Genomic DNA, 57299 nt, shown 5'->3' on the forward strand with positions numbered 1-57299 from the left:
ACCAAACGGCATAATTAATCTCTCTCTCTCTCTACTAGTTATGTTATGTACTAACTACTAATATCATGTATGCTACTAATTAAATCGTTGTTCCTATCTAGAGACTTTGGGTTTGATGCACCCTATATTATAGTCTATATTCTATAAACATGGCACCGTCCGAATCGTGTGTTCATTTCACACATCTTCGGTGATTATTTTCCCTATATATATATATATTGCTTAAAGTTGGCAAAGTACATGTAGTAGCAGAATGGCACGACACGAAGAGTAGGAACATTATCATTAACATTAAAGATTAAAAGATTATATAAAGCGTATCACCAAAACAAATAGAGCAACAAGACAAAACAAACAGCAGAAAAACAAAACCTACTTATTATAGGGGCATGGGCATGTATACATTATGCTACATCATCCTACAGTAGTACTATAGTGTATCAAATCACGTAGGTACATGTGTAACAAATGAATAATGTATATAAGTTGACCCAGTCTCCAAGTTTCAACTAAATTAACAACAACAACAACAATAATAATAATAATAATAATCTCCTTCATAGGTTCTCATTTATTTATTAATGACTTTGTCTCTTAATCCCTTTCATCTTGCTAGCTACTTCTAGAAGAAGTTCTAAAGATAATAATATACATGAGATGAAGGTAGCTTAATTAGTTAGCTGAATTAGAGTTCCATGGTAATCCTTTTTGAGCATCATCACAATATCGTCTAAGTTCCTATAGTCACGTTTTTCATATGATGAGCAAGATATAATAATAATTAAGAAACAAATTAAATTTAATCAAGGTTTAGGAGGGTGTGAAAAATAATATGGCATAGCAGGAGGCCTAACAAAAGAAGTAGAAGAAGATGATAGAAAAGGCTGATCATGAGGAAGAGGAGGAGCATCAATAATGGTTGGAACATTATTACTACTATTACTCATCATCATAAGGTTGAGATTATTAGTATTACTGTGTAGGTGATCAGCATGATGATGATGATGATGATGAGGGTCTATGGAGTTTGATGGTGGTGGTTGATGAGGGCCTTGATCATAAAGAAGACCACTGAAAACATGTCCTCCAATGTTGACAGATGTTTGGTACGCAATTTCATTAACACTTTCATCCATGGAACGCACCCTAACGCATCTGAATATTGCCACCGAACTCATACTTGCTGGAAACTCCTCTACACATCATATACCAACAGTCCAACAATAATATTCATGTTACAATCATATTCATCATATAAATATTGTTCTTAATTAAACTTTGATGAATTAGTATGACAATAGTAGGAAATCAAAAATGTTATATGCACGTAAAAAAATCATTTACTAAATCAGTTATTATATATTTATATATAAAAATATGTATAATTTAATTTATTTTTAATATATATTTTACAGCATAATTAATTTTAATAATTGATTTTAATATTTATATAGAAAGAGAAATGACCTCGTGATATAATATCATAATTTTGAGGACAAAAAATTTAAAATTTGATATTTATTAATTATAAAGGAAAAGTTTAAGTATAAACTAAATAAAATAAAAAAATTTTATACAAATTTCATGCAAATCCAAAAAAATTCCGGGTGAGTTTAATTTTGTGAAAAAAATAATTTTATTACAACAATAACAAATAAAAGTTGGCATATAATATAACATTGCTAATAAAATGAGTTGTATGTATGTATGTATGTTACCTGATGATGATGAATATGGGGTGTGCTTGTGCCTTTTAGGGATATGTTGATGATGAAGGAAGTGTAGATTTGTAGTGAGAGAAGAGTGATGATGATCCATGAGTAGTAGTGATGATGATGAGGATGATTTATGGCGTCTTCTATCGACAGGGATCCAAGTGCTTCTAACATGGGTTGGGCAGTGGAATCCTTTGTTCTTGCAGCAAGTTCTGCACCTTGTGTATGAGCAATCTTTCTTTGCTTGGTTCCCACAGTCTGAACACTTTGAAGAAAAACTACTATTACCCTTCAATGCTTCTTGCCCTTCCATATTCGATGCCTTTAATTTCCTCTATAATCATCCCCTTCAACAATTATATTCTACTATATAGACTCTACTACTCTACTACTTTATATATAATATCAAAAAACATACCATACACGGCTTAAAAAATGAATTCACCTAATAAATATTGGTTACAACGAAGACTTTATAATTGTCTTCGTGTGAAATATTTCTTTTTGACTCTTAGATGATGGATTGATGGTTAGATTTTAATATTTATAAAAGTGTTGTCTTTGTTTAAAGTGTGGCTAAATAAATAAGTCACATTTTTAAACAAAATATCTTTATGAAAAGATGTTTTGTCATTTTTATTTAAGTAGTTATCATAAATATTACTATTAACTATATTATTTATGAACTTAATTTTAATGCATTATTGTGTAAAATATTTTATATAATCGTTTAATTATATTTATTTCTTTTAATAGTTATTTATACAATTAATATAAAAAATAATTATTTTTAATAACCTGATGTTAAGTAATCTAATATACCTGTGATTCAAATGTAGTTTTGTGTAAATTAAATAAAAATATTAAAATAAGAGATTAATAACCAACAAACTTATGAAAAAATACTTTTATTAATAATAAATAAGTAATACATACAAGAACTAAAAATATAAGATGATAATAGAGAATAAGTGTTGAGACATTTATTAATATATACCACAAAAAAAATAAATTAACTCTTTTAAAATGAAATGAACTTAAGTAGACCTTGTTGTTAGATGTTCCAATAAAACACTCGAAGGATAACTTTTAAAAATTTTTTGTATCTAACTGATAAGAAATGAAAAATAATGAAAGAACCAAAAGATAACAAGTGAAAAAATATAATTTCATAAAATTTTCAGATAAATAAAGCTTTCTAAAAGAAAAAAAGTTGAGGAAAATCTTTTTATATTCTCAAGTCATTTTAAAAAGAAAGTATCTTGATCAATAATTATAATATCATATGGGTAATGTTAAGTAGACAAAAAAAGTCAGAATTTGTCTTATTTAACGTTAATTAATTGTCACAATAATTAATGAATGCTAAATAAAACAAGTTATAGCTATTTTTTGCTGATTTTCTTTGGTTACCAAATATTTCCGATATCATATTCAGTCGATTTTTCTTCTTCCAAGATCATTCATTAAATGGGTAATTGACAAAGGATACTTTTGATTATTCTCCTATTATTTTAAGTTTCTTTAGTTAAAAATGAGTATAGAAAAAAATGAAAGTCTAGGGGTCAACAACTTTGTTAAATTCTGCCCAACATGTAACAAAAAAAAAAAGTGAGTTATTAGATGAAATTTCACACCAATCTCACACCATTAAAATTATCATTGATAACTATTTGATGTTTACAAATCACAAAAATTGATGGCCCTTAGCATTCCTCTAAAAAAAAATCCACATCCACAAGTTAAAGGTAGGCATTATTCGAAATGTTTATGTCAAAATAGTGCATACCTCTAGATAAAAGAGTTTTATGACATGTGACATTAATAAAAGAATATTTAATTTAATTTATTTTTAATTAAATGATATTATCTATACTTTAAATTCAACTAATCAACTTTACTAATTGAGTTCTTATTTAAAGAGAAACTCAACACATGTGAGTGTTTTTTTGAATTTCATCCTTTTAATTCAATACCTATTAAAAAACTTTACTCTCTTTTTTTTTGTCATATTTTGAATAATCTCATAATTATTCATACACAATCAATTTATATCTTTGCTGTATAATCAACGTGTAAATTTATTTTAAACTAATAGTATATTAAAATTAAATTTATAATCTATATATTAAAAAACAAATAATAAATAAATTATTTATATAAAATATATATTAAAATATAAAATATATAAAATAACTGATGTATTTATATATAAATATACAATAACTCATTTGACAATTTATTTTTAGTGTATACATAAATATTTTATTAATATTCTTAATAGTAAGAATAAATAGATGTGGCTCACTTATAAATAAATAAATAAATAGAAGTTAAGGTGCCAATCAATAATGGTGGAGATAGAATAAATTCTACTCTACATATTGGAGTAAATTCCACAAAGGCATGGAACTTATTATTGTAGCAAGAAAATTTAATGAAAAGAAAATGATAGTAGTAGTAGAAAGGTGAGACAAGTTCGTAAAATACAGGCACATATAATAATGGCTAGAGTTTATGATGGTGATTTGGAACAGATAGTAGTCTCGACTTTAATTTAATTTGCATCTGTCTATCAATATATAATCTAGGTATAGTACTATACGGACATGGACAGTAAATTAAAGTTGACACCTTGGTTTGGTATGTTAAAGATTCGTCCCATCACTTCACAAGTGCCTCACTTAGACTTTGACCTACGTTTACCGCCGCTTAAAGTTTAAGAAACCTACTTTCCAACGAGTGAAAAATAAATCATTCAAATTAAGAGTGGGTTGGTCAGACAAAATTGAAACAAAGGGGAAAAGATGTCACTTTTTATTTTTCATATTGAAAAAATTAATGTATTCGCTATTATTATTTAAATTTTGAGTGTTATTCAGAGATATGAAAGATAACTACTGTTAATAAATCGAAGAATCTTATTTAGTATGATATAAATTGGATGCTAATTTTTTTTAAATTCTTAATTCTAATTCACCAATTTGAGTTTTTAAACTTTTTATTTTTTAACTACAAAATTTATTCTTAGAGATTTGGGGAAGCAATTACTTACTTAGATGAGTGTGAGCTGCCTTACTTCGTCAATCCAGTCTCTTTGAGGAAGTCGGGCAAGTGGTGAAGGCCAAATCTTTTTAGATTGGACCTTTGAACTTGGTTAGACCTGACTTAAACTTTGGGTCAGAGTATGAACAGATGTCATTTTCTAAAATAGTCTATTATATATGTTGTATCGAACTTTGAAAGATTGGAAACACCATAATTTTTATAATTTAAAAAAAATAAATAAAAACACGACAATGTCATTTAACATTGTCAAAATTTTAAAAAATATTTTCTAATAAAAATGTTAATGACTTTTGCTTTTAAATTAATTAAAAATACGTTTTAAATAAAATGTTAGTGTCATTTTGTGTCTTCTAAAATATACGAAAAAGTTATAGTAGAATTAAATTGACGTAAAATCAAATAATATAGTATAACACATATCTTTGATCAATATTAAAAAAATTTAGTCAATTTTCTAGTAAATTGAGTAAGTTGCAAGAGATAAAGATAAGATTCGAAAAATCAAAACACCTAGTCTTGCTTTACAGTATGCAACGAAAAAATTATGATGTCAAATTAGCTTTGAGAAAATCGTGATTTAGAAATCAATTTTACGTTGATGGATGTGAACAAACACAAATACATATCACTCTAGGACAATAAACATACATTTCCGTGATAAAAAAAAGAAGACAACACAAAATTTACGAGTACTCACTCAATTCTTATTCAATTGCTACAGGTAATTATCCAATTTGGTGTTAGGCGAATTTTTATCAACACTAATTTTTAGACAGAACAGAGCAGAATAAGATTTTAGGTGTACTTACCGCTACTTGTTCTGATAATAATAATAATAAACAAAATTAAAAATTATATATTCATCCTTGATATTATAGGATTTTTTATTTTATTAAATAAAATAAATATAATATTTACCAAAATAAATAATTTTTAAAAAATTTACCGAATTAAATTCTCTTGTCATATCTTGTTTACAGTGTAAACGAGATGACAATGTGTATATTTCGTTTACACTGTAAATGAGATATGACACGTAACGTAACACGTGTATATCTTATATACGCACTGTTATCTCGTTTACACTGTAAACGAGATATGACCCATTCGCGCTTATATATAGAAGTCATTTATAGCATACTTTTGGGTTTCAGTTTGACTTTGTCAACATCTTTCTCCCCTCTTTTAACCCTTTCTGACTATACCTTCGACCCAAACGGTGATGGCGCGCCAAGTGGGGAACGACGGGGACATAAACAGGCTGAACGAGACGACACATTATGCCGGGGCGGCCGACTTCGAAGTTAGTTTCGTTATGGTTGTTAAGTTTAATGATGTTGTCATTGTTAGAGTAGTGATGAAGATCTGGAACGTTGGTATGTGTTAGGAGTTAGGTCTGTAGGCTTAAATTAGAACTCTATCCACTTGTGCTAGGTTGGTATGACATAAATATTATTAGTTTGGAACGCTGTTATTGCTATGTTGTTAGTAGTTATAAATTTAATGCCATTAGAATAGCGTGTATGACACTGTAACCCGTTAATAAATTTTGATATTTTTATTTTATTTGACGTTTAAGACTTTATTTTGTTGTATTATATTGTTTAATTTGTAAAAACAGTAATAATAGAAATAATTATTCTTGGGACTTTTCAGAGATAATAAATATTACCGAAAGTAAAATTAATTTTTTAAAATGTTAAACAAATAATTTATAAGTTATAATTGATTTTATATAATTTAAATTTTATTTCTGTTTGTAATTATTCAGAGGCTTCGCCTCCTGTTGCCCCCGCGAGTGAGCTATACTTTACTTCCACCGGACGCCATCGTCTCGTATCTGGCTGAGGCCGGATTTGGCGACACCGTGCTGCTGAGGGATTTTACTTTTGACAATTCCCTCATTTCGGCACTGGTGGAGCGATGGCGTCCACAGACACACACGTTTCATCTCCCGTGGGGTGAGGTCACTATCACCCTGCAGACGTGGCGTACCACCTGGGCCTACACGTACATGGTAACCCCGTCGGGGGGTGTCTCCGTGACTTTGCTAGGTGGTACCATACGGAGACGTGGGCGTTGGTGGAGCAGCTCCTCGGCACAAGGCCTCCCTTGGCAGCACATCAGGCGGCTTAGAGGAAGGAGGCGTTCACCCTGAAGCTTGTTTGGCTACAGGATCGTGTCCGCCAGATGTCCTAGACAGATGATTCCGAGACCCTCCGACAGTACGCCAGGTGTTATATCATGTTACTGATTAGAGGGTATCTAATGACCGACAAGTCCAACAATATGGTGCACTTTCGCTGGCTACCGCTGCTCCGGGACTTTGCGGAGTGTAGAGCGTTTTCGTGGGGCTCGGCTGTGCTGGCCTGGACGTATCAGTCCCTATCTTTGGCAGCTCAGGGGGCGTCACGGATATCGCTGGCTGCATTCCGTTGTTGATGTCCTGGATCTATCAGAGATTCCCCTAGTGGTGGCCACCAGATAGAGGTGTCTACCAGTATTCGTTGGCTGCGAGATGAGAAATATCTTTTTTATGTATTTGAGTTAAATTATTTTTTCAAATATTCTGGTATGTTACTTAACGAACAGTATATGCTCTCCTTCGATGTGTTAGGTTGGTTGGATTGCCACAGCAGAGCATGGATCAGCATGAGACCAGGGTCCTACGTCGGAGGGTTTCCCTTGACCGGCTACGGTTCGACGAGGTTAGTTGTAATATACGCACATTTTTTATTTTGGATAACTAGATAGATATCGTATACATTAGTATGCTTGTTATATGGATAATTCGAGAGATTTCGTCTAATAATTGTGTTTGTGTTATACTGAAAACTTTCTTTCTTTAGTTTGCATGGAGAGTATACGATGACCCCTCCCTGTAGGCTTTGTGTCCGCCCTGGTTTCGTGACGAGGAGGAGTGGGGGACATGGTTGTCAGCCGTCCCGCTGTTGTGCTTCAATATCGTCCGTTTTCACCACGTTGATCGGGTGAAACGGCAGTTCAATGGAGAGCAGCAGATACCAGGAACCCCGGTAAATCTTGATAGGTGAGATTGATGCTGTATTTCTATTTACTTATCTGCTAAAAGAGCTCAATTATTATGACCTAAGGAAGAATTTAACACACCATTTTCATTGACAGGTACCTGACTACTACTAGTCGAGGTGAGGATGTATGGTGGCCGCTCAAGCTGAAGGAGCGGTACGATAGATGACACCAGAGGTTTGAGCCCGGTCGCCGGATCACTGTGTAGCACACATGACGGGAACATCCAAAAGACTTTGTCGAACATGCAGCAGTCGCGCGCTAAGAGGTGTCCTTCGTAGTACGGTTTGACTTGTAGGTCACATATGGTGCCCGGGAAGCAGCTCTGCAGTGCCTGAAGCAGCTTCGGCACCTTGTTGTACGACTCTTTCCAGTTACCGTAGATCCGTGCAATGACCTTCTGTTTCGCAATTCACACCTTTCTGTTCGAGGATTTGAAGTGATAGCTTGCCTGCACCGCACCTTGCAAGACCGGGATACTAACAGACGGGTTGGACTGAATCAAGGGTAATATGACTCTGCTTATGAGACTGCTATCTAACTGACGATGGTCTTGAGACTGGTGGGTGCCAGACAGCTGTGTGGTCCACCAAATCTCCAAACTTCCCTAACCACCACATAAAAAAATTTATTCTTACACGACATCTCTACCGGAAATAACATATAAGACAAAACTACTCAAACTCACAATTAAACTTGAACTTACCAGTATCCGAGATTCTGACGAAGAGCGACACGGAGGCTACATTGACACCCACTGCTGGCTTGACGGCACTGCATATGGTACTTTAAGCGGTCGGACTCGATCACCCGGTACTCACCACTCCTACAAATACTGTAGTTCTTCACATCTTGAAGCACCGCCTCTCGGCTTATGAACCTGTGTCCGACCCGAAACTATACGCCGCCGTCCATGTTGTAATCTACACCATAGCTGTCCTCCACTGGGTTCCTCTCATGCATGGCGTCCAGATGTAGACTGTGATAGTGACTTGGCACAGCCGATAGCGCCGGAATTGGATGAGGTGGAGGCAGCACATGGCGTGGCGCAGCCCCCGCAGGTGTCTCCGGCACAAACTCATCCTCATCGCCACCATCGGAAGACTTAGTGTCTGCACTATCCGCCACGTAATCCTCGTCCGACTCCTCCTCACCCTCCTCTGCCTCATGCTCCGGAATCGCGACACGAATGGGAGGTGGTGCGAGAGGTCCGTCGTCCTGCACGTAGGTTTCCTGTACGGACGACCCACTACCACCGTGACCCACCTCGGCAGCCAGCTCCATTACCTGTTCACACATGATCCTCCATGAATGTCGAACATCAGTCGCACATGCTCGTCTCCGTAACCGGAAAACTCCATTTTCCATGGGTGCCAGCAACCTATACGCCACCCTTCCGATTTTCCTCCCTTCGCTTGTGTCCCACCGAGCTTGCTCAATATCAAACTCTTCAAATCCGACAACGTCTCCACACGCTGAGTGTGAAACAATATCGGATCCTGACACTCAAATGTCACTCTGTTGTCGCCATTCCTCATGCGACAATTGGGATAAAGAAGCACAACTATGAATGGATTGTTACTGGTCATTCAACTATGTTTTTCATATAAATAAGAGACAGAAGAAGTATATGAAATGTGTGTGAAGAATACCAAGGGTTACACATCCTTTTATAGAACCTGAACATTTGTTATATATATATATATTTACAGTGTAAACGATGTAAACGAGATGACGTTTTTACATATGTCGTTTACACTGTAAACGAGATATACACGTGTCCGTCTGACTTACGGTAAAAATCATCTCGTTTACAGTGTAAACGAGATATGGTAAGAAAATTTAATTCGATAAATATTGATAAAAATATTTATTTAGGTAAATATTACATTTATTTTATTTAATAAAATAAAAAATCCTGATATTATGTGACTATTATTTTTTAATTTAATTTATATTTGCATGATATTTAAAGTTTTATAAATTTTAAAATTTAATTTATATCATCTCTCCAAAACAGTTAACCAAATAACCAACCATACACTAAGGCTTGGTTTGTTAAAACTTTTTGGAGAGGTGTTTGTACTTTTAAAAAGTATAAGCACATCATTTTGCGTTTGGTAAATTAAAAAGACCAAGTGCTTGTGCTTGCAATTTTTAAAAGTTAGGGGTGCTTTTGAAAGCACCTAATAAGGAACTTTTTAAAGTTGGCTTGTGCTTTTTAAAATTTAAAAGTCTAATATAATCTCATATGTTAACTAATTTTCAAATTTAATACTTGCATTTATATTTATTATAATATTTTTAAATTTTAAAAGCTATTTTACCAAACGCAATTATTGTTACTTGTGTTTATTGAAAACTATTTTTAATTTGATTTACCAAAAATAAATTCTACAACTTTTATAAAGTCATCTTTTAAAAATTAGCTTTTACAAACTACTTTTAAAAAGTAAAAGCTTTACCAAACTAAAGGTTTGTTTGGGTGAGCTTTTTAAAAAAGATCTTTTTTCGAGTTATCTTTTTTTAAAAGATCTTATAGAGAAGTAAAAGTAATTTTATGTTTGGATATGTCATGTAAAAAGGTCTTTTTATCAATCAATTATGTTTGGGTATAACAATATAAAAGTACTTTTTTGTTTATTTATTACATGAAAAACATCTTTTTTTTATTTTACTAGTGCTTTTACTTTTACTACTAGAAATTTGCCAAACACGTTAAAAAATAAAAAAAGATATTTTTTCATTGAAAAAAGATCTTTTTTTAACAAAATAATGGCACCCAAACATGCACTAAGCCTATATCTATTACTTCTCAATGACGGTGCCGTAATCTCCATCATAACATCATTCCGTGACGGCTTACACTTGGCATATTTGTTACTTGTGCATTACTCCTTCTTCTCATTATTATTATAAAAAAAAAAACTACTAATCATCTTCCCATTCCCCTAAAGGGACTATATTCATAATCCCGTACAACTACTTCTACTGAAGAATGCCTATTGCCAATTGCTGTAATATGAAATGAATGTATAAAATATCAGAAACTTTTCGGTGTAAATAATTAAGAAACTAAGAAACAGTCCCATCCTTTAGTTCTAAGGGCTAGTTTAGATGTCATTAAATTATTAAATTTTTAATATATTTGGTACATGTTTTAGTAATTATAAAACAATAAAAAATAAAATTAACTTTTGTAGAATCCGCAATATTCATCTTTTACAAACTTGCTCATAAAAATATAGTTTTGAAAATATTCCTAAATAAAATAAATATAATAATTACATAATACATAGAATACAGATGAATAAGCTGTTTACATCAATGATCATCCTGTTTCTTGTTCGGAAAGTGGGACTTGTGTGTCTTGGATATTTGAGATCAACTCAAAACCTCTTATTTATAAAGAACTATTTTTAAGAGAGATATGATTAATTTATTTATATAGAAATGCTTTCCATTTTTCTTATATATTCCCGTGGGCTCAATATATCACAGAAAAAGTCTTCATCCTTGATAACATGTTCCCTTCAAACTAAGCACTATGCAGGCAGAGTATTCCATGAGATTAAAGGATTGAGAATGTGATCATTTTGAGATTATTAACCCAAACTAACTTCGCCATTGGTGAAAATATCACCTCATAGTTACAGATTCAATGTTAGATGTGATTACTTACCAACAATGCTTGCAAATATCAAACTAATAGTAATATCTGAATTAGAAAAAGTGCATACACATTCACATTATTAAACTCAGTGTTATTGCCTGCGGATCAGAGATGGATCTCAATTGAATCCCTTTAACAAAACATAAAATAAAAAAGATTAATTAACCCCCTTAACTTTCAGTCAAATTAAAGGCTAGGAATGATTATTCAACTAAGATATACATTTAGAAAATGGTACCCACGTTAAAGAAATTCATTTACATAATACATACCTAATCCTAAACAACACAGCCATAAATATTCAAATAAACACAAACTAAGCAACAGTTCAACTAAAATCTAAATAGTTAAACTAACTAGAGAAACCAGCAACCCAATTCAAAGCCCTAATTATTGAAGAGCCCTCCAATTAGCAAATTGGATCGATAATTAGTAAGTGTGCTTAAGACCTAAACCATGCTTACCACGCACACACCCTGGCCTTGTGTACAAATAAGGGTTCCTCTTTGAATTGTTCATTTTCGAACATGCCCTTTTCCCTAATTTCCTCATCCTCTGCCTCTCAAACCTGTTCCCGACATTCCAAGGAACAAGCTCATCATCCAAGTCATACCCATCGTCATCATCATCATCATCTTCGTCGTCAACACATTCAACCTCTTCATCATCGTCGTTGTTATCACGATGACCGTGATCATGATCAACAACGTCACGACGAGGGATGAAATTGCCAATTCCTTCAATTGGGTCAACATTAGGGTAAGAAATGGGGGAAGAATCAGCGTAATTGAATCCATCATCAACAATATTACCATCATCGCATTGTTCTCCCCATTCTTCTTCAACATCAAAGAGATCAACAAGTTCCCACTGCGAAAGGGTATCTTCGTTCACATCCAAGAACCGAACTTGATCAAGGATAAGGAACTGTGTCTCCATCAAAGACGAAAATGAAGATGATGATTGGTTTTCCATTGTTATCACAATAACCCTCTTTCTTTTCTCTGTTTGATTTGGATTTGGAGTGGAAAACTTAAACTAAGGAGAGTAGTTTTTTGGGATTGGGTTGTGATTGTGTGATGTATGTTGTGTTTTTTAATTTTTTATATAAAAAGCTTTACTTCTTCTACAAGACTATTCTGTCATGTGGAACAAGGTGACAACGTGGTCCAACCAATGAAAATTTGCCAAGTGGTCACCAATGTATTATTTTTATATTTTAATAAAAAATACAATAATAATTATTCCATTTTGTTAATTAGATAATTTTGTGTAAAATATTTTATAATATTATTTTATTACAATATTTGGCCCTATTTTTAGTCTCTTTAGGTATTTAATAATTATTTAAATATAGTACTATTTACTCAGAAAATATAAACATTTTTGATGAATTATACAATAGAGATGTAAGTTTATAAATTTTTTTTATGGGATGAAATAGTATTTAAAAAATTATAACTCACATTTTAAATAACAATAATATAATAAAAAATAACTACAAAAAAAAGTTATACTCTCTATACAATTTTAATCTGTCCAGTAAAATATCCCAACAATTTGTTTCCTCAAAATTTAAAAGAAATAAAACATTTGTGTCAACCATTATTCAATCAAACGTGCCTCCCAAGTCCCAGCTCTGAAGAGAGGACTTTTATTGACTTTCACACACTTTCTTCCTTCCTTCCTCAGCTCACGGGAAAATTATGAAGGAAACAAATAAAAAAGAAATTTAGCTGGAAAGTTTTGTGGACTCTATAGTCTATAGTATCATTCCAATCTTATTATTTAAATACATTAGCTTTCTTTTTAAAAATTTAAAAATAAAATAGAAAAATTATTATGACAAAGAAAGAGTATAATAAAAGTTTGGTCTCTAGTACAGAAAAATGGCTTGAATGTTGGGATACAAAAGTTATAAAAAGTTAAAAACACAGTGGCGGTGAGCGAGGAGGGAATAAAGCGGTTAAGTATTATAATTGACTAATTGAGAAAACAATAAAAATTTTCCTTAGTGTTTTAACTCCGATAATTAAAATAATTCTCATATGTAAATTTGATGGAGGAATTATTTTAATTCACGGTTTACAATTTAAGAAACTATTTTGATTATATATTTAAAACTAGGAGACCAATTTGAATGTCAAATTAAAGTTGAGGGACTATTTTAATTATTATTTTCTATCGGTGTAAAAATTAATGCGTCACATAAATTTTTTGTTAATGACATTAACATAGTGATTGATGGAGATACAATTTAATTTATAGTTTAAAATTGATGGACCATTTTAATTATTTTAAAAACTAAAAAGGTATTTTAATTATTGAATTAAAACTGAAGGATCATTTTAATTGTTATCTCTATTATAAAAAAAATAAAGTATTAAATTAGTCCCTACATTTAGGCATAATCCTATTTTGGTCCTTAAAGTTTAAAGTGTCATAATTGAATCCAAAAAAATTTCATTTTTAGTTTTAATGTAGTCTCATCATGAAGTCAAAGTTAAATAATGAACGAAATATCCTACATAACAGCCGTACAAAAACAAGGCCTCATGGTGGGACTACATTGAAGTTAAAAGAAACTTTTTTAAATTCAAATAAAATATTTTAAACCTTTAAAGACGAAAATAGAATTACGCCTAAACGTAAAAAACTAATTTAATACTTTACCCTAAAAAAAAGTTTAGGACGGGGGCTTCATAAATACTGCCGGAGGGATTTTTTAACTGTGGTTCAATTACTAATGTGGATAGCTAATTTTTTTAAAAATATTATATAATTAATAAAATTTATTATTTTTAGTTAATATTTAGTTTATGTTCTAAATACTAAATACTAAATTTTAAAATCTAAATTTTAATAGTATAAAAATAAAATATTAATTCCTGATATTTCTCTCTCAAAATATACTAATATTTATACTAATGTGGATGACTTATTTTATATAATAAAATCTATATCTATATCAATACAAGAATACAAAGGTCGGTACAATAAAGTATAGAAAGATTTAATTTGAGGACTATATATTAAGGTTGTAGCTAATAATGCTATTTTTACTCTTGAAATATATATTGTTAGGTAATTTCTTTTTTTTTTGTTTAGTTATATATTGACTATAGAATTGTTAATCATATAACATAATTCGAACTATCTAATATAAAAATGCAATTAACAATTTTATTTTCACTCTGCTTAAAATATATTGGATTAGTTAGCTTTTTCTTTTTTCATATATAGCTACAAATTAGTTATAAAATTGTTAACTATATAACATTATAATAACATATCCCGTTACTTCTTTAATCTATGGACAATGGTGTACTTACAAAAATAGTCATTTGAAAACGATAACAATAACTAAATTAGGGATTAATAGCTAATATGCTAATGTTAATTTGTCAATTACAAGTTTACAACAACCCTAATAATCAATAACTAAGTATTTTTTTTTTTAATTGTGAAACTACACCTACTTCTTGGTGTAAATATAATAGTTATCTACCCAAAATATACACCTAATTGTTGATTGCTATCAAATTCAACAAGGGGGAGATTTTGGGTGAAGCTTCAAATGAAAATATGCCAAAGCCTAAAAAACAAAAAAGATGAAAAGGTGAAAATAAAAGAAAATAATCATGAATACTGAATAGACATATAATACTTATTAAGGCCTCAAAATGTAGCGATATCCAACTCAACCTAAAAATTAATTCAGCAGAGTACATGAATGAAAAATTCACATGCCCAAAATATTGATAGGCTTTTTCTCCATCATCCTCTTATATTTGGCGAAGAGTAAAAAAGAATTAAAAAAGAAAACCATGAAAAATAAGAAAGAGAAACGAAGAAACATACACAACAACTTCTTTTAGCTTCTACAAGGAATTATATTAATTGAACAATAGGGACTAGTATCTGTTGTTGAAAATTGACCTGAAACAAAAACTGAACAAAGTGCTTCCGTTCCAGCGAGTTCATCAACGTATCTGGGAAGGAGAACAGAGCAATCCAGAAGCATCGGCCCCTACAACTGCAAGGTCACACACAGTGCATAGCTGACCCTCCTGGCTCAGCACAAAGCGTGCAGTGCAATACGGGCAAGAAACATCCTTCTGTCCGCGGTAAATTGGCACATAAGTTGCACCACAAACCACAAATGGGTTTCTGAAATCATAGTTCAACTGCGTGGTATCGGTCATGTTCTTTTCTGCAGCTCCCAGAACTTGCCGTGCTGTCTTGGCATGGTTTTCGACAGTAGGATTGGTCTCGAGTAGCCTCCTCGCAAAGTTGGCAGCTGTGGCAAGGTTCTTTGCCTTGTAGCAGACAGTCATTGCATTAAGCAAAGCTAGCCTCAAATGAGGTGTCTGGAGATTGCAATGGGTAAAATATGCGGCAAGCTCCTGCTGACGAGCTGGATTGTCCTTAATTTCCCTTCTCTTTAGCTCCATTTGCAGACCCAAAACATATTCTTTGACTATAATAATCAATTCCTTCACATCATCAACTTCCCTCCTCGACTCAACGACAATCAAAGGAATTGTATGAAGAATACTGGTAAATGTCTTTAGGGCCTCGGTGAATTTCCCTGCTGTAGTTGATTTATAACCAGCTTTGAGCTTTTCATCTAATTGAGACAGTTTGAACGGCAGTGCAGGTGGGCCTCTCACATTTGGACTAGATGACTCGCTCCAACCTCTTTCAACAGCAAGCGATATAACTGGGGCAGATGAGAAGGCACGCAGATAGGAGTGGCTGCTAGTATGAAGATCAAGGAAAATGGATCTCAAGGGAGTGAAGTTCTTTATTCCAAGTTGCCTGTTCAGTAACCTCATTGCCGTATCAAAATTGCCAGCAGCTGCATGATCAGCTGCAAGAGATGATTTCTGAATCCATATCTGGCTAACTGGCATACCAGGTGTTGGGGCCACGAAAACTGAAGATCGAGTACCAGAAGCTTTTGGAGTTTCAGCTTCAGGGGGAAGCTCCAGATCTTCCAGCTCCCATCCACCTTCTCCATCATCCTCTTCACCCGGCTCTCCATCATCCAAAATTGCAGAAATGTCTCCATTTTGTATGCCATCCACATCAACCATATCAAGCTCCTCACCCCAATCACCATCAGCAGCTTCATACTCTTCTTCTTCAGCATCGTGCTCTATATTGCTAAAGCCACCTTCAAATATGCCTCGCATCACCCTAAGAAGGGGCCAATCACCACTGGTTATTACAGGTGATGGTGGCATCAAGAGAGATGGTTTTTTCCCCTCAGGCAAAGATGGAAGATCATCCCCCAGTTCAGCTGCAAGCCTTTCAGCAACATCATGTAGTCCATGGACTTTGGCAGTGATGTATGCCAGATGCAAATGACCCACATTCTCCAAAATCTTAACACGCTCTCGGACATCACCCATATATAAGGCATTGTGAAACTGGCCCATCACATCGTTCTTGACTTCGGCAATTTTCAACATCTTTGCAAGTTTCTCCACATTACCAGTAATGAGATAAAGGAAAGACAATCTCTCAAAATTTTTGGTCCTCTGGTATGCATATTCTACTATACCAGCATTTCCTTGTCGAAGAGCTTCAACCCCTAATCGATACCAGTGATCTTTCTCATCAATTGCAGTGGCTGATGCAACGGCAATTTGAATGTTCCCACTCTCTAAAGCCAAATTGAACCGAATTCTCTCATCTTTCACAAAATGGAGGGCAACTTCAGGAAACCCTTTCTGCTGTAGATATGCAATCATAGCCTGCCCACAAAGCTGGGAGTTCTTTATCATGTTCATAACATGGTCATATCTTTTCTTCAAGAGAGAGAGCTTAAAGATATATTCAGTCGCATCAATAGCTATAGCTCTGTTTTTCCCATCCCGACCCAAGCAGAATATGGTGTTTCCAACAACTTTTGTGATATATATTGGGACATCCAGTGTTTTTATTATCCCGCTATCGCCATTAGGAAGGCAGTACTTGATATGATTTAATGTTGTGTAAATAAAAATGCCATTTTCATCCCATGCTCCACTTTTCACGCGGATTGTCTCATGGAGGGTGCATTGGTGAACAAGCTTCTTGCTTGCAATGACAATGGCATGTTTGCTGAGCAAGGCAACACTTTCCATGTCATTAGACCAGACAACATACTTGATAAAAGGGGTCTGAAGATCCCCAATAACAAGCCTCTGCTGAAGATCAAATATAAAAACCCTATCCTCTGACCTACACAACAAGTTGCCTGTTCCAGCATAAAATATGGCATCCGTGGCAATTGGCAGAGCGCTCTTTTTAACAAGCTCATTCTTCAGATTTTTAACTAGGACTTGATTGCTGGTTTTGTCGAGCACAGCAAACCTATTCCTAGCCACAAAGACAGCTGATCCACCAAGACCTTTCTTTGGCTCTTGCATATCGCCCCTACCAATAAATGCGCCATCCTTGGATATGGTATACAACTCATAAGACCCACCCTCCACATCTGAACAGAGAAGAACTGCATTTTCAGACGCGCTATAGGAAAGAGTCTTCGGACTTTGATTCAGGGTTAAAGAACCAGGTCGTCGAATTGTAAGAACTTGTGTCTCTCTCTGTGTTGAAAATTCATAGTAACGCAAAAACCGGTCTTTTGCATAGAATAAACAATCACCACTAACAGCAAAAGCAGGCCTTTCTCTCTCCAGTTTAAAGACAATCATTCCACTGTCATGACCAGCAGCCAACAGATTCATTTCAGGATGTGTTGCAAGAATCCAAAATCGATCATGCTCTCTCCGGAAGGTTTGAATTCCAGTGCGCTTTGTCGCATCCCATACTCGAATACTTTTATCTTCAGAATTTGATACAATGATGTCCTGTTTGGCATGGAACATAACACATGAAACATTATTCATGTGCCCACGCAGAGTATCCACTTCCCATGCCTTAGTATCTGAACAGAAAACATAAATTTTATTAATGAAAAGTGCAAGACGACAGCAAATACTTTCTCTTCTTGGTTAACCAGCTACTACAAAAGTTAATGCACACAAGAAATGTATTTTATGATACATTTTTGCTGCCAGCACTAAACACTGATACGCTAATTTTTTTAATAACCAGAATGGCATCAAGAGTATAGTATATGAAAGCCTAGGGCAGCCCAACTATAGTATGTATGTAAAATAGGAAGTCACAAATACTACCACTCGGTTGTTATTCCGGACAACATAAAAAAAAAAATAACTAGGCTTCAGTTTTACCATTCATCCTCCAAAGTTTCACTTGTCGGTCATCAGCTCCAGAGACAATGAGAGGAAGTGTAGGATGAAAAGCAGCCCAGTTGACCCCCCGATCATGACCTTCCAACACATATTTAACAACTGCATCAACACCACCAAAAAGATCCGTGTTCATCTGACTCAAACGCAATATATCATCTGAAGGAGGCCCAGCCTTCCTTTTGAGAGAACCAATATCCCAAACGCGAACAGTCTGATCCAGAGAGGCTGACACAACAATATCTTCTTTTGGATGGAATGAAGCACACATAACATAATGATTATGCCCCGTTAGGACAGATATACATGTTCGTGATTGCCAGTTCCATATGCGAATAGTCTGATCATCACTGGCACTCACAATCCACGGGTTCTCATGATGAAATTGCACAGTGCGAATATAATCAAGGTGTCCTAGAAGAGTGAACAAACATCTATGCAGCTTGTAGTTCCAAACTTTAATCTTGTAATCGTCCCCTGACCCAAAAAAAAGAAACACGAATAAGCAGCAAATAATATGAACCCTCCCCCTTCTACAAGTAACAAAATATTTTTTCTTTTCTTAACAACATAATACACCAAATTCCCTTCCCTTCTTTATCAAGTGACAAACATAAGTGCAGGAAAAATCACATTTAAACCCAACCAATGGCACACAGCTTAGTTTAAAAGAACAGATTAGTTACTAAGTTAACAGATCCAGATAATCTCAATTACACCAAAGATATTTCTTTTTAATATAAATTACAGCCAAAAACAAATCTCGAAACATTACAAAGTGTACCCCTCATTCGTACTGCTCATTGTATCAACACCATGGGGCAACCAAAGATTAACAGGCAAAGAGATAATGAGATTATCAGCAGGGATACTCGAAGCATACTTATTACCATAGATCTACACAAACACACACAAAAACGCTTTCTAAAACTTAAATATATTGCCTAGCAGAATTGTTTGAGTGGATCCTAATATAATTTAGATGAGTACAACATAACCTAGATTATGTTTCCATAGTTGACTACCCTTGCATAGATATATGCAGACTAACAATGAATATCCACAGTAGCGGATGCACAATCAATGGATCAGTTGGGATCAATGCACAAATCAGAGTATTAAGCAGTCAATAGAACAAATCAATGGCACAAACAACACAATGGCCACTTGCGTATCAAAAAAAGCAATGGCTGTGAAATGGCGAGGTTACCTCCGGAGACAAAGAGAGGCTGAGAATTGTGGAAATGAACACCTCTAACGGGGCCATCGTGCTCGTCAAACCTGTCGATGAGGGTTCCCATGCGGTAATCCCATAGTTGGATCACACCACTGTGAAGACTCGCAAGGATCCAGGGCCTCTTGCTGTGGAAACTAAGCCCCTTCACTCTGTTACTCTTGGTCTCGAACTTGGTCAACATCTTCTTCTTCCCCCTTAATCACAAAGCACTCTTTCGTGCCCACTGCAGCACAATCCAATAAACTAAAACGGGATTAAATGAAGACAAAAAGAATAAGATTCTCGCAAAACCATAAGCTCAATTCTGATCCCATCCCGAAACAACACTTCCCACAATCACACACAAAGAGGAAAAAAAAAAGAACAAAAAGCGTATGTTTTGCATCGCAATTGAACCTCAGAATGTGAATATCAGCATAATAATCACATTTTCGTTACAGATCAGACTAAAAAGGAAAGAAAAATTGGAATCTAAGCGCATGGAATCGTTACTGTATTGAATTCTTTCGGGGAATGCAATGTGGGAGTGATGAAACATGGAATTTACCTCAGATCTGATTAGAACGGTGAAATCAATGAATCGAAAATCAAGTTCACCGACACAAGTGAGCTCATATATATGTAGAGAGAGAATATTCAGTGATCTTGTTTCAGATGAGATCTGTTAATTTTCGAAGACAAAGCTCTCAAAAGAAGAAGGGGGAGAAAAGAGAGATGAAGAGAATGGAATGGAATTTTTATTTAGTACCAATTTATATTTGATGGCTATTTGTATTTTTGTATAGTTTCGAAAATTCATTTTATTTGCTTACTGCAGTGCAAATTAAAGCGCATTTGGACCAACCCCAAAGTTACACATAACTCTGCGACTACACACTAGTCAAGTAATAAAACTTAATTACTTGCACGAGATAGTAATTTATGGCCTAAGGGATCTGGAATTTGCGGTGGCAACAAATGTGGTTTTTACTTTTTAGCTTAATTTGTAAGCAAGTCTGGTGCAAATTAAAATGGTATTACTAATTTACTGTGGACAAATCATTACACAGGGAAAAGAGGCACACACTTAATTTTGCTCCCAAGTTAATGTAGTTACTGAATTTTTCTTTTTCCACTTTTTTTTCCCTTTCAGAAATAAAGTATAAGTTAAGGACCCCCTCGGCAGATCCAGGATTTTTCTTTTCTGTAATACTATATAGTTGAATCATGTATTTGAATAGATCAGTAACAATGACAGATCCGACGCTTAATTAAACAAATCATAAGTCATTATTGCCAAAAGAAAAAGAAAAGTTCTGTATTGCTTGGTATACTCTCAAAACAATAATCTCTTTACAGCTCTATATCAATTTGCTAAGAAATAAACATTCCACATTCTAGACTCCACAACAATACTTTCTTTTGTTTTCTTCTCTACATTTTTTTATATACCAACTTTGGCTACAATATTAATAACCAGCTGAACAAAACCCAAACATGGTAGCCAAGTTATATTCTGATCCGTGTAGGTAGATTGCTACCTCTATAACTTCTCCAACTCACAATGTACTTGCTTCATGACCTCCGCAAACAATGATCCACTGAAGATATTCCACTGCCAAGCCAGCAATTATGGTTTCCCCTGAAGCACCTGAACAATCTCTTCTGCTCTGGTTTCGATGCCTTTCAGGTATTCAGTCAAAATCCGCTGTTGGTAAGAACCTCCCTCCTTTGTTTCCCAGAGGTGGGCAGTGATGATGATGATGATGATATAGAGCATGAATATGGAAAAGGAATAACAGCAGTCAAAAAGAAGATAAAGACAGGTGAAATAATGAAATTTTAAAGCATGGTTGTCTCACTGTTCTAATTAAAGTGCGCTCAATTCGTTTCTTGACGACAGCATCGAGCTCCTCTGGTGAAATATCTCCAGCACCAATTGTCAATCCTTTGATCAAAATATTGTTCCATTCTTCTTCAGGAGCTGCAAGGATCCAAAAATCGGTTGATGAGATATATGTAACCAGTAACCACACTTGCAGATTAAAAGTAGAACACTATATTTCAAACTAGACACACCACCCAGGCACCCACACACCAGAATATAAAGTTTATGGGTGTTATTACCTTGGATTATATTTTCAAGGAATTGTTCATCCTTCAAAACTTCACTCCCTGCAAGAAGAATACACAAATCTTCAAAATTAGATTAAAAGTTTAATATTTATGCCAATCAACAAGAATATGTGGAAAACAAGCCAAGACAAAAATATGACAAAAATTTAATGTCCAGCTCTCATTTCCATAATCAACTTTGTGATCGCCATATTTTTCTGAAAAGAATGGTTTTGTTAGTAAGTGTTAAAATAATGTCGGATCTACCACTTAAAAATCAAGTACATAATCTATTTTAAACATCATTTCATTCATTGGATACATCACATACAAAATTACCTTTCATAGCGTAACTTCGTCTCGAGAGAACAGTTGAAGCATAAAGTTGCAAAACCTTTTGCAACATAGCCTCAAGACCAGGCTTATCGCCATCTTCCTTTGCCTGCATATTACAACCAAGATACATGGTTGAGCCTCACAAAGTGATACCACATGTAATTTCAGCAGAGAAATGATAAATGAATGTATCATATATAAGATACTCATGAAACCGAACAAAAGCAGCATATATGCAACATCCCAAGAGATATCCTACTAGAACTAGAAGCTACCAAGGAATCTCAAAAAAATGTTGTGACATCTAACCAATCGATTAATAAGACTTAAATTATACAAAATTCTGACGGCCATTGACAATTGAAAATTCTTTCGGTTACATATACATGCAGAAGAAGTGAATAGAAAGACTCACTTGTCGTAGTTGTGCATTAACTTCAGCAAGGAAGCCCTCATCTAGCTGTCCTTCTTGTTCCCTTTGACTTATCTCCTAAATATTAGAACTTCAAATTTAATTAGATAAATAAAAAATGCTGATAAATACTAGTGTATTATGATCTACCTTTTTACTTATTAAATATATAAAATTATAATAAATGTGACATTAGTCAAATTGGTAAATATCTTTCAGTCTAATCAAGAAGTCTAGGGTTCAAATCCTAAAATAGCAAAAAGTATTTTAATGGATATAATGGTATTTTAGGAACGAAAATTTGTGTACCAAATCCCTCCCTATTCCCATTATATATAGTAGATATGCAACTCTTAAGAGAAATTTTCACTTTCAAATAAATATTGTGCTTGATTCAATTCAGCTGGAATTACAGAACAATACATAGCAATTACTTATACATAAACATGTTCATTATTGTTGTTAGTCATTTGGTCTCTTTTAAGTCTTATCCAATTCATTTTTCATAAAACTTGAAGATGAATAATACTCTGCCTCTGGAGATCTCACGCACATTACAGTAAATGATTATTGATGTGAAAATTGTATTGCAGCGTTAATTTTCATTGATGAGAATAAAAACAATCATCTAACACGCTCTGTGAATAGAGAGAGCCAAGACTTCACTATAACAAAGCAAATATGTTATGTGATGCATTGGGATTTTGAGTAACATGAGTCTTAAAGCAAAATGATAGATCATTGGTTATACATCTAAATAATTGAAGAGATATGAAGGCATTATAAAATACAGCTGTAATGTTTATATGGTGTGAATTGTTTGATGTACATGTTTCATCAGAAAAATTTAAACTTAAGGCAAAAGGCGTTGGATTGAATTTCTAAAACACTACAATTGCACTCTACAGAGAAAGTATCATGCTAACATTATCTGCAGTCAAACCAGCTGTCAACTCCACTTGAAAGTAACGGTAGAGCCAAAACACCTTAAGAAGTGGACAAACTAGAGTTTATATATCATTTGCCAAGATGCATAGACAATCAATGCTGTGGTTACTTGTATGTCATAGGATTGGGTCCATCATTAGTGATTATCAAATAGTATGAAATTTAATAAACTTGATAAGTTAATATTAATAATTATCCATAAGTGCAGAAAAACAGTGTAATTTAAATGAATAAGAAAGGCCTTCCAATAAAACAGGCCAGCAAAGTGTAGGTGACAAACAAAACAAAACTCACCATTTCCATCAATGTGAGTCCCTGAGGATCTCTTGGAGGCCATGAAATCTCTCCTTCATCGTCAACCACAGGTTTTAGCACACCCTTCAGGACATCAGTGGCAGACTCTATCTTCTCCTGCAACACAAGAAGAAATACCAAGAAAGAAAGTCAAATCACTTGTTAACAATTGTTGGCCAACTGAAGATGAAGGGATACCTTGGTCTTATGAACCACGCGATCCACCACGTTCATAACAGCTGCAGCCAACTCTTCATAATCTTTCTACATTTCAACAACAAACAAACAAAAGTATGTAGTGTAATAAAAGAATTTTGCACAGAAAGCAAATAATGAAATATTCAGAAAAGTTTAATATTGTACTTTATCATCCTCAGACTTGCATGTGTCAGACCTTGCCGCAAGTCGTATCCAGAAGGTTGGATTGAAAGCAAGGATATTCTCAAGAACAATTTTCTGAAGCTGATAACAATGCAAAACAATATCATCATTGAAAAACCAAAATCCAAAATCTATCAACACATATCATTTGAGTCCAAGCATCACGAACCATAAAATATGGCTACAATCAAGAAATCAAACAAATAACTAATAAAATAAGAGGAAAATGAAAGACAGAAGAAATAGTTTACCTGGTGAGGATTAGCTTCCCTAAGCATATCTATAAGCATATCGATTTCGACGGTCTTCTTGAAAGCATCCTCGGCTTCTTGATTTTTGGCTGCACATATGAAAGTTCCCCTGTGTTTTTTAGATCCAAACACGCCAAATTCACTATTCTTGATAACATCCTCATCTAAATTTCTAATCTATAGAGTTAGCACTACATAAACCTTCAGAATGATATAATAGCTAAATATTAACTTCTAAATGATAATGATAATTGATGTGTAGCAGTGCTAGTGTTTGTGTGTTACGGTACCTTCTCCTGCAACTCAAACGGAAAGTTGTGAGCCTCAAACAGAGACTCTGCTCCGAGAGAATCCGAAACTTACAAGGTTGGATGAGTGAACCCTAAATTATGAGAACAGAAATGGCGTCATTAAGGTAAGGAGAGAGAGAGAGAGAGAGAGAGAGCGAGAGAGGTGAAAAGTGTGAAAGAAGCACCTGAGCAAGATGAAGTGGATGAGATGGAGGATTAAGAAAAATAGAAGCAGAAGCAGAAGCGGAGACAGAGAACAACAGCCTCATTTTGATTCTAATTCTTAGTGTGAGATACAGATAACAGTAAGTTACTTCAATGGCGGGAGAGAAAGAGAGAGAGACACCTCTCAAGTCTCACCAGAAGTGCGTGCGCGACTTGTCACCACTCGTTAACTCCCTGGCCAGTGGCCAGTGGCCACCGCCACTTCCTGAATTTTTTTCAAAAAATTGTTGGGTTCATTATCGGACCGAGGCCCAACAATGCCTATTTTTAATGGGCATACGTAGAAGGCAGAGACCTCTTTCTAGCCCCAATTTAATGGGCCTACATCATAGGGCCGAGCCCAAGAGTTCCCTTAAACCCTATTTGCTTCCTATAAATTCAGACTCTATCTTCACTCACCACCGATCTTATGAAAGCCTTAATAGGAAGTGGGAGGCAGGAGGTATCTTTTAACAATTTCTTGTTGATTAACCGATTCATGATTCTATTGTATTATCATCTTTGTAATTCTTATTGGTTTTTTCATTATTACATATGTGAAAATTTCTTGTTGATTACCGATTCTTAGTTCTACTGTTTTTCCATCTTTGAAAACGTTTCTTCTCTCGTTTGTTTTTTCAATATAAGATCTGTAACAATTTCCTGATGATAACCGATTCATGATTCTACTATTTTTTTTCATATTTGAAAATATTTCTTCTGGTTCGTTTTTTCAATAAAAGATGTGTGGGAGATCACGGTGATGACTCCATGAAATTCAAGCTCAACAGACCGGAATGCAGTGCTTTCTCTCTTTCATGAGATTGCTTTGCGTGTCGACCACCCCGCTGACCTGAGTGATCTCTTGCACTTCTTCCTCCTCTTTTCTATGCTTTATTTTTCGCATTTTCTTTCATTCTTTTTTTTTTTTTCATTTTGAAATGGGGAAAGAGGTTTTGACAATGAGGATATAAAAGCTCCCTCTTCTGAAATTGTAGTTGAGGAATGTTGCTGGCAGAATCGAACCATAAAAACCTTTTGCCATCACTGAGTTATCTCTTTTCCCCTCTTAACTGTCCTGCTTTCTCGTTTTCTTCCACTTTTTTTTGTTTTATTTTTCGCATTTTCCTTCATTTTTTTTTTCACAATAGAACCATAAACCTTTTCCCTTCACTGAGTTGTCTCTTTTCCCTCGTCTTTTACTTCCCCTTCTGATTCCCCTCCCTCTTTTGAATAACTAAATTGTTCGATTTCTAACGTTAATTTTACAAATTGCTAATATATGGTTGTCTATATTGGCTGGTCAATTTGGTTTTATTCCACAAGATTTATGGGGTTTAGGGTCTAGGTTAATTTATGAACCATGAGATTGTTAAAACTCGGAAATACTTTGAAGTTTGTGGCGTTTGAGATGTGAATTGAAAAGGATAGTTAGCTCATTGTGGCTGGTTGTAGGATTGTTTGGTAGTTTTATAGAAGATTATATAGTTTTAGTGTCATTGATAAAAATTGATTTAACCGAGTAATGTAATTAGGATTAATGAGAATGAGAGTTTTATTCCATCATCTCAATTAGAAACAGCTTTGGGTTCGACCACCCCGCTGAACTGAGTGATCTCTTAAGCTTGCCTTCTTCTTTTTCTCAAATTTAAATCTTGTTCTCTCCACTGAGGTAATTAATGCACCACTCGTTTTTGAAAAATTATTATTTTCATAAAGGTGCAGTTGTCTTAAGTCTTAACAACTTAGTATATCTCAAATCATCTCATATAGAGTTTTCACCAATCATAAATTGTTTCACTGAAAGTGTGTTCCAATCTCCAACATCTTGACTATGTAGGTGAGGTCTATGATGATGATTTCTATTTGCCTACATTGGCTGATTAATCGGTAGTTAGATTATGATGTGTACCAATAATCTGAGACCTCCAAGTTACATAACATGCTTGCGATGATCCCCTAAAACCTTGTGTTATATCGCACAGAACTACGTTTGTTTGGTTTAATGGATCACAAGTTTTCATTGAATTCTGCATATGAAATTGATTTAATAATTAATGATGAGATTAAAATTGGGAAAGTGTTGATAATTGCTTTAGATGGATTTATGTTGTGGGGGAGTGGATCCTCTTCAATGTCGAAAAAATTGAATGGTGTCAATTGTGATTTTTCACCCTTTATTATTCTCTTTCTCTCTCGTATTTAATTTTGATTTTACTTATAAAGTTAATGGTGAGAGATTACACTGTATTTTTTTAAGTGTTAAAAAAATTGGAGATGATCTATTTTCTTGCCGATAGGAATCAAGAACCAAATAGTGTAGGGAAGGGGACTCTCGACCCACTGGAGAGTGGAGACTATTCCTGTTGCCTAAACTTTATTGAGAAAAATGTCTCTTTTCTGTTTTTTTTTTTTGTCAAGGAGAAAAAGGACTTTTTTTCGGTATGCATTGTTTACCATCGTTTGGGCTTGGTCGGCTGCAATAACGTTGCGCTCACTTGGGTCATGGTTTAAGGCATTAAGTTTTTGGACCCTACATGTACACCAAATAACCCATAGATGATAAGCTGTTAGAACATTATTCTAATAGACATTAAAAAAAACATGTTAAACAGAAAATTCTTTTATTTTTTGGCGTCTAACATAATTTTTTGGTGTCTAAAACAACAGAAAACTCTTACTGCATAACATCCATGTTTTGTTCATAATTAATCTTTGGCCTGTCGGTGGGAAACAGAAAAAAAATATCTATGTTTTGTTCATAATTAATCGTACAATACTAATTAATGAATAAAAAGTGTAAAGGTGTGTGTTTCTAGAAAAATGGTGTTTTTACTTTTTAACTCAAGTTTTAAATGTTTTCAAAATATATTACGGATATAAAATCGTTTTTCCTTTTGACTTGCATACCCATTATGGCATTATGCTCTAGCAAAAATGCAAAATCCATAACAAGATTAAGAGGGAGAGCTAAGAACGGTGATGTGTTATTGGGTACGTTATAGGGCCAAAGCCCAAGAGTTCCTTTTTTATGGTCTTAAATTGAAGGAAATTTAGACCTTTATGGTAGCTAGCCCCAATGCATTAATCCAGCAGAAAGTTGAGAGTCCAAGATGCAAGAATTGATTTATATCATGTTGGACTTAATGTTACTACATGTGAAATCTTGAGCTCAATATAGCTATTGTTTAGTCACACATTTGATATTAACATGCAGTGCTTGGACCAAAAAACAAAAGCTTACACAGTTACAGTAAGGTATCTTTGCATATTGATATATTTGAATAATGACGGAGATTCAGAGATTATAATTGAGATAGTAGTAGAAAAATAAACCAGAAATAACAAGTTATACACTTTTATGAATAAAAAGACCATAAGGCAAGAATAAAAAGAATTGAATGGTATGCTATAAAGTGAAGAAAATAAAATAAAACAAAATTGATATACAAGTTTCACATAACCTGTTCACCCTTCATAAAGGCCCATTGCCCATCAACTGCCAAAAGTGGAAACTACAAGAATATTAAATTGATTCTATAAAAAAAATGAATATTAAATTGATTGGAAATATATAGATATTTATAGGCAAAGCTAAGTTGGCTATAAGGTCCCCCCAACACCTCATTTACATACAATAAATGGGCATACCCATGAAGTGTCAGTTGCAGTGCAAATAGAATGTGGTCCCCTAGCTTCTAGCTATTAAATCTGTGAACTTCTAGTGGGAATATATTTTCGTGCAAAGTAAGCTATAAAATTAATTGATACAAATTTAATATTAAAAATTAAAAGTGCACATTATACATGGTTAATGAGCTATAATTCAAGCCAATGAATTATAGTTTAAATGGTATAATCTTTTCATACTCATTTTTTTTTTTTACCAAAATTATGAGATTCGAATTTGTAACCTCTTAATTGAGTATAGGGAGATTATGCCATTTGAACTATTACTTATTGGCTCTCTCCATACTCACTTAAGAGATTGCGAATTTAAGTCTTTTATCTTTGGTAAAAAAAATGAGTTATAATTCAAATGATATCATTTTTTCATGCTTATTTAAGAAGTTACAAATTTGAATCTTTCTATTTTTAGTAAAAAAAAAAAACATACATTACATGTATATTACATGGAATAACTGATTTTATATCCTTTTTTAGTATATGAACAATTATTATTTAAAAATAAAAATATAATTATTTTTATATTATATAAAAAATAGTAAAAAATACAAATATTATTTCTCACATAGAATATATATATATATATTGTTCTTTTTCTCTATTCCAAGTTCACATGCAGTGGGAAACTGACCATAAGGCGCTACTTTTTGTCCTTCCCTACCGTCTTGTGTTCTGCCATGCCCACTCTAATTGCAGTCTCAATTTTCTGCTTCCATTTAAGTTCTACAAAATGTGGTTTTTTTTTTTATTTAATTGACTCGTGTAGCACATGAACTATATGTAATTTTCTCACTATTGGCGCTTGATAACTTATATACATGTATGTTACAATATACTGAGTATTTTTGTTACGAGATGATCTCTCCTAAATATGTTTCATATTATTAAGAGACTTTAATTTGTTGGTCCTAAAATGCATACAACACAAGCACTTCTTATCTTGTACTGAAATTCACTATTTATTCATTTAGAAGGCCAGGTGAAGTAGCAATTTAAATCAAACTCTAATATGCTAACTATATTAGATGATCAGCTGTCCTAAAAAATCAACTCTTCACAAATTAAGTTATATCATTAGTAATAAAATTTATGCATCTTGTATTTTAAAGATCATATTTTAATAGTATGATAATTATTTTTTTAGTTTTTAATATATTTAATTATTAAAATATAAACAATTATTTTTTAATCATTTTTACTATATTATTTTTAAAATGTTTTTTTTAACACATTATTAATAAGATCCTAAATAATAGCCATGATGATTTCTAGCTAGATGATAGAAAATACTTAATTATTTCGGTAGACACTTAATTATTCATATGTGAGGAATTATTTTGGCTCATTTTTTGGATATGAGAAGTATGTGTGTTATAGTTTGTTGTTGAAAATATAGGTGCTAGACATGGATGTGAGATAGCTTTTTCTAAAATAAGATACGAAGAAATCGGACCATTCGATTTCTTTGTAAAAATAATTAAGCCTACTAATCGGACAGTCCAATTAGTGTGAAGGAGAAAATTTAAATTTTGACGAAGGTAATCGGACTAGGGGTGGCAAGCGGGGAAGCCCGCCCCGCCCCGCCTAGTGAGGCGGTCCCAAAATCCCAGCCCGCCCCGTCTAACGGCGGGCCGGCGGGCTAAGCCCGCCAAATATCTTTTTTTTTTACTTTTAATTATTAAATAATATATATAAAAGTATAAAAAATCTCTTCTATTTTTTATTTTTAACTATTATAATTTCTAAAAATATAAACAAATTATAATTTTTATATTCACAAACATTAAAGTCTTTGTAATTATAAATATCTAATAAATATAATTATAAACCAAGTTTTCATCCAAAACATAATTATAAATATTGTTCCCAAAGCAAAATAAACATAATCCAAAACATAATTATAAATAGTCTCTAAAACAAAATAAACATAATCCAAAACACTCAATTTTCATCTTCATTCTCTTGTAAGTTGGGTTGGTAAAAGTTGGGTTTTGGCAAAAAAAAAATTGTAAAAATAGCCCTTGATAAAAAAATACTAAGCCCGGCGGGGAAGCCCGCCCCGCCCCGCCAAAGCCCGCCAAAACCCGCGGTTTAAGCGGTGCGGGTTAGGCGGGCTTTTGCTATTTGGCGGTCCTAATTTCCCAGCCCAACCCGCCTTTTTTGGCGGGTTATGCGGGCCGGCCCGTCGGATTTAGGCCCGTTTGCCACCCCTAAATCGGACCCTCTAATTTGTATTTAAAAATTAAAAAAATTTAGGATACATCCAATTTGTGAACCCCAAATTTTTTTAAGTTTTAAAACACAAATCAAAGAATCTGGTTTATATTTCCAAAAATCAGACGATCCAATTTTTATTTTTGACACCATAATTACATAAAGCACTTATATTCTTGATAATTGCGTCCTTTACCATTCCCCCAACTACATGTAAATTAAAAAGTGAATTATTTCACTATTAGATTCAAACACAATGCCTATAGGAGTAAAAGTACAATGTTCCTTTCTTATCTTCAAATAACCCTGTTTTATGCTGACAACTGGCATGTCTTTTACAATATCTTGTCTAAGAGATTCTCAAACTAGATAATCCGTATCCAGTCTCAAAAAAAGTATTTTCTGTCGTTTAGTTTGGCCGATTTCAATAGTGTTCCACACTTATTTTCTTGTACTTTCTAATTTTAATTACATTTATGCTATTTAAACAATTAAAATTGAGTTGTTTATAGACATTTAATTTAATTTAATTTAATTTAAAGATAGAAAAAGCAGAGTTATAATATTAAAATAAAATATCAAATTATAATTCAACATTACTAAAATACGTGTTAACAAAGTATACAAAATTTTCTTGTTAATGGAACATCTTTTTTTCCTTTTTGCTTATTTGCGGCCGTTCCCTTGGTCAATTATCATTATGATGAAATGTAAAGAACAAAGTCCGCAACAACCACGTTTTAATTTTAAAAAAATTGTTTTGAAATGGAAAGGAATTGCACAACTAAAAAGTTGAAATCAAAGCCGAAAGGAAGCATATTATTGGTATTTGGTCAGAACAAGCTAAGCAACACTAAAATATTATTGTATCACTTTTTAGGTCTTCCTTCAAAAGCGCAACTATAGGAAGCTTCATAAACAACAACCATATCAACTCGTTAGCTGAATCTACATTATTATGCTTTCAACAGTTAGAGAGTTAGATTTTAATTTAGATTCAACTAATTTAAAAAATAATATTTTGTGTATTACTTTTTTATTAATTTTGTTATGGTCTCTCTGATTATATCCAAAAAATACCTCGTTCTAATGTGGCTTGAAGTTCTTCGGTCTTGTTGCAGAGTATGTATCTACAGAAACACTCAAGTCAATAAAAAATATAGATTAATTCATTTATAAAAAGATTATTTTAACGTTACAACAGTAAATTTATAACTATATTTTTAGGACAATTTACTTAAATAAATAAAATGGAGAAAGAATTTACCTAATTACACAATTTTAAATATCAATATACAAATGCATTTTTTTATATTTCTATAAAAATCGCTACTGATAATAGCAGATTAGGTTATAATGTAAATCGCTACTGCTAGCCACAGTTTACGTGTGTTTTGGGGTTAACAGAAATCGTTATAGGTAATAGGGGTTTCTGAAGACATTTGGCCATAAACCGCTACAGGCAGTAGCGATTTATGCATTGTGGGCATTAAACGTAAATAGCTAGAGACAGTAGCGGGTTACTTGGAGTGTGCGTCTATATAAACCGTGGCATGCAGCCGCGGATTTCATTTGTGTGACTTTTGAGTTTGGCTAGAGAGAGAAAATTCTAGAGAGAAGGAGGAGCACTTGGAGAGCGGTTTTGGATTTTTTCGAGCGCTAACTTTCAGTTGGAGATCATGGCAGACCAGCAAAGCTTGTACCGACTGAACGGTGTTGCTCATATTGCTGGTGCCATTGCCGATGAGGTTAGCTTTGTTTTATTTATCTTAGCATTAATATTTGTTAGATAGATTATAGAATGTAGCGTTTAGGAGATAGAATATTAATCTAACCCTTATAGTTGAGTATTAGATGTTACTTAGGATGTGAAATGTAGTAGGGGTATATGTACAAAAACTAAAATTGCAATAACCGAATTCGACGGACTGGCTCTAAAACTATATCCATGGTTTTTAATAATTTATTTAGGAAAATCAAATTGGTTTGAAAATCGGTTTATGTTAAGTTAAACAACATTAGAATAATAGTTAAAAAAAAATTATTTTAGGATTCCAATTTTAATTATTCGGTTTAAAATATAGATAAGAAACCGGCATAATTGAATAATAATTTTATTTTCGGATTCTAATTTGATTTTATAATTGAATAATAATTTAATTAATTAATTGTTTAATTGTATTGTTGTGTGGTAATATTTATTTATTTATTTGGTCTAAGTAGTTAGGATTTTTTCGTGTTGCATGTAAATTTTAACAACGTTGTGTATATCTTTCGTGCATGGTGCAGCCAAGTAGGTGTATCTACAGTGTGAGGCGACAACAAAATATGCCAACACATGACAGAATCATACCTTTCTAACCTCCAAAAAATTCCGCCGATAGTGAAACAAGATCTGCAGGTCTTCATCGGACCCTATCACAAACGTCTCGTACTTCACACCGGCGGACACAACGGCAATGAAAATCTTGTAGAAATTTTTTAACCCACTTTGTCCCACGCACACCCAACTTCTGTAATATGTTCTGTTTTATTTCTGCCAATGTACTCGACGACCGGATAAAAACATTAAGCGGTTTCCTGTCTGTAAATTTAATACCGTGCCTTTGACTTTTTTTTTAATTTTTTCAGAGCAATGCACTAGAGGCACAAAACTCTCCTCACCATCTATTTGTGAGAAATGACACACTCTTTTTAGCTCAATAATGTCTTGGAGGAGTGTTTATAGGCAACCAGTATAACACACACTCTACGTAAACTGCTACTGTCTCTAACAGTTTAGGTTCATGTCCATAATGTATAAACCGCCTGTAACGGTTTATGACCAAACGAATTTCTTTAAAAACCATTACTGTCTATAGCAATTTCTGTTAAGCTCAAAATACACGTAAATTACGGCTAACAATAACAGATTACATTCTAACCTAATCCACTATTGTCAATAACAATTTTTATAAAATTATAAAAAAATATATTTACATATTAATATTAAAAAATGTATAATTGAATAAATTTTTTCTCCACTTTATTTATTTAAATGAATTGTCCATATTTTTATATAAAGTAAAAACAATAGCATCAACATTTTGTGTCTCGTAAATTCGTTGAACGTGCCACAACCAATTTCAAGAGTGTGATCACATTTGAATAATGAATACAATGATTAGTTATAACTTTTGTATAAGTTCCATAAATAAAAATGAAGCCTCTAATTAGGTAGGTATTATACGTAGGCAAAAACAACTTTAAAGGAGAAAATACTTCATCCATATTACGGGTGTACACGACCCACTTCGGCTCGAAAATCCAATTCGAATCCGAATATTTTAGGAGTAATTTGGTGTGATTTTATTGGATTTAAAGTTAAATAAAAGTCTAAAAAATAGATTTAGTCATTATTTAGAGTAGGATCCGAATCAAGACAAATTTCGACTTAACCCAACCCGTGTGCATTTTATGGGAACTAAAAAATATATATATATTTTAAATTAATTTTAATATTATGTTATATTAAGTATAAACTTATTGTTTTGTTTTTAATCACATCTGTTGAATTAGGAAATAGATTAAAAAAGTATTAAATTAGAATTTATAGACAAATTTAAGTTTAAGTATAGTTATCGACTTTTCTGTAACAAGTATTTTTTTCTTCTTTACAAATAGGTGCATCATAATTTTTTGACAATTTATCAAGATCCAGACTTCACTTGGTCGAGATCTGATTTTAGTATGGCTCGAAAGTAGTGTGATTTCACCGAATTTAAGATCGAATAAAAGTTTCAAAAATATACCTAATTACTATTTAAGATCAGGTCCGGATCAAAGCGAATCCGATTTCACCCGACCTCATGTCCACTCCTAATCTATATAATTAGAACATTTGATTAAGTGTTGATTAGAAAAAAGATTTAAATTAAGTGTGCATAATAAATATTAGACTAGTGTGCATAAAAATTAGACTAGATGAGAGTTCAAGAGTACCGGAACCGATATTTAAATAAAACTTTTTTTATGAGGAGGTATGATGCATCTATTGAAAAATTTTTAAGTGTATTGATATATTGATATTTTAGTACTTTTTAATCATTGATCTTTATAATTAAAATTAATAATTAAAAATTATTGAAACATCAGTGTATCGGTATACTTAAAAATTTTTCGCATTTATAATAGTTGATGGTTTAGAACGTCATAATAGAGCAAAAAACACGTGAGCATTACGCTAGGACATTTTCAATAGCATCTTTCGGATATTATTTATACTAGGGGAAGATATTTCAAATTTAGATTACAAACTTCTTTTAGAGAGGCACCTTGTTGGGGCATCTCTGGCTATGCCTTTTTGTTTGTTTGTTCAAAATAACCTCTTAGTTTTGCTTTATCACATGCCATGCTAGGCACATGTTTACCTACAACATCGGGCACTAGAAAAGAAAAAAAGAGAAAATATTATGTAAGTCATGAAAAATCATGAGTATAAAGATGTAAACCAATAATGTATCATTCTTTATGCACTACCTATAAAAGCATTGTCTAGAAAAAGTATCAACCTATTATATAAATATAATTTGCTACAAATAGTATAGAATTAGGGTTTTCTTTCCCTATTTTATTTATCCAATTATAGGAAGCTCATTTATTTGCAATCAACTATTAGCCAACACAAAATTTAGGCACAGTTTTTTTCAGGTAATATGAGATAAAAAAAAAAAAAACAAAACAAAATTGAGTGAATATTAATTGAAAAAAAATTTATCATTACATATTAGTGAAAACTCAACTATGCAATCAACTTCACGTAAAATTGATAACTAAAGATCTTTAGATAAAAATTTAGTCAAATCAATCAAATTATTTAAGGACTCTCAACTATCAACTTTACATAAAATTGATTGCACATGAATTTTTACCTTATTTACATATTACGTTACATCCCTTCAAAATTGTATTCCCATTTTCACAAAGAAAAATACTATAGTGGAAATCATTGACTAATGAAATTCGTAAGTTGCCTCTCATTAATTAGTTATTAGTGTTAAAGAGTAAAGAATTTTTTAAAACTTTTATAAAACATATTATATTTTTTTATAAATGATCTCAATTTTTTTGAGTTTAATTTTAATATACCAACAGTCATAAAATTATATTTGTTCTTTTGGATAACTACTATTCATATAGTCAATGTAAAAAGGAGTTGTTTTTGCTGATGTGACCTTATATAATTGGATACACATGTAAAACTACTTTATACTACTAGTACATCAATTTTTTTTTCACTTGCCAATGTTATAAATATCGATCTCTACCCATCCAATATCTTCTATCATATTATTATTTCAATTACTTTTCCTACAAATTGTATAATAAATAATACACAATTATACACATCTTATGAAAGTAACTAATATACAACATAGTTAACATACATAATTACCATTAATAATCGGATAAATTACATAGATAAATTGATTGAAAATTAAAATTACGGAGATGTCCTAAATTAAATTTGATTACATGCATACCTAATTAGTCAAACAAGACATGCATGTAACCAAATTCAGTTTAGGACATATGCATAATTTTGATTTTCAATCAATTTATCTATATGTAATTTAGCCTTAGCAGTGATATATATAGTTTTAAAGATGTATAACTAGTAAAATCTAGTAGATCATGCAATAACATAATTCAACAGTGTAAATATGAAATGATTCTATACATACAGGAATCTCGCATAATAAATAGATGCTCTAAGAAGGAAGCTTCATGAGTTTGTAAAAGCCGACATTGTCACATTGGTTCTGTATCTAATCTATAACCTGAAGGCCATGATCAAAAGCTGAAGCATTCATTCATTCACAACAATGCAATAAAGGAAGAAGATGGTAATGCATGATGCTTGGCCATGCCTCCAAGTTCAGACAAACTCATCACACAATTGAAAGTGAAAGCATTATTATTTCCCATAGAATAATAATAATACCTAGCCAACTTGCTTTGCTCCCCTGCCTCTTTACTCTTTACTCCAAGAAAGAGAAATCCACATGGACATGGACAGAGAGAGAAAGAGATAGAAATCAGAGATATTAATGTATAATATATATAAATAGTAACAGCTACTATTGTCTCTGATATTGATATAGCATTGATCCAGAGTTTTCTATAAGTCAGAGAAAACACACATTTACATACTTCTGAGCTTAGCTGTTTGCTGTTCTCTATGGACCATCACTCCTTAAAACGCCCATAATTCTTTGTCCCCATTTCCCTTTTCTTTTCCGAACCCGCACTATCTATCTATCTCTCTTTTCAAACACACACACACACACACACACACACACTCAGAAGAAGAAGCAAATCAAATCAAACACCAAAAAGAAAAGAAAAGAACAGAAATAATCTATATAGAGAGAGAGACAAACTGACAAAGAGTGATATGAAGATCCAGTGTGATGTGTGTCACAAAGTGGAGGCCTCTTTCTTCTGTCCCTCTGATGAAGCAGCTCTATGCCATGGCTGTGATCGCACAATACACTGTGCCAACAAGGTTGCAACCAAACACACGCGCTTCTCTCTGCACCACCCTAACTCCAAAGACGCCCCTCTTTGTGATATCTGCCAAGTAATGCCTTCTTTCTATATTCAATTCATTATTCTAATCCTTAGTCACATGTAATTATATATTAAACAACAAAAGAAAAGGTTTAAATAAAGTGTCACATCTAACTTAAAGAAATGTATTAATAAAAAATCTCTTTTTCTGTTTTTTTGGGGGGGTTTAATTTACAGGAGAGACGTGCATATATATTTTGCCAAGAAGATAGAGCGATACTATGCAGTGAATGTGACGTTTCTATCCATGGAGCCAATGAATACACTAAGAAGCATAACAGGTTTCTTCTGACAGGTGTAAAGCTTGGTGCTGCTTCTTCTTCTTCTTCATCAGAGCCAACATCAATGTCCTCGAGTAGAGCCACAACAAGCTCTGAAGCAGCAAATAACCAGAATAATAATAATTATTATATGGGTAGTGACACGGGTTCAGTTTCAACAAGCAGCATTTCTGAGTATTTGATTGAGACCATACCCGGTTACTGCATGGAAGACCTTCTCGATGCTTCATTTCCGCCAAATGGTTTCTGTAAGGTTTGCTATATGCTGGTGCACCATAGCTTGTAATAAGATTTCAGAAATTCTTTTAGCTAACTTCAAGTTTCAACACAAATTATTATCACTTATTATTATTTAGTTTGATATTGAAGCTCTAAATTATGATATGTACAAATGATAATAAGAGACAAAGCTGTTGTCTAAACTAAATATATGCTTGGCTTAGAGCTTTCGAAAACTTAAGTTAAAAACCTTTACTGATGAGATTGTGTTGTGTGTTTTTCACAGGAGTATGAGCAGCAATCATTGTTTCAGGACCGAAATAATGTTCATCACTATGTCAGCATGTGTTCGTTTCCATTGGAAGCATGGTCTCCATCATCAACCCCAACTTAGATCTCCTTAGTTTGTGTAACAATTCTAGTAATCTTCCTCAGATGGATGATTATTGTTCGGTAGAAATTGTGGAAATAATGCCAAAAGCAAATACATCCCAAGGATACTCGAATAATTCGAGAAAAGATGGCTTACTCATAATGCAAATGTAAATGCTCCCGTTGATCACAATTCTGTTTGATTTGTTGGGGAATGTTCTCCTGTCTTGTTCTCTTCATTTCTCTTTTCATCAGCATGACTTACCCCACTTGGCCACTTGTTATAATAATCTCCGCTCCCTAATAAGATACGTCATTCAGCTAATAACTTTAAACTAGTAAGTATTAAAGCATTTTATGACCAAAAAGGGAAGCATGCAATCAGTATTTCCGTGTACTTTTTTGTCTTTTGGTATTTTGAGCCCGGCACATGATATACGTCAACTAATTATTAAGTAGACTTAGATTTTAGTATTTCACTTTAATTTTTCTTTCTCACTTTAAAGAACTTAATTGTGGTTTATACTTTATAGTATCTTGTTTTCTCTTAAAATTCAGTTCGCAACTTCATTTATTCTTCCGTGACCACCTTTTCTTTTTCCCTTGGTCGAATTCTTGTGTGAATACTTGAAACCAACTACGATTGAAACCCCATTTTTTTCAGCACGAAACGAACTCTGCTGTTTTCAACACTTCTGAAATCCTAGAAATCTGTATTGCTTTTCTTTTCTTTTCTCGGGGTTCCAGAATCTGTATTGTTAGGAATCTCACCTACTGGCAATGCCAATTTGGCATTAGTATGCCACCGACACTAGTTTGTTTGACGCACCCAAGTAGATCATGGAACTTCAACCCCTTTTACATTTTTCTTTCGAAAAAAAGGACCACAATATTCAATGTTGAAAAAGGAGATATCAATTACTTATACGCAAGGTAGATAGATCAGAGATCTAAGGTTGCTTTTTGTCTACTTATTCCGCTTAATTTTACTTAGGTTTTATTCCTTTATACTTTCAAACCTCCCCAAAATCGGTTTTTTCTTAATTATCAAAAGTTAAGCACAAGAACCAGTATTGATTTTTTGAAATAGCCAAAGAACCTGTATCCCATAGCATTTTCTTCAATTACTAATAAACTGGGAGTTGGAACTCGAGCAGCACCTGCAAAACAGTACCAGATGCTTCCGAGAAAAGATTTTAGATACGAGAGCATCTGAGCTTATTATTTTTTATCATCACTTAATTATTAACTTAATTTTTTTAGTCTAATTTCTTTAATCTAATAATCCAACAATATATTTTATTTTATACTTTTAAATATTAATAACTAATTAATAACCAAAAATAATAAATTTTGATAACCCTCTAGTATTCCTCATTAGATACCTCAAGATAAGCTTGGACAATGAGATAACAATGCCTACATCTTCATACCTTGTGCACGAGTAGAAAATTATATACCCAAACATTTGAATGTAAAATATCAAAAGCAAAGGGAGAGAGGTAAAACCTCACTTGTCTAATTTGATTTAGGCATCCATGATATACAACAAAAATCAGCAACGCACATTGTGCTCAAGTACTTGAGCATTGCTGTTTACAGTTTACAGACACCCTTTCCTTTTTCCATTTTACATTTCCCCACCCCCTTCATTTCACCTTATTATACAGCTTAAAGGGGTATAGTAAAAGAAAGATAATATACCTTTAAAACAGATTTACATACAAGCAAACTAAGAAAAGAATTCCACCTGTAAAAGGGGATATAATAATTCAATAGGATAAAATCCTGCAGAAAATTGGACAGGCAAAAGTAAGTTATGATTTCGTACTTGTAGGTTATAACATTTGAATGCGGCTCAGAAAGGTATGATAAAAGAATTGCACAAGACCTCTGTTAGAACGGTCAGGATGTAAAAGCAAAAAGCCTGTCTTCAATATTAGTGCGGCATATCGGACACTCGGAACAAGCTAGTGAACACGATTTACACACTGAAATGCAATCAGGCTGTTAATTCAGAGTAACAAATTTAAACCCAAAATGAAAACACCCTAAAGTTTGATATCGGAAAAAACACATACTAGTGAGGAAAATACTTACAACAAAAATGACGGCATGGAAGAAGAATTGCAGCTGTTGAAGATTCAAAACATACTTTGCATGTATGGGAATTGGCATCTCCGTTGCTAAGGTGTTTGAGTTCTTTTTCCTTCATCTCTTGCATGCGTGACTGAAATCATAGATCACAATAAAATCTTTCTTAGATAATCCTATTCAGTCCAAAATAGTAATAATAGTAAGAGTTCAAATTTTCCCAAGATAAGAAGGCACAAAACAATGCAGAGTTTTACCCTTAGATGAGCGACCGAGGGTTCTTCATTAGGAATTTCATTTTCTGGTTTTGAAAAATCCCCATTCTGCTCCATGAGGACAATATTAGTTTCATTGCCATTATTCATAACATCATTCGTATGTGATTCCCCAGCACTATTTTTTTCATCAATGTTTGTTTCTGAGACACAACCGCCTTCTTTTTTTAGCTTAGCAACAAGCACCCACATATTTGCTAAATCATTCTCTAAGGCAGCTTCTCTGTTCTTGGCCTCTTCGACCCTTTTCCTGTACTCATCTTCCACAAATTCCTTTTCAGCTAATGCGGCCTCAAGAACTGCCTCTCTTTGTTTCCTAGCCTGCAGTTCCATCTTCAGATCCTCAAAATCAAGACTCCATGATCCAAACTCGTCCAGACTAGCTCTGCTGGATGTTCTTCCCTTCCTTCCAGACCTTACATCATTGTGCTTGCGATTAACACCATTAGCAGTTGGCACAAAAGCACTTCGAGTGTTGGCCAACTCTCGAGCAGCCATCAATTCTTTTTCCAACTTAGCATTCTGCAATGAAAGTTTTGTCACTTCCCCTGCCAAAGTCTTCAGTTCCACAGCAGCTGCAGAGGCCAGTTCTTTGGCATAACAAGCCTCTTCTGAGAGTTTTTGGTTCTGCACGTGCAACCCACTATTCTCTTCTGACAGATGCACTTGCTCCAGCTTCAAGTTTTCATTCTCAATCTCCTGAAAAGAGAAGAAAAATGTCAATTAGGTAAACCAATCAAATTAAACAATAAAAAGGACTTGACAGGATATGCAAACTTCGTTTACGCAGAGAATCTGGAAAGTGACCATACATATTAATCCTAACATGCAACTTCGTCAATAACAATAGACAAAATCCTTTCAAGCAATGAACTCTCAGTTACCTGTGATTTTATTTTTCTTTTCAACTCGTCAATGTTTTCTTCCAAGGGATGTTGATCGTTAAACCCCAATGTAGTGCCACTACTAAATGTTGCAAGTTGCTCCTCTAGGAACTTGACCTTTTCTTGCAATTCACTAATTTCAGAACACTATCAACAAATACAACATGCCAAAGAAGGGTGTCAACACAGCTCAGTAATAGTGGGAGTTTTTGTAGCATTTTCCAATTTTAACACAGAGAAGGAAACACTCAAAATATAACCACGTACCTTGTCATTTAATTGTTCTTGAAGGACACGGTTGTCCGCAGATTTTATCTGTAGATATATTAAGAAAATAGATTATGTACCACAATTAATAAATTCATATACTGCACATTGAGAATATAAATTGTGAAATACAATGGCAGGATATGACAATAAAACAAAAAGTCAAATCTGTGAGTAAATTGGTGGCTCAAGATGAAAAATCAACATTGTTCTTATATTGCTGAAATAGTACTTACTTCCAGCTCAAACTCCTTTTCATTACATTGAGTCATTAATCTTGTGATTGTCTGCTGGAACCAAGAACGAGAAAAGAAAAACAGGTATAAATGACCCTATCACTGAATACACGTAGTATAAAAACTTCTAAATGAAAACAGATATAAGAGAATATATCAAGATGGCACCTGCTGCATTTCAACCAGCGATGAGCTAGCGACAGAAGATTCACCACTCTCTATTATTCTTTGTTCTAAAAGTTTCATTTGCTTCTTTTTTTCTTGGATATCTTGTTCCAAATTCTCAATCTGTAGCGGGAAACAAAAATCAAAATTAGCAACAAACTGTATGTGTCATCGTATGGAAAATACATGCATAAGAAGTGCTTGGCATCACTGTAAAATGTGTATGACATCTAAGAAATTATTTAATATACCATCACCCTAGTTTTATACCATTATCCAATCCAATATATGCTTCTATACATAAAAATTTTAAGTTGAGTGTGGTTAGTCAAATATTATGATGTTATATGATTAAACATGAGATAATATTTTCATATATATTTTCACTATAATTCTTTTATACGAATATAATTTTAATCAGCGATAATGTACAAGCATCCCCTTTCTTTTCACAATAATGGTATAATTTATGGTATGTGTAAGGCATTACCAACCAAGGTCAAGATCTGCTTCCAGACTTGTTCAGTACGTACGAATTATAAATTGCATGTGACTAACAATTTCCAAACAAAATACAAAACAGGTAAAGCAACCGAGTAATACTCTATTATGATATAGGAAAACCTGATTAGATAATTGGCTAAAGTAAGATAGAAATTATATACAAAACCATGAGTTTTGCAAGATAATAGTAAATAATTTGTGAAAGATGTTTTTTTTTATTAGTGGAACACGGAACATGCTATTGGAAACCTATGTTTTCCTTTTACAATATTGAAAATCAATACTATTTTCAATTTAAAATCCTTTATAAAATAGAGTCCGCTAGAGAACCAATGGAATATTTTAAGCTGATTTTGGGTTCACAAAGAATCGAACTCTTGACCTTTCGGATCTAGAGCTCTGATACCATGTCATGAAACCACTCATCCCAAAAGCTTAAGCTGATGGGAAAAAGTAACATTAATGGTTATATCTCTAATACTGAATCGGACATCCCTAAACCTCCATTGTACATATTGTACAACTATTCTATTGGCTCCCTATACTTCTAGTCTTTCCCTTCCACAAAAGTTTCCCGATCCAAATTTAATTGCTCCCTTCTCGGATGGCTCGAAATTCACTCCATGCATCCCTTCGCTTGAAAACTCTCCCCTCTCCCGTTAGGTAAAAATTGAAAGTGTGAGAAAAAATAACCAAGCACGTTTTCATGTATCCCAAAAACAGAAAAAGATAATAGAAAAACTGCACTCCCCAACATGTACGGCATATTTCTGTATACCATGTAAGCATACACCTCTAATTTTGTCGTATCGTGCATCATTCTAATTGCCTTCATGGTAAAATTAAGAGTTAAGACTACTGCATTAGGCATTTAGACCTACTCAAACCGAGAAATTAAAATCTCTCTCATGTGGATCAAAACAAGAACATTTTGGTCCCTAGAATCTAAGAAGTTCCAATACGAAGCATCATAGCTTGAGAAACGGTATAATACCTGTTGTTTGGAGTTTTCTGGGTCATTTACAGATTGCTCCATCAAGCGCTTCAGAGTGCTTGTACTGAAAGCAATATCTCCAGCAAGCAACTTTACTTGCTCGACAAGAAGATCAACCTGATCGGACATCGTCACCCCTCCCTGCAATTCAGTAGGAAGTCAAAAACGTATTTATTTGGTGAACAGGTGCGTAGTAACGAACCGCTACATGTAACTATGTAAGTAACAGGACATGCCATTGAGACTAATTAGCATCCAACAATACTGTGTTTAAAACATCTAAGGAACTTTAGTACAATGGAACTGTAACTCTTGACCTACAACTGAGGGTAAAAAGAAAATTTTTAAATTTGTTCTGGGAGATGAATTATTTTTATGAGTCCCAGGTATCCCTCAATTAGGTCCTAAAATTAATATACATATTCCAAAATTGAAACATTTTATATGCAAACTATGAAATTAATATACCGCTGGGAGCCTTGCTCTGGTGATCAGTTCACCAGCTTGTGTTGATTCAGTAATAATACTGCTAGTTGGGGAGAGTTCATCGTTCCATTTACTTGATGATCTTCTATGTCTAACATCGTAAGGCAGTTCAGATGACATTGTGGAACCCTCTTTTTTATTCTCATTTTCAATCAAAAGAGATCCATCAACAAGGGTATCAAATTTCTGAATTGAAGAGAGAAAAAAAAAAGAATCAATAAGCTAGGTTTACAATCATGTTAACATATTCCAGTCTTCCAGAGGAGAGTACTCCCACAATGAAAGGCTCCTTAGAAGGAATATACTTTCCTAAAAGATAAAATTATATTTACATGTAGTTAAGGACTCAACATCTTAATTAGCCTACAAGCTCAAGATGTTAGTAGGTGTAAACTGTAAAGTGTGTCAGCAAGGAGAAAACACTTGTCCACTTCATAAAAGGCTTTATTTCAGACAAACATTAATGTCTGAGAATAACAAGGACTTCAAATTATTGCAGTTCAGGATAAATATTAAAAGGATGGTACAACATATGCTATTGAATGAGGAACTCACATCATCCTCACCAAGAGAGAGGCTTCGCTGGTGGCTAGGAACATCAGTTAGATAACCAGGAATAGAATTTTTTGATGAAACCAGAATAAGCTTGGTTAGCCTCTGGATCCTACTCATAAGAGCAACCTTAGCTTCTTCCTCTTCTTCCAATCTTGATTGCATTTTCACTTGACCTTCTTCCAACTATTCCAATCAAAGTATAGAATAAGTAGAAGATCCCAATAAATAATCAGGAAAAAAACTGCAAAAAGAATGAATAAGAAATGTATTAAGGGGATGTTAAAACCTGCTGCTTTAAGCTCATAATCTCCTCGGGGTTGACACCGACAAGAATGCCCTTCCTTAGCTGATCAAGTTCTTGTTTGAGGATTGAAATTTCTCTCTGGTATTTCTTAATTAGAGATTTTTCATCAATGATCTGTTTTAACAAACAATTCACAAGTGAATTAGGAACCTCCTCATGCACAAGCATATCTAGGTGCAGTACTGCAGCTAATTAATAATTTTAGAATGAACCTTATTACGTGAGGCATATATTTCTACACGCTTCGCCCTGCTGGCAAACTTCAAGGTGTTATGAGTTTCCTCCATGTTACTGGATGCTGGAGTTACTGTGCATATAAGCTGAAAATTCACAGTTCATCAATTTTAATGATTTGACGCTCATGTAGCCTGTCTAACAACATTACAACATATACATGAGAAGGAAGAAAGTAAAAGAAAACCTATTAAAAAGCCATAGCCCCACTTAATTAGCACAAGGAAGAAATACAGTTGAACAATTGAACCAAAGTGGTGTAAAACTCAAACTCACTGAAACATGGCCATGCCCACTTAGTGAAGACTGCAGGAGGCGGGTAAGCTTTGAGTCTCGATATGGAACATGAGATGCTTTCCCCTCACTTAATTTTCCTATAACCTTCACATTGACAGCATAAAATCAGAATTTCAAGAGGCACATTTTCCATTTTGTTTGCAAAGATATAAATTGTAGACAATCCAACAGCTGGTAACATATGTCCAAACAAAATGCCAGAACAAACTAATCCACAACCAAAAACAGAAGAACAGTAAGACACCTACAGTTCCAAGTGTCAGAAGACTTTTGTTTATGTAAGATCCTTCTTTTCTTCTTAGTCCAGTCGTTTCAGTTTTTGAGCTCTCTGATCCAGCAAGATCAATCAAGTTCTGATCAAAGAAATACAAACACACACAAAATGAGAACAGTCAAACAATTTCTATTATTTATCATATATATGGTAACATCTAAAAAAAAACATTCGCATACAAGCTGAGAGAAGATCACTCCATCATATTCATCACCATGGGCACTGCTTTCAATCATCTGCAAATGTAAGATAACAGAAAACGTTGCATGTAAAACAACGGTTGGTTTGGCAAGGTCCAAGAGAGCAATAAAATACAGTAACTAGCAATGATCACACGTTTAACCAGCATGTACATATAAAATAATCACTCGTGCAATATATCCAGCCTCAGGTTGTGACTAAGCTATATTTCCGTTTAGTAAAATTGAATCAGGTGTATAATCCAGTGCTTTGTTACTAGATTATAATACTAATATACTAAGATTCTTACAAGCGTAAAAATCGTATGACTTCGGCTGCTGAACAGATTAAAATTGTTTGACCCAACATGACGATGCTCTGCCATCAAACATGTTTGTTAAGTTTCTGAATCAACAATTAAAGCATGAGTACAAATGGAGGAAAATATTCTGTCATCACTCATCAGTTATACCTTCTCCAGCAGCAATAAAAGAAAGGGCATGTCCTGGCGATAAAACAACTTCTTCCTTTATACCCTCCACATAAGTACCCTGAAATTCAAGCCAATATAAATCATCAATTATACTTTAAACAAGTCCTTAGAAATTTTGACATAATGAACTTTTTGGTACAAAATACAAAAAAGATTTATCTTGTTGAAACAACAAATACTGTAACTATTAAAAAAAACAAGTGGAAGGTTAAAAAAGTGAACACCCTACAGATGAATATAATGTAAGGGGAAAGTGTAGAAGGTTAGAAAAAAGAGAATCAAAGAGCAAAACCAATATTAATCAACTGAAAGAAACAAGACATTCTATAGTCCTAAGTCCATGTATAGATCTGATGCCACATTATAGAGACAATCAGAAATATCAGTGTTCATGTATTCAAAGACAACTAAGAGCAACATAACAGGTGGTTCATGTTCATTCCAAGATATGGAAAGAATGAACCCAAAATATAAATTAGATTTCAGTTTCAATTATATAAGAATAAGAAAGAAACCTGTGCATCTTCTCTAACACGCAAATTTTGGCCAGTTGGGTCAAGCAAGTCATTTATCACCTGATATACCAAGCAGAAACAGCCAAAAAGAATCTTTATTAAAACCAAAACTTCAAAGAAAATTTCAGACGGTATAGCTTGCAAGTGTCACAAAGTGATAGAGCCACATATGTAAGACAGAAAGTGTTGCAGGAGTCAAGACAAGTACGAATCAAAGTACAAAATCATGTTCAGGAAATAGACAGTGGAGGAAAGAAATGTTCGGCGTTTACCTCATTGTATATTTCCAGATATGAAACTCGGAGTAAAAACTCTCTTCCTGGAGTCTGCAGCAAACACAATTAGCCATTCCAAGCAGAATATCATAATGCAAATCAATGACAAAATACTACTACATAACCAAAATAACAGCAACATAACAATAACCAAACTTTGTTAAGTATGCATGAAAACTCACATCTTGTATTATGCTGAAAACGTCTTTTATAGCCAATGGTATAATACCAGGAAAATCTTGGTCTCCCTGCACATATCGTTGTTGACAAGCAAATCATAAACAGCACAACTGAGGAGATGACATTAATTTTTTATTAATAAAAGAACATAACTAAGAAGAGCATTTTCTAGGCAGAAAATTATTTGAAGCAGAGACAATAAATATGTATTTAATAAACAGCTGTAAGAACTAAGAACAGTTGTTAACCAAACATTTGAATGCCAAAGAATGCTAATTTATCTCCAGAGTTGACATATTTAGATGCAGTATTTAGCTGAGGTAGTAGACCTAAAATTTTGGCTGCTAATTTCATGAATGGTTTAATCTCTAATCTAACAATTCAGTTATAGTGTATGATCCTTATCCAAAGTTAACAGGAATTAGACTACAAAAATTCTCTACTTCCAGCAAATTCATTCGACTTACACCGAATAAACAAATTCCTCTCTAACTTATCAAAGCCAAATGTTCAGTTATATTTCTTTCAATTCTACCAGCTTAACTATGTCTGATAAGTCTGTTTCAAATTATCAATTTCTGGTGAAAATGATTCAGTACTCGAAATTTTTCCATTTGTAAAATGATTGGACCATAACTAACATTGTCGCCAATTGTATTTAGCCAAATTGCATGATACACGAAACTACCAAGTACCAAAACAATTATCTTGATATCCTCTATCTTAAGAAATATATACGTCAATACAACCCAAAGATGTTTAGATCTCCATATAGTTCTTATTTATTAGTTAGCCTCAGAATCATATGTAAGCAGTGAAGTTTGACATCATCACAAAATTACTAACATATCTAAAAGGCCTCAACTTTCAGATGAGCTACAGCACACAAGCCAGTAGCTCGTAGGAAAAAATACATGTACTCAATACAAACTTCTGAGTTGTCGTGAAGACGTAACACACAACAAATTGAGTTACATCAGAAATTCGAAATAAAAATGACAAACATGGAATGCGTTGATTTTAAAAAGTGACACTTACATGCATAGTATGTGTCTTGCCACTACTTGTCACACCGTAGGCAAACACGGTTCCTGCAATATTTACTGCATGTTATGCTCCAGACTCAACAAACTCCAATAACCACTTGAACACCAAACCAGTATATATTAATCATTGCAAACTATTCCATCCAATCAATGCATCACCGAAACTAGAGGAACTTTCATCAATGCAATGCAATGAAATACATTGACATTACAAAAAATAACACTTACACTCGCATTATGATATGATTTTGAATCAGATAATAACATCACATACCGTTGACGCCTTCCATGGCAGCCCTCACCACAGGTTTGGCTGCTACTTCATACACCTCATCAGTACTTGTGTGCGGTCCAAACACTCTATCTACAGCAAAATCAAATCGAAAATTTTATCATCGATCGCCATAATTTTAACATCAAATTTATAGCCAATTTACTACCACTATAACCACAAAATTGCATCCAATACAATAATAGAAAGAATCAAAAATGGAAAATACCGAATGCATAAGCAGTAGCTGGATGATACTCATTCCTCACGATCTTATCACCATCCGCATACCACGCGATCTCATCCCCTCTCTGGTACTCTCTTTCACTGTATCAAAGCAAACACCGCAACCGAACTACGCAGTCACATTTTATTTCAAAATAGCATAATGCTTTAAACAAAACAATCAAAGAACCCAGATTCTATCTCATTTACACAGCTAATGGATCTGATACCGTAAATCGCAGATCTAAAGCATTACCTCAACGGTCTGAACCGAATCGTCACCGAAATGCTGTCCCGAGAGGTCGACGAATCCAGAGGCTCCGCGATCGCCTCGTCCTCCATTCCGAACTCCACCGGCGAAGGACACATCGCGTCGTAGTAGTTTGACTCGCTGAAACCGTGACTCGGAGTGGCAGATCGGCCACCGAGTCCGGCTCCGGAGTTGAAGAACGAGGAGGCAGAAGAAGAGCACGAGCGAGGCATCAACTTACCGTTCATGAAGGAAGAAGAAGTGGAAGAGGCAGGGGAGTAATAAGGAGTGTTTGAGAGTTTGCGGTGCGAGAATGGCGAGCTGCTCCTTGCTCGTGAGGACGATGCCATTGAGTTCACTCGCCCGAGTTACTGAGTCAGGGAAAACTAGCAGAATGTTAAATGAAGAAGAGTTGAAATGATAAATAAAAAGATGAAGAAGAAGCAGAAGAATAGCATTTGTCAGAACTCTCACATGGACATTGGAACAAAAGCGAAGAACATTTGGTTCTCTTTTCTTTCTTTGTTCACTTTGACGCTTTAGGATATTATTCTAGCAGAAAGAAAGTGAGTGTGTGTGTTGAGTGTTGAGTGTGGGTTTCGTCTTCTCTAAGACAAACAAAGTTCAGTGGAAGAGAGAGAAGCTGGGTGGTTGAAGCGGAAGAAGATGAGAGACTAGTGAGAGAATGTAGGAGAAGGTGACTCAGTTTAAATTTTTTTAAAATCCTCAAGAAATAAAAAATACTAAAAATTATTAAAATTTATTATTTTTATTCATTATTTTTAATTATGAATCTAATTTTTTTATTTAACAATTTAATAATATATTTTAATTTATATTTTTAAATATTAATAATAAAAATAATAAATTCTAATAATTTTTTTTTATTTCTCAAAAATAATTTCACTGGTTTTCGAATTTTTTTTGTTGGAAGTATTTAAAAATTGATTTGGTTTTCTTCGAGAGGTGACATGGCAGGTGAAAAGGCTAAGGGAGATTTGAAAGTAATGGAACCGCCCGCGCAAAGTCTAATTTATTCAGATTTGGCCCATCATAGTTATAGTATTTAATTTTTAGCAAATGTTACTTGTTTAATGCGTTTTTGGGTAGAAAAAAAATTTCCTCTATTCTCCAATTCCTATGGAAAAATCCCGCTTCACAGTTCAATTCACCAACCAAATTTACGGGAATCTTTTAAAAGATTTTACTGATCAAATTAATTCTCTAAAAAATAAAAATAAATTATAGTTATTTTTTTACTCATTTAACAATTATTGTTTATAATTAATAATGTAAAATGTTAATTAACAACATACATCACATATGTTTATCCTATTGAATATTAATGAGATATGTTTAAACAAATTTATTAATTTAATTTTTTAAATTACATAAATTTTAATTTCAATAATCAAAATTTAAAAAAAATAAATTAATATAATTTTATAAATATATTTAATCAGTATCTAATATGACATATGATATTATATATATTGTCATGAATCATTAATAATAAATGTTAAAAGAGTAAGAAAAAGACAAGTGTACTTTATTTTTAACCTTTTAAAAACTACTTTGATGTTTGATTAATAAAATATTTCAAAGACGATTTTAATAATCAATCTTTTAAAGATAAATTGGATCATTAAACCGAAATTTATGTATGCTAGTTCCAAATATAATATTCCAATATTTTTTTTTTGGTGACATAATATTCCAATATTATCTATAGTAATTACTTACATTGATATAACTAAAATAAATTTTATATAAAATTAATAATTAAAATTTAAATATGTATATGTTAAATTAATTATTTAATAATTTTTAATTATTATTTTTTTTGTAAAAAGTAACTTAACTATTTTTATATGAATAATTATCATGATTTGTTTAATAATTTTATAATTTAAATGAAAAAGAATCAAATTCATATAGTGCCATAACTTATGGAGCCAATAAAAATCAATAATTCCATGTTCGATAACATACAGTAAAAGACAAAAAAGGTCGACTACTAGAAATTGAGTCCATTGAAATATTCAATGTTTTAATAAACTCAATCCAAAACTATGTCTATATAAGCAAAAGCAGTACATATATATATATCATATTATCATCCCTCTTTAAAAATAATCAATTAATCAAGTAGTGTTCATGTCTATGTCTATATCAATGTCATTCATGTATATTCGAATTTTTTTTTAAATAATTTTTCAAAATATGCTAGCTTACACATTAATATATGACTATAGTGAGTTTTTACTTTTTACATACAATACAATAAAGAATGGAGCGTGTGGCACCACAATATGAATATGGCTTCAGTAGTCTCTCGCGGTTGCTCACAGTCTCACACAAATGCTAGTCAATGTGCATTGTGCAGTGATTTCTGGTTCTACACCTTTTATGGCGACAACCGTAGCATACACCGATGCATGGATTTCATTTCTTTTTCTTTTTTTTTTTTTTTTGGATAAAATCATCAAAGTATCAAACTCAACCACCTTAGCTACCCCACTCGTGAATTAAAAACTCGCCTTTGCATGTGATTTGCTGAGGTGCACCTTTCTCCATGTGCATTAATAAGATCTAACATTATATTGCCTCAAATATCAAATGTAGTAGAAGATTCATTGCTTTCTCTATTTTATTTTTTGGAATATATTTTGTTTTGAATTATTCGACTCATCATATTACCATTAGATTTTGATATGGTTTTATTTTTAATATATAACTCTTATCATTTATAGAGTATAATTTTTATAAAAAGAAATCAATTATTCCCTTTAGTAAGTAAAATTATATATTTTTTTAAAAATATTAAGACAGTAATTTAATTTTCTATCAGCAAATGAGTTATAGCTCAAATGGCATAGTCTTCTCATACTCAATTAAGAGGTTACGGATTCGAGTCTCCTATCTTTGATAAAAAAAAATTTAATTTCCTATCAGATTATAAAGAATTGGTTTCACTATCCTAATAGTCACTTAATAGATTAAAGTTAAAGTGTACGGCAACCGGAACTTTCCACCAATAAACTTCTCATTAATTCATCGGTAAGTAAGTTATTTTTTTTGGTGACTTATCGGTAAGTAATAAGTTAAGTACTACGTTAAGTTAGTTTAAATTTTGAGGGAAATAAAAATAATAATGTTGTTAAAAGACCACCCTAGCGGGGTAGCTACGCTTTGTCTTTTAGAGCAAGCTAAGGGCTATTTGCCGTGGAAACCATTAATACTAGAGTCCCATGAAATAACAAGTTTAAGCTCGGCTAATTTTTTTAATATGGAAAAAATTTTGGTGTGACACTCCGATATTAAATTTTATTGTGTTTTTTAAATTTTTGGAGGCGGAATAAGTCTCTCACGTATTGTATATTTTAAAGAATAATGTTATATATTTAAGTATTTTTATGGATCAAGTCTAATTAAATTAAATAATAAAATTTAAAATAATATTAATTATAACTAATTTTTATTATATTAGACTAATTTAATTAAATTTAATTAATAAAAAAATTTAAATATAAAATATTATTCTATTTTAAAAAATATCATAAAATCTAACAACGAAATATTACAATAAAATTTTACCAATATCTAACCAAATAAACAGTAAGTTCATCAGAAAGTAAGAGAGCTTTATACATAAACTTCCGTTCCCCGCCACTTTGCTGTGTGGTTCAATTTTGTGTTGTGATCAAGTCATCATAGTGTGACAAAATTGAAATATGAATTGCCTTATATTGTCCCCACCTCATATAATGTGGATTCTTCTATATTTTAAGCTTTTGAGAAGGGTGCCATGATCCAATCCGACCTAAAAATTCGACTCGAATTCAAATACTTTAGAGTTAATTTGGTATGATTTTATTGAATTTAGGATCGAATAATTATCTTAAAAATAGATACATTTATTATTTAGGGATCGGATTCGAGTCAATGCGAACTTGGTTTTGTCCGAGCCATGTGCATTTTAGGGGACTAAAAAAGTATATATGTTTTAAATTAATTTTAATATTATGTTATATTAATTATAAATTTATTGTTTTGTTTTTAATCACATTTGTTGAATTAGAAAATAAATCAGTGAAACATGAAATTAGAATTTATGGACAAATTCAAATTCAACTATGGTTATCAACTTCTCTACAACAAGTATTTTTTTTTTTTTCTTTATAAATGAGTGTATCATAATTTTTTGATATAAAATTTATCAAGATCCAGACTTCACCCGATCAAGATTTGGTTTTAGTGTAGCTCGAAAACAGTATAATTTATTGAGTTTAAGATCAGATAAAAATCTCAAAAATAAACTCGATTATTACTTAAGGTCGAATTCAAATTAAAACGAATCTAATTTCATCCGTCTCCACGTGCACCCTTACTTTTGAGATTGATTATGGCACCAAACAATGTACTGCAATAATGCTTATATATTCCTGATTACCTATATTAATATGTTTTTATGCAAATATAATAATTAAAAAATATTAAATAATTTATATATTTAACTAAATTATTTTTAACAGTGAATCAGTGTAGAGGCATGGTATATCATCATTAATTGGTTAATGAAATTTAGAAAATAATCCAACTATTAAACTGAACTTCAATTCTCTTTTTCCTTTCAATCATAATCTTTTTTTTTAAATATTTGGATGACAATCATTTTTAACCTAAAATTGTCACAATTTTGTAATTTTAACTTTATTTATATCACTTGCATACAATATTATACATATATCTCACATGTATATACAATGTTAATTTTCATTAATTGGATAAATATCAATACGGTAATTGTCTTAAAGACTAATGGATCAAATATCATTTAATTGGTATTGATAATATTTTATTTCTCTTTTAAAATCATCATACGTTTATTTTCATGTTGGGTATATAATTTGCATTAATAGTAACAAAAACATATCCCATATTTTTTTTTATAGTCGATGATATAATTAGGGTTTCAGCATCTGAGATATATGCATCATAATTTAAATATTTTTGCATTCAAGATATATGGTAGAATTAGTTTATTTATAGAGTCCATTTCAATACCTTCCTCACACAATTGACAAACCAATATTTTCTTTTTCTTCTTTTCGTTTTGTTTTGATGGAGAATAATAATTTTTTCTTTGTTGTGATTTATCCCAATGAAATAGTCAGAAAACAGCGATGAATGAGTGATTTTCGAGTCTGACAAGACTATTATGTTGCGCACTACTTACTGAGTTAATAGATTGGATGCGCTAAAGACGGTCATGCTGAGTAATATGGGGGAGTAGGTACGAAAGAGGTTGGGCGGGTTGTATATAGATTTCTGCACACACTTTCGAACGATAGCAGACTTGTTTGTGAACAGAAACCCCCCAATAAGCATCATCAAGTAGCATCGGACATACTGACGGAGTGTATTCGGGGATGTTCCATCAGGATTGTGTGCAACCCTGTCCCTGAGCCACGTCATCCTTATCCCGAAAACCTGCTTCCCTCCCTTCGGTTGTGGTGGCGACCTGGCGCCCAATAAATCCTCAACCCACTCCCAAGTGGGGTGTCCATGTCATCGGTGAAAGTCTCTAGTATAACCTCCAACGGACTCTCTAGCAGTGCGCAGACCAATGTGATAGGCAACATCCTGTAGTGTAATACTGGTCTCACCCCATGGAAGGTGGAACGTGTGGGTCTCAAGCCTCCACCACTCGACAAATGCAGAGATCAAGGAATTATCAAACATAAAATCTTTCAACTCTACTATATGTCCAAATTCAGCCTCACTTATGTAGGCCAGCAGGATGGCCGACAGCGGGAGACCCAGGGTCACACGGCGTGACAACAGTAACCGTGGTATTTGCAAATTTCCAAAACATTTACTAGCGTATACTAATTACATCTAAACCATTAATTGTTGCTAAACATTACTAAAACTTATAATCCATCTAGATAAGCATTTATATTAAATATAACAGATACCTATTTATTGGAATAACTGGTTAAATAAGAGTTACTTATTTTATTTATTTAACTTAATTTACAATTAGATACCTATTTTATTTATTTAACTTAAGTAATTATAATCAATTATACAAAGTATGCAACGATCCTAGGTATACCAAAGAAACCAATGTAAACCTTCTAATTTTGTCAACTCACTATACCTACTCCATTAACTAAGTTACTAAAGACTAAACATCTAAACTTATTATTCACTGATAATAAAAAAAGGTTAAACTACTAATCTCAAAGTTTAAAGCTCCAGCTACGTGCCAAGTAGCATTCAGTCTATTGATGTCTCCTTCGCAAACATATTGTCAGAGGGCCATTTTTTCTGAAGGAACTCGAATTCACGCATCTAGAAGGCCATAAAAGTGGAAAAAATGATTGTAATGCACGTAATTCCTGGATACTGTGACTTATATGCGCATACGAGTTTATCTCGGATGCTGAGCCCCATCCATGACAATTGCTCTTATCTCGGGTGCTGAGATCCCCTTAACAAAACGTTCCTATCTCGGATGCTCAGTATCCGATATTAGCGCTTATACATATTTCAGATGCACCCATAATGTGACTCAGTGTCACCTAATCACAGCACGGAGTCACAGCATTCGAAATATGACTATTCTTGAGTTAGCCCCCTCAGCATATGAGATGTGTCTCAGAATGCACTTTCGTAATTAATTCACTGTTTATTCATTTTCGTAATTACTATATTTATTTAATTTAAATAAAAAATCCTTAATTTCAAACTATATATTTTTAAAATTATTCCATATATGTACTAATAAGTCATAATTTTAAATTATTTTAATATTTTTATATATATTTATTTATTTATTTTAATTTGATCAATTAATAATTATATTTAAAGTTATTTCATAATTTTTTTATATTTTATTTATATTTTTTTTTATTTTATACCTTATAATGTGTATGTATAATATGAATTGTATAATAAAATTATTAAAATATCTCTAATTTAATATCCATAAATTTACATATATAACATCTATAATTTAAATATATAACATCTACAATTAATGAATCGAGGTTGATTTATTATTATTTATTATTTATTTAATAATCAATTGAACTATAATATTGGGAAATTGCACCATTATGCAAAGCAAAACTTTGGGGGATCATAAAAAATTTACAAATTACTATCGAATAAGACTCACCATATTATCATGGAATCTGTCAAAGTTGACACTAATTTTTGTTAATTTTAGTTGTCCACACACCTATTAGTATACTCTCCCTAATTTAAAAGATTGAAATTCTCTAGTTTACAATATATATATTTATTGTGAATATTTTTTTATTTTATGTTACGTAATATTAGTAGGGGTGGCAAGTGGGAAATTTGCCCCGCCAGAAGTCTGTCCTTTGGCGGATTGGCCCACCCCACCCCTCCTAGTGAGCCGGTTTCAGAATTCTAACTCGCTCCGCCTAACGGCAGGTTGGTGGGCTAAACCTATCAAATATCTTTTCTTTTTTTACCTATTAAATAATATATATAAAGGCATAAAAAACTCTTCTGTTTTTTACTTTTAACTATTATAATTTCTAAAAGTATAAATAAATTATAATTTTTATATTCATAAACATTAAAATCTTTGTAATTATAAAGATTGTTCCCAAAGTAAAATAAACATAATCCAAAATATAATTATAAATATCGT

At 32.9% G+C, this 57299-nt stretch overlaps 5 protein-coding genes, 3 long non-coding RNA genes and 2 other non-coding genes across 15 annotated transcripts; 4 read left to right on the plus strand and 6 right to left on the minus strand.

Annotated features, from left to right (window-relative positions):
- Positions 1-285: 285 nt before the first annotated feature.
- LOC112735732 (uncharacterized) lies at positions 286-2050 on the minus strand. The gene is made up of 2 exons (XR_011870338.1): positions 1719-2050; positions 286-1195 (listed from the first exon to the last, which is right to left on the minus strand). It is a non-coding gene; the product is annotated as an uncharacterized lncRNA (long non-coding RNA).
- Positions 2051-11581: 9531 nt separating this feature from the next.
- LOC112736923 (uncharacterized) lies at positions 11582-12757 on the minus strand. The gene has a single exon (XM_025786598.3). The coding sequence runs from the start codon at positions 12478-12480 to the stop codon at positions 11935-11937; it is 546 nt and encodes a 181-aa protein (XP_025642383.1). The 5' UTR covers positions 12481-12757; the 3' UTR covers positions 11582-11934.
- Positions 12758-15147: 2390 nt separating this feature from the next.
- LOC112736924 (coatomer subunit alpha-1) lies at positions 15148-21176 on the minus strand. Of its 2 annotated transcripts, none has more exons than XM_025786600.3 (4): positions 20555-21176; positions 19981-20250; positions 18753-19247; positions 15148-18442 (listed from the first exon to the last, which is right to left on the minus strand). In XM_025786600.3, exons 2-4 carry the CDS (start codon positions 20186-20188, stop codon positions 15489-15491), a joined length of 3657 nt encoding a protein of 1218 aa, XP_025642385.1. In that variant the 5' UTR covers positions 20189-20250; positions 20555-21176; the 3' UTR covers positions 15148-15488. The 2 variants fall into 2 exon arrangements, with proteins under 2 accessions (XP_025642385.1, XP_025642384.1); XM_025786599.3 differs by having other exon boundaries at positions 19981-20230; positions 20555-20962.
- Positions 21177-21279: 103 nt separating this feature from the next.
- LOC112736925 (uncharacterized) lies at positions 21280-25441 on the minus strand. 3 transcript variants are annotated; one of them, XM_025786601.3, is made up of 11 exons: positions 25199-25441; positions 25014-25105; positions 24724-24832; positions 24455-24553; positions 24290-24355; positions 24092-24208; positions 22853-22927; positions 22441-22543; positions 22114-22161; positions 21849-21970; positions 21280-21715 (listed from the first exon to the last, which is right to left on the minus strand). In XM_025786601.3, exons 1-11 carry the CDS (start codon positions 25280-25282, stop codon positions 21617-21619), a joined length of 1014 nt encoding a protein of 337 aa, XP_025642386.1. In that variant the 5' UTR covers positions 25283-25441; the 3' UTR covers positions 21280-21616. The 3 variants fall into 3 exon arrangements, with proteins under 3 accessions (XP_025642386.1, XP_025642389.1, XP_025642388.1); XM_025786604.3 differs by having other exon boundaries at positions 24724-24812; positions 25199-25438; XM_025786603.3 differs by lacking the exon at positions 24290-24355 and having other exon boundaries at positions 25199-25420.
- Positions 25442-25641: 200 nt separating this feature from the next.
- Positions 25642-28470, plus strand: LOC140177828 (uncharacterized). Its single transcript, XR_011869314.1, has 2 exons — positions 25642-25680; positions 25961-28470. It is a non-coding gene; the product is annotated as an uncharacterized lncRNA (long non-coding RNA).
- Positions 25971-26080, plus strand: LOC112739688 (small nucleolar RNA Z107/R87). Its single transcript, XR_003170625.1, has one exon. It is a non-coding gene; the product is annotated as a small nucleolar RNA Z107/R87 (small nucleolar RNA).
- Positions 26170-26272, plus strand: LOC112739741 (small nucleolar RNA R30/Z108). Its single transcript, XR_003170678.1, has one exon. It is a non-coding gene; the product is annotated as a small nucleolar RNA R30/Z108 (small nucleolar RNA).
- An 8301-nt stretch (positions 28471-36771) lies between the features above and the next one.
- LOC140177829 (uncharacterized) lies at positions 36772-37659 on the minus strand. Its single transcript, XR_011869315.1, has 3 exons — positions 37545-37659; positions 37311-37423; positions 36772-37136 (listed from the first exon to the last, which is right to left on the minus strand). It is a non-coding gene; the product is annotated as an uncharacterized lncRNA (long non-coding RNA).
- LOC112736926 (B-box zinc finger protein 20) lies at positions 37134-38795 on the plus strand. Of its 2 annotated transcripts, none has more exons than XM_025786605.3 (3): positions 37134-37740; positions 37908-38264; positions 38517-38795. In XM_025786605.3, exons 1-3 carry the CDS (start codon positions 37555-37557, stop codon positions 38622-38624), a joined length of 651 nt encoding a protein of 216 aa, XP_025642390.1. In that variant the 5' UTR covers positions 37134-37554; the 3' UTR covers positions 38625-38795. The 2 variants fall into 2 exon arrangements, with proteins under 2 accessions (XP_025642390.1, XP_025642391.1); XM_025786606.3 differs by having other exon boundaries at positions 37908-38259.
- A 1289-nt stretch (positions 38796-40084) lies between these two features.
- On the minus strand, positions 40085-50315 carry LOC112736927 (kinesin-like protein KIN-7D, mitochondrial). Of its 2 annotated transcripts, none has more exons than XM_025786608.3 (26): positions 50081-50315; positions 49613-49977; positions 49361-49458; positions 49135-49224; positions 48853-48905; positions 47817-47882; positions 47632-47685; positions 47360-47419; positions 46824-46902; positions 46662-46729; positions 46351-46407; positions 46146-46250; positions 45877-45981; positions 45579-45686; positions 45349-45480; positions 45063-45245; positions 44490-44693; positions 44022-44162; positions 42527-42646; positions 42359-42409; positions 42123-42170; positions 41856-42002; positions 40954-41670; positions 40703-40832; positions 40494-40593; positions 40085-40390 (listed from the first exon to the last, which is right to left on the minus strand). In XM_025786608.3, exons 2-25 carry the CDS (start codon positions 49954-49956, stop codon positions 40508-40510), a joined length of 3246 nt encoding a protein of 1081 aa, XP_025642393.1. In that variant the 5' UTR covers positions 49957-49977; positions 50081-50315; the 3' UTR covers positions 40085-40390; positions 40494-40507. The 2 variants fall into 2 exon arrangements, with proteins under 2 accessions (XP_025642393.1, XP_025642392.1); XM_025786607.3 differs by having other exon boundaries at positions 42359-42412.
- Positions 50316-57299: the final 6984 nt, after the last annotated feature.

The sequence above is a fragment of the Arachis hypogaea genome, chromosome 13 (assembly GCF_003086295.3).
Source record: "Arachis hypogaea cultivar Tifrunner chromosome 13, arahy.Tifrunner.gnm2.J5K5, whole genome shotgun sequence".
NCBI lineage: Eukaryota > Viridiplantae > Streptophyta > Magnoliopsida > Fabales > Fabaceae > Arachis > Arachis hypogaea.

Bases quoted from the DNA above. Each gene is read 5' to 3' on its own strand.
- LOC112736925 (XM_025786601.3), bottom strand. From the start codon at position 25,282: ATGAGGCTGTTGTTCTCTGTCTCCGCTTCTGCTTCTGCTTCTATTTTT. The intron at 25,106-25,198 runs GTGCTTCTTTCA...CTCATAATTTAG, and splicing joins ATCCACTTCATCTTGCTCAG to GGTTCACTCATCCAACCTTG. The intron at 22,162-22,440 runs GTAATTTTGTAT...TTCTTCTTGCAG, and splicing joins ACGAAGTTACGCTATGAAAG to GGAGTGAAGTTTTGAAGGAT.
- LOC112736923 (XM_025786598.3), bottom strand. From the start codon at position 12,480: ATGGAAAACCAATCATCATCTTCATTTTCGTCTTTGATGGAGACACAG.
- LOC112736924 (XM_025786600.3), bottom strand. From the start codon at position 20,188: ATGTTGACCAAGTTCGAGACCAAGAGTAACAGAGTGAAGGGGCTTAGT. The intron at 19,248-19,980 runs GTAACCTCGCCA...TTTTTGGGTCAG, and splicing joins GCCTCTCTTTGTCTCCGGAG to GGGACGATTACAAGATTAAA. The intron at 18,443-18,752 runs GTAAAACTGAAG...TTTTCTGTTCAG, and splicing joins GAAACTTTGGAGGATGAATG to ATACTAAGGCATGGGAAGTG.
- LOC112736926 (XM_025786605.3), top strand. From the start codon at position 37,555: ATGAAGATCCAGTGTGATGTGTGTCACAAAGTGGAGGCCTCTTTCTTC. The intron at 37,741-37,907 runs GTAATGCCTTCT...TTTAATTTACAG, and splicing joins CTCTTTGTGATATCTGCCAA to GAGAGACGTGCATATATATT. The intron at 38,265-38,516 runs GTTTGCTATATG...TGTTTTTCACAG, and splicing joins CGCCAAATGGTTTCTGTAAG to GAGTATGAGCAGCAATCATT.
- LOC112736927 (XM_025786607.3), bottom strand. From the start codon at position 49,956: ATGGCATCGTCCTCACGAGCAAGGAGCAGCTCGCCATTCTCGCACCGC. The intron at 44,694-45,062 runs GTGAGTTCCTCA...TCTTCAATTCAG, and splicing joins TCTCTCTTGGTGAGGATGAT to AAATTTGATACCCTTGTTGA. The intron at 42,413-42,526 runs GTGCCATCTTGA...TCTTGGTTCCAG, and splicing joins CGCTGGTTGAAATGCAGCAG to CAGACAATCACAAGATTAAT.